Here is a 72,089-nt window from a genome sequence, read left to right on the forward strand (position 1 = left end):
TCATGCCGAGAACATTGACACCAAACATGCCATATTACAGCAAACTTTGTATCCGCCATATTGATTTTGTTCAAAAACGTTTTTTTGCAAACTCCTCTTCAACCGTTGATTCAATTTTTACCAAATTTGACTCTGATAATCTTCAGACCATGCTGACCAAACGTTATGGAAATCATATCGATTAGCGAAACGGTTGACGTTTACGACATCAACAAACATGTTAGCACGATGTCAATGTGCATCTGGGGCTGCGACTCTGCAATACTTAAACATATTGACACTGATCTTTAGGTCTGTCATTGGCAACTCACAATGACCCCAACACTTACACTTGGTAACAGCGCCACCTAGTGGTCATGAGTTATAAACCTTTAACTAACTGTCAATAATGATTCATAAATTTGCTAGTAACTTTAGTCTGCATATGTTTATTGTCATAAAAAAATGATCTCAACTCATTCCTTGGGTCATGCCGAGAACATTGATACCAAATATACCATATTTGGCAAAACTTCCTGTCCGCCATATTGATTTTGTTTAAAAAAAACTCTTTTGCAAACTCCTGCTAGACCGTATACCGAAACATCACCAAATTGAACTCGAATTTCACAATACTTAGTCATCATGGTCTGACGATGATCCATGTCAATAGGCAAAATGGTTTTTGTATACAGCATTGACAAATGTGCTGGTATAATGTCAAACTGCATCTGAGGCTGTCTCTCTGAAGAAATCAGTGAGTCGTACACTGCGGGATTAAAGAAAAGGAACTCAATGCTGCAGTCAACATCGGCACCAGTCCATCGGCAATAAGTGTCCCCGGTAACCTGGACCAATTATAGAGTCGCACCGTTTTTTGTGGGTCATTTGTATCGCTCTACCTGCATTGTATTTGCATTGCCTAACAGAATGAACATTACATATATTTCTATATGATGTAAAAGAAGTCAAAACAAATGACAACAACACAGTGTTGCTTTTTCCTGTAACAACAGCACAACAGATTAATTAATATTACTATTACTATTTATTACTGATTGATTTATTTTCTTATTTTTAATTTGGAATTTTTTTTAAACAAAAAAAAAAAAAATCAACAATCTTCTCAAATCTCTTAATTTTTTAAGACAAAATAAGATAAAAAAATAAACAAATTAAAAATTAATAATTAATAATATAATTAATTCCTTGTGGAAACCTGATGTGGCCGAGTCTCACCCAGACTCTGCCTCAAGCGGCCCTCAGGTAAATCGACTTTGAGATCCCTGGTTTATTGGAACTTGACGCTGGTGAATTTTGTAGCAATTACATTGTGTAACCAATGGATGGCTACAAACAACCATCAAAATTATATCACTGAATAGGTTTTCAAAAATGATACACCTATAATGAAACGTGAAGTTTTATTTGGGAATTTTTGAATCATTCATTGAAAATAAATATGATTTGTTGAACAAATGTTATGGTTAACCAAAGGTTTTTGCAGTAATATTTTTGTATAAATGAAAAGCAAATGACATCTCCTCCTTTTTTGCTGATCTGAAAAATGGTCCGATCCGTGAATCAAAACCGTGATCCGAACCCTGAGATTTGTGATCCATTACACCACTAATAGATGCAGTTAACACATTGGTATGATGCTGTTGAAAGTGGAGTACCCTGCCACTTTCAGCTGTTATGGATTCTTATTTACTTTTTACTGTGATGTAGGGATAATCATCATGGTGTAGATGTTTACAGACCTTTGGTTTACATCCTGCCAATACAATGTAAATGTGGTGTAGTGTCTTCAGAATAGTAAATGCTTGCGTGCATTTGGTGCGAATAGATGCCTGGCAAAAGGAACGGTCATTTATCATGCAATCACGTGCACACATGCGCAAACACTTTTCCATGACAGTAATTCAACAGTACGATTATGATTATGAATTATGGATCAATGATGTTTCAGAAACATGCACACTGAAGCATGCAAACACCTACACAAACGTCCTTGAACAACAAGTCTCAAGTAAACAACTGGAGTAATAATCACCCATGTGTGTCTAATATTTCAATTGCTACACGTTTGATTGATGACCCTGCATGCAATCATCTCTGTCCTCTTCCAAATGGTATGAGTGAAGGTTACAAATCGGATTTTCTGATTACTAAGAACAAAGTAAATCAATAGTACTTAATGCAGTATACATGTTTGCAGCCAGTAATCGTTACAGCCTCACTGGCTGCGTGAAGGACATCTCCAATTTACTTAATTGCTCATGAACTTTCTTTCTTGTGTGCATTTATTATTGGCATACAGTTTGTTGTGTGTAGTACGTTTCTGGGGCTATTATAGACGTATTTCAAGTTTGCAGTACATTATTTGGCTAGTAATTATAGGGATTTCAGTTAGTAACCTATTTAAAACAACGTCTCAGATATTTAATGCATAATATACTCAAAATATTTTCTTCTCTAAAATATATATTTAACAATACAATTTTTTTTTCCAAATGGAAAAAAAACTGTATCTAGAAACCAAAACATATATCTTATATATGATATCTTAAATATATTACATACCAAAATATCTTGAAATATGAAAATGAAAGGCAGTTATAGAGGATGAATAAATGAATAAGTAAATGACTATGTAAATGACTAGTAAATGAGTATTTACATTTTTATAAGACTTAATTTTTTTTCTTAAAGAAACTGTTCACCCAAAATCAAAAGAAAATTAGCTGTTAAATAACTCAGACCATCTAAAATCTACTGTAGGTTTCTTCAGTCCATCAATAAAGAAGCTGAAACTGTCCTTGGATAAAAACAGACAAACTGTATTGCTTTACCTCAGTGTACCAGGAGCCACATGTTCATTCTCTTCAGCCTGTTTTTGAAGGCGATTTTCATGCACATGTTGTCAGTAAAGCTGGTTCTACTAAAACTCCAGCAGCAGCGTTTACTACACAGAGTCACAGTACACTGACAGGCTGTGCAGAAATCATGCTTCAAATCAGAATAAATTTAATTGGATGATATAAATGATAATTGAAATAAAGATATGAAATAAAGATAATCATTCTGTGATAATGAAAAGTGTTGGCAAAAATTTTCAGTGAACTGCTTCAATGCTGCATGTGAAAATATGACATTTACTACCTTGTTTTTATAACAAACTTAACTTCAGTCGAGTGTTTGTAATTAATCCTTTAGTGAGATGATTATGTAGTCGAGTGATTATTAGTCACTCTGAATCAACAGAAGCAGTCAAATGTTATGTTTATAATGCAACATTATAGGGATTTCCTGGGTTTACTCATGTTTGGAGTTTCTGCACAAAAACAACATTAGCCTTTGTATGAGGTTTTCTACTGAAAACACAACCATGCTTTCCTTACAATATGTGCGAGACAATTTTGTCATTTTGATTTGCAATCTTTTGCTATTTCATGTCTATTAGTCACTGAGCTCTACTGTTTTTTGGCTGTAAAAGTGCTGGTAGTAATTGACTTCCATTGTATGAATCACCATAGAATCTTCTAAAAATATTCACATGGATTAGGGCTAAAAAATATATTGTTTGAGCATTGATATCACAATGTGCTTATCTTTTGTCACATCGCAGGATAAAATTTTTTATAAATATAAAATATAAAGGTATTATTAAATATTATTTTATAGTATAGTATACATTGATTTATGACAACGTTATTTTACATTTGATTGTGTAAATTTTTGCATGTGAATACTGTTAGATCTCACAGAAAACCATAAAGAACAGTTTATTTAACTTTTATTTTCATTGTAATTTATTATATTTTATAAACATGCACTACATAGAAAAAAAAATTTATTACCCCATTTAAATACCGTTAGATCCCACAGAAAACCATAAAGCATAGTTTATATAACTTTTATTTTTTTCTCGGTCGTATTTATCAACAGATATATAATATGGTTGTAATTTATCATATTTTATGAAGATGCACTGCATTGAAAAAGAATTGATTGCTCCAGGTGATCTAAATGATTGAAATCTTTCCAAATAGAGCTATTTAAATAAACAGATACTTAAATAAACTTAAATAAATTTCTGGGTTAACTTTCTTAAAGACTCGATAAATATAGAATCCCTAGAATACCACCTGATTTTACATAGGCACTCTAATCTGCACTCAGGTTTGATCGAATTTTACAATTTCAGCCTTCTGTAATTCTGAAGTGTGAACACTCACACATCTCTTCCTATTACAGAAAGAAAAGATGTCTGCTTTGGAATTACAGCCCCCATTTAAAATCTTTGGTGGCAGTGACATTTAACCAGAAGTGGAATTCATGATCATGCTCACCTAAGCGAAGAACAGAATGATGGGATATTTATGATGGGTCATTTAGTTTAAAGAGAAGGGAAGGCTGCTTTGGTGGAAGAACCTGAAGAGACCGAGGGGAGAATAAGAGCTCAATTCACACCCACTGACATTTTCCAGAGGACAAATCAATTAACAGGGTATTAAAGTGAGGCCGTGTGTGACCGAGTCCCCAGGCTCTTAAACTGTAACTGAGAAAGCACAGAGCACGTGCGCACATACACACATCATAACAAAAGCATAAATAGACACATTCTAGCATGCACAAGAAAAACACTGCTTCAACAATACAACACATGTTCACTTTTATGTGCCGCTGTTTGAAAAATCCAATGGGATCTAGAGTGGGACTAGATAAAGGTTCTTTAATGATCTAAAGACTTAAATATGTTTATTATCATCTGAAATGTGCTGCAACTTATTTTTAATGAAAATTATATTATGCAAATTAAAATGTATCTTATTCTGTTTCCAGAATTTCCCAAACCATTCATTCATTTCTCAAAACAAAGACATCTTTTCCCCAAAGACACACACACACACTCATTCATTCATTTTCTTTTCAGCTTAGTCCCTTTATTAATTTCAGGTCACAACAGTGGAATGAACTGCCAACTTATCCAGCATATGTTTTGCACAGCGGAAGCCCTTCCAGCTGCAAACCAACACTGGAAAAAAACACCCATACACTCATTCACACACATACACTCTGACCAATTTAGTTTATTCAATTCAGATATAGCGCATATCTTTGGACTGTGGGGGAAACCAGAGCACCCGAAGTAAAAACCTTGCCAACACAAGGAGAACATGCAAACTCCACACAGAAATGGCAACTGGTCCATCCTGGCTCGAACCAGCAACCTTCTTACTGTGAGGTGATCGTGCTACCCACTGCGCCACCGTGAAGCCTGACACACACACTCCAGTTTGCTAAATTTTTTCAGCAAGTCTAAACAAATCCCCTCATTTCGTTATAGTTATAAATAATGGTCATATTTAAAAAAAAAAAAAAAACATACAGGTGGGTCAGCGAGAGTACTTAAAGGTGCAGTATGTAAGTTTGACTCCCAGTGGTTGAACTAGGTATTGCACTCCTGGATCAAAACACCCACAAGTGCAGATTGCCAGATTGACGACACCAAAAGCAGTGTGCCTGACTATCGAGCCAAAAGCTGATTTGAACCGTTTTCTAACTAAACGCAACAGCATGCGACAGAAGAAATATTTCTTTCATATTCAAAAGGAGCTTTTGTCCTGACCAACACCTTAAATTTCTATTTTAAAAACGGCTTCTATTTCTCACAGATGAACAACAGGATGGACTATGATCACCTCAGGTACACCTTATTTGCTTTATTCAGTGTTAAATGCTAATAATGTGGGTTGAATACATTTTACATGACATTTATTGCCATACTACCACAGATAGTTTCACCTCAGATCTTGAAAATAATTAATTAAAAAAATGTAACTTTAGAACTGACTCAATGCAAGTTGTCATGTACAGTTAATAATCTTAAAGAAGTTTATTGTGTATTAATTAGATTATAAACCTTACCGTATTGTGTGTGAGTGCATATTCTGTGCTTCTGAATGGCTTTATTGAAATTTCTGTCATGTTTTGTCTGGTTCAAACAGCCAAATTGCTCATCACTGCAAATCTTGTCATGTAGCGTGTTGTTAGGACACGAGGTTACAATGCAACCTGTTCACCTAGTGTTTATATTAGTACTATTTATATATTATTTGCTAATTAATAACCACCTCATGTGGAACTCTGAATCTGCGTCACATTTCGAAGTCTGCTACTGTCCACCGAAGGTCGCATTTTGGTTGTGGACGCATGCTTTGAGAACCTTCATGACTTAATGAATCCAATACATTGCTGTTTTCCACCAAGGCAACCCGGGGTGCTAAAATTTAATTGGCTAAAATGGCATTGAGCAGATTAAAGAGCCCCTATTATGGGTTTTTGAAAATGATATTCCATGTAGTGTGTAACAGCTCTAAGTAAAGTGAAATATCCAGCTAAGGCTTAAATCTGAAAGTGGACAGTTTTTAAAACTATTGATTCATCTAAAAAAAAAAATAATATTAATAATAGAGTCGACTCATATTGGTTCGAATGAATCATCTCGATAATGAGTCTTTAGCGATTTCGGCGTGACGTGGCTACGAAACATAAGCCCCGCCCAATTGTCACACGCAAAAACCCGGGAAAATTTCAACCTGCACAGCCCTGCCCACTGATACAGCAGCAAATACAAACAGATCCTGAAGTCATCGTGAGTCCTGAAGACGCTGTGCTTATTGGAAGTGTGAGGGAAAGGAGTGCTTCAGCAATCTACACGCTTACAATGGGCGATTCATTTGTTTAAGGAAGGATCAGAAAAGACTACTGATGTATGAGACTTTGACAGAGCTGGACAGGAATTTTAGTACACAGCTCATGGATTAGTTTCGTCCTCCATTTTGTAATGGACAGACAATACACCAGGGGTGCATGCAAAATAAGGACAGTTTTTAGGCACAAATGCAAACAAAGGAAGGCTGCTGCACGCGGAGGAGGAGCGCTGGTGAGCGCTACCATCCCCTGGCTGGGGATGTGATCGTTGGGCAAAGCAAAGTACAGGTAAGCCCTGAGAACATATAACACTTCACGCAAGAGGTGCCACAGCAATGATTGCAAATAGAAATGATCTACAGCTGAGAAGGGAGAAAAGCTCCAAAATGAAAGATAATTAATGAAATCAGACCTGGCCCTTGACACATTGTAAGATGAGTGTAAGTAAAAGGGCTGTCTCCTTGTTTTCTCTAGCTTGCAAATTATGCATTTAATTGTGTTTTGTTACTTGTAACCGCTTGCACTGTATCAGGTTAACTCTTTATTTTCTAATATCACGTCTAATGCCACGTTGAAAACGTGATGCATGCTGCTTTGTTTATGGATTTAAATGCGTTTGTGAGACCGCGTTCCACGGCCTTTGTCGTTGCTATGGCTACCATCAGCTAATACTACACATGCAGCGTTCAAGATTCAGAATAGTTCAGCTTTTGCTGCTCTGTGGATTAATACTGAATGTGTATCATAGTTAAGAATACAGCAATATGCTAGTGTTCAACTACACTGCTTTTGGGGGTAAGGTGTCTGAATAACACTGTTGAGTAAGTTTACTATGAAGCGTGTTTCGGGCGTCCGCTGCGATCGGATCCTATACCAATGTTGGTGACCCGGGGGCTTGACAAACCGTACTGGGCATTTTTCTGTCTCGCGCTGAAGGCTGCCGACCAATCGCAACAGGCTGTCATCGGTCCAATCAGCGCAGATTAGCTTCACGCTAAGGATGGGTTTGGGAAGAAATGAATCGGTGAACGATTCATATGGGAGTTGCTGGGATAATTAGGTAAAAATAAATTCATATTATAAGACCATGAAAGTGTTTTTTGACCTTACATGCATATCAGTATGTAGTTGATAATAGGGGCTCTTTAAAAGAACGAAAACCAAGACAGACGTTCTGGCACTTAACACACATTTTCAAAGCAGAACATTGACTTCAGCATTGTTTTTCAGATAAACAAGAATGTTCACCAGGCATGTTTTTTAAATATTTGCAAACATATTATGGATTTTTTATGCTTTAGAAGAGTCAAAAACTTACATACAGCTGCTCTATAACTTACATGAAAAGGTTTAGAAAGCTGGTATCCTTTTTTAGGTATAATGAGTAAATCATGCACCATGTGACATATAGTGTACATAATCATGTGACTTTTTCCACTTTTGTCATTGTGATCATCCACAGCAGATGACTGTGCGTCAAAGTGTCTGGAGGGCAGATACTACAATACACCAAGATTAATTAAAAGAGGAAGAACACAGGCTACTGACTTTGATAGAAAAAAGGGAACTTCTCTGAGTGCTCAACATCATTGCGGTATGAGACAATGAAAAACACCCATCAAACAACAACTCAGTTGTACTAAACATCTATAGTTTTCTCGAACTCAGCAGACTTGTTCTCAAGTGGAAGCACTTTGAATTGGCTCAATAATAAACGCAACTACTATCAAGTTACTTTCTGACAAGGACTTACCGAGCAGCTGTTTTCCATGGCTTATATGATAAATTCCTCTGAGGCAAATTCTCAAAACTGTGTTCTTAGTTGATTAGCAAAAAAAGCACATCAACGAGCATCTCGTTGAGCCATGCCTCAATTACCATGTCTGCTTAAAATGCAATAAATGACTGTTGCTAAGGCATACACTTTCATACTGATCCAAGATAATCTGTATCTATTATCAAAGAAGAATTTTGCTTGAGATTTGTTTTTTATTTAAAACATGCTAACAATTTTATTTTTTGTTATTTTTTCCAATTTATCACACTAACCAAATTTAACATTTTTTAAAATCAAATTAAGTGTTCCTTTACAACTCCTAAAAGCAGGCAAAAGTTTAAATGATCAAATATTGCTTCATTAAAAAATACAGCTAAAGCTAAAACACTGCAGATTTTCTCCTCTTGTTCAAAGTGTAAGCATTGCCATCTCCATCCCTTTTATGGGACAGTCCTACCTGAGACTTGAATCCATCCATGGTGTTGGTTGGGAGATGAACAGAATAAAGGGTTCTCCATTGTGTTTCTCCTCCTCTGCATCTTTGTGGTCGGTAATCTGAACCAGTAAGCATAAGGATAATCTACTGAGAGAGGCGTGCATCCCTCTATCCGCTACAGTATGATGCTCTGAGTCCTTTCAGCCGCAGCATGTGTGCGCTTCAGAGAGAGAGAGAGAGAGAGAGAGAGAGAGAGAGAGAGAGAGAGAGCGAGAGAAGGGGGGACAAGGGAGAACAATTTATTCTAGCTGATCTTGTTTGTTATTTCATTTAATGTAGATAGACGTAAATTGACAAATATTGTATCTTCTAAAGCAGCAGGTTTTCTTGTTTGTTCATTAAAATAAATAAAACAGTATAGAATGAAATTAACGTTTAGTCTTTAATTTACTTCAGTTTTTACTGTGATTAATGCACAAATGCATTTATATTTACTGTACATACAATTAGGCATGGGACGATAACCATTTTCAAGGTATACTGCGCAATCCCGTTTCTGTAATACCGTTTCTAAGGTATGTGTAGGATTTTTTTTTTTGTTTGAGATGCAACAGTTTCTCCAGCAGAAAAGATTTCCAAATATGCCGTTTTAAATGGTAAAGAAATCTGTTTTTGAAACAAAGAAAGACTGCAAAAGTCAATGATTCATTTCAATTATTTAGCCTGACAAGTTTACTGCTGCACAATATTATAAATCTTTCAAAAAATAAAATATATTGTGTTCAAAGGGGAAAAAAGTTTTAGTTTTTTTACCCAGTCATTTAAAAAGAATTTTTTTAGAGCAGTGAGCAGCACAATACTGTGATACCGTGATATTTTTATCCAAGGTTATCAAACCATCAGAATCTTATACCGGCCCATGCCTACATACAATACAGTAGAGTTGTTAGACAATTTTGTTGAGCAACAGGCTAATATTATTTCCATATTTGTTAACCATCAATTTTTTTTTATCTAAATTGAAAAGGAAATGGTAAATCTAAACTAAAATACAAATTTTCTAAAAAATAAATATATTAAACCACCACAATTAATTTACGCACATTAATACTTCCATGATTCAAGTTTGTGATACAACAGACAAGTTTTCTCTCTAAATGTTACTGAGCATTAAAGGATCACTTCACCCAAAAATGAAAATGCTATTAATTATTACTCTGAGAGCCCCCTGATGGTCCCAACTAGTGTAAAAATATAGATATATTGATAAATATTGATACTGAAATTAGGGCTGGGTGATTTGGCTTAAGATCATAATCTCAATTAATTGAACATTTTAATGTTCGATTACGATTAATGAACGATTATTTGATTTTTTTTTTTTTAGCCCTCATAGTCCACTGATAAGATTTGTACAGTAAATATGCTCACATATTACAAGAGCGAGGTTTTAGAATGAAGGATGCATTTCTTGATTTTAAAATAATTAAAGGAAACACACACACTAAGGAAAAACTATGATTATTTATTGAACTTTAACATTGAACAACTGAAATGAAAACACACGTTGCCTAAAACAATCAGTCACTTTCATAAAAAAGTGAAAATAAATGAAACTATAAATAAATATTTTGCACTTCAGGAAACAAATTTAATTATTATTATTATGTTTTTTATATTAAAAGTAGTAAATATGCAGTTTCTCTTCTAAATACAATAACTATTGTAACAATATTATAAACAGAGCATTTCTTGAATATTCTATAAACAAATATTTTAATGTAAATAATCATTTTATTGTAATGGAAAATATGCCATCTCAAGGCATCTCTGACGCAACTTCTAATCATCATCAATGTAGTGCAAACGTGCAATGTGTAGTTACATTTTTTGACAGGTGTGCAGTTATGCGGCACCAAGCGAAGGCTGTGCCGGACCATACCTGTGCATACCTGAAAGTAACTGAAAAAAATTGACCTGGAAAAATTTGATCGAAATCGACATTCAGAAGCTATAATGGATTACTTTTCGATTAATCGCCCAACCCCAACTGAAATATTTAAAACGATACAATCTTGCTTTCGTTTAGTAGCCAGGAGTTGAATAACCATCAAACTTATTTTATCATTTAGAAACATATAGATATGATTGCAATATAATATGAACACACTTTCTGTTAACACACTCTCTCTTTCTGCTGCCTCATATTAAATAATATCATAAAATAAGATAACATCACACAAATTTTGTTTAATATATTGTATTTTGGAATTAAGGACTGCTGACATTCATTCATTTGCTTTTTGGCCTAGTCCGTTTATTAATCCAGGGTCACCACAGCGGAATGAACTGCCAATTTATCCAGCATACGTTGCACGCAGCGGATGGCCTTCCAGCCGCAACACATCACTGTGAAACACCCATACACTCATTCACTATGGACATTTTAGCTTACCCAATTTACCTATAGTGCATGTCTTTGGACTTGTGGGGGAAACCGGTGCACCGGAGGAAACCCACGCGAACACAAAGAGAACATGCAAATTTCACAAAGAAATGCCAACTGACTCAGCCGAGGCTTGAACCAGCGACCTGCTTGCTCTGAGGCGACAGCGCTACCCACTGCGTCGCCGACTGCTGACATACCTGGTATAAAATGTCATTTTACTTGTAAATGCAAAACACTCATTTGAATACTTTAATTTGAATGTTCATTTGAATACTCTTGATGTTGTGGAATTTATTCCTAGCACTGAAAATAGTACCATTCGCCACAGCGGAATGAGCCAACTTATCCAGCACATGTTTTATGCAGCGGATGCCCTTCCAGCTGCAACCCATCTCTGGGAAACATCCATACACACTCATTCACAAACATACACTACGGACAATTTAGCCTATCCAATTCACCTGTACCGCATGTCTTTGGATTGTGGGGGAAACCAGAGCACCTGGAGGAATCCCACACGAACACAGGGAGAACATGCAAACTCCACACAGAAACGCCAACTGTCCCAGCCGAGGCTCGAACCAGCGACCTTCTTGCTGTGAGGCAACAGCGCCACTGCGTCGCCCTTGAAAATAGTATCAAATATCGATATTTTTTGAGGTAAGGTATTGAAGTTGGAAATTCCAGTACCATGACAAAACTAGTACCGAATAAAAAAAAAAAAAAAAAAGAAAAATACCAAAAAGTATTGTGAAAACAGTGCATGTGTCCTCAGACATTCAATCGGAATATTATGTGTATTATTACACCGAGAATACATTTGTGCACACATAAACAAAAATAAAATCTTTGTTCAACAGTTTCTTCACATTATCTGAATACCCTGTACATTAATGACTACTGTGCACCGGTGTCCACCCTGGATGTCTACACACAACTCCCTAAGCTTAAAACATGGTACAGGGGAATCAGTGTATTCACCTTATTCTCTGCGTACGAGCGAGCGCAGCCATTTGAATCATTTTGGCTCGAGACTTCTGGTCTCATTCACTTCCATTCATTTTTAAACGTTAAAAACAACTCGTTTTGCTGCTTGGTGTTGCAAAATAATATTTTCCTATTATATTATTCTACTTTGTCTGTATTGACATGCAAACACTTGTTTGTAGAGTAAGTAGTTTGACCGTTTTCTGCCGTTTATTATTCCTAGTCATTTCTCCCATACGCAGCTGAATTGGAAGTTCTAAAACAATCACAAAAATGTGCGCACTTCCGCATTGAAGAATAAGGTCAATAGCTTGAGAACATTGTGATTGAACCCCTGAAGGCATTTGGCCTGTTTTGAGGATTTTTTTGTTGTTGTAATTTTCAGGGTCGTTGCTCGCTATGGATGATTAGGGAGCTCTCAAGTTGCACCTAAAATGTCTTGGGCCATGATCACATGTAAACAGGTATTTATATAAGTTTTTCCTGTCTTCGTTTAAAAAGGTGTATGAATATACAAAAACGCACTGTGATTTGCTGTAAAGGGCATGCATGATCATAATCTAAAAATAATAATAAATTATATAAGTTACTGTAATATAAATTAAAAGCTTTATCCTGGGTTCACAGACACCAAACGTAGAAATACGTATTTTCATGAGTAAGTTACATGTTACAATGTTAATGCAAATTAACAAACAGAGCTGAACTACAACTAAACATAGGTCTCAGGGGATTAGAAAACATGAGGGATAATTATTAACAACATTATTTAATTTTTGGAGTGAACTACCACTTTAATTTGTGATATTTTGAATCTGAGGACAGTAATGAAAATTAGCAATATTTATTTTTACACTTTATTTTAATAAATACCAATAATGTTATATAATGTGTGCAAAATTTACAAGTACAAACAAATCTTTGAACTATTTTGTTTTGTGATTCTAAAGTGATTCACCGCAAACGCTACTAAAGTTAGAAAGGTATAAAACTTTAGAGACGGTGCCTAAATTTTCAAATATTAACCGTCCACCGTCAAACCAACTTTGTGTAACTAATGTACAAACGTTTCTAAATTCGACTGTATATAAAGTCTGAAACACATGTCTTCAAAAACACAGAATTTACTTAACATGTTACTTCTAAACAACGATATTTAACAAGATACGTTACCGTTCTTGCCTTTTTCCAACGATCCAGTCAGCGTGCATTGTGAAGAGATTTCGCACACGTTCCTCCATAATTATCTCAAGTAATTTAGCATTTCAAACGCATGTAACCTACGTGATGTTTCATCAGTACATTCTGAAAATGAACGAGTATTTTACCTGACTTAAAAGTAAATAAAAATCTGACATACAGAGGCCATGAAGGTACATATTTCATTGTTGGATGGATCCGCCCCAAATTACAGCGTGAAATGATTGACATTCACAGCCTCCAATTAACGCAAGCGGGTTGGCATCCAGCGTTTTGGTACCCGTGAGACCAGAGGTTATTTTTTAACGCAATTATTATAAACATTCCTGTTTTTTATAGAATTTTGATTGCCTAGCTAACAGTCATATGGTGTTACCCAATCTCAGTCTGCATGATCAATTCTGTTCCTTTTGATAGGATATAAAAAACTATCAAAAGGAACAATTTATGCAGCGGGTTTAATTTTATTTCATTTAAATTCCAAATGTTCTTAGCATGCAAGTGGAGTTTTGGCTAAAAAGTTGTCAATTATTTTAAAAAACTGTCATTTTAACCTGCTGTTACTGGCAAACTGTTGCCAAATTATTGAAACTGACAATTTGTAGTTGACAAATAGTACTATAAAAAATCGAGTTTTCTTCCCTAATTATTTGTAAAGTTTAATTGAGTGATTTTGTAATTTTGTTCAATTAAATTAAATTCTATGTTCCTCACAATGTTCTTGGCAATATTTTAAAAAACGTAGGCTTTGAACAGTTCTGCACTTTCATATACTGTTTAAGTCCAAATTATTAGCCCTCTTGATTTATATATATATATATATATATATATATATATATATATATATATATATATATATATATATATATATATATATATATATATATATATATATATATATATATATATATATATTTCCCAAATGATGTTTAACAGAGCATGGCATTTTTTTACAGTATTTCTTATATATTTTTTTACCTTCTGGAGAAAGTCTTATTAGTTTTAGTTTGTCTACAATAAAAGCAGTTTTTAATTAAAAAAATAAATATAAAACCAAAAACCATTTTAAGGTCCATATTATTAGCCCCCTTAAGCAATATTTATTTTTTGATAGTCTACAGACCAAACCACTGTTGTACTATGATTTGCCTAGCCTAACTAATTAACCTAATTAATTAGTTATTAAAACTACTATGTTTAGAAATGTGTTGATAAATCTTCTTTCAGAAGACAATCTTCTAAACAGAAATTGGACAAAAAATATACAGGGGGACTTATAAATGGAGGGCTAACTTCAGCCGTATCTGTATTGTATTGAAATGTGCATTTCCTTGTGCGATCATGTCATTCATCACTATCATTGGGGGAACATCCTGTCCAATCTTCTGTTCTTGGATTTGTTATTTGAAATAGTCTGTCATTAATCGCTTCAGATTCTTCCCTCTGTTTTAACGTTCCACATTCTAAAGCTAAACTGAGCCCACAAGAATACTGTAGACAATTTTCATGTTCCTTTATGTAAATTATTTTTCCTTTGAGAAAAATGGTTTGACAAGCAATAAGTTTGACAATAAAATGAAATCAATTAAATGTATTAAATTAAAAAAGGATATTACACATAAAAATAATAAATATGAAATGGTCAGCCAATTATTCAATAAATTGTATTCAAAAGTTGACTAAAATGACCTTCAAACAATAGATATTGACTATCTAATGAAACATACTACAAACAAACTTATTCTGAATAAACACTTCCATACAGTTCACTGTTGTGCTCGAGTGGCTCCTCGGAGTGGATGAATCTAATGTGTGTCTAATGGACTGTCAATAACCACACCACTGTGGTGCTTTGGTTTCCAATCATAGATTCTACATTTTGAAAGTACTGTATGACCCAAATCAGAATTTTCATCAGAAAATGTTATCTGAACAAGTATTTGCCAACTTTTTTCTGACCAGTTGGGAAAAAAATAATTGAAATTGACTTAACTGGAAAAAAAGATAATATTATACATTTAAAAGAAATTTACAAGAGTCAATATTCAAAGATCAATCAATAATTTTATCAAAATCTTAGAAAGTTGACTAAAATGGCCTTCATGGGTAAAAAAAAAACAAATAGATGTGTTTTGATAGTTTTTAAACAAATCCTGACTAACTAATAAAACAAAACACTTTTCTGGCTTTAAAACACATACTGTCACCGAGTTAAGCTGTAGCCATATTTTCCTATTTTTTTCTTTACTTGAAGTTCTTTTAAAACATCAGCCATAAGTGCTAAACTTGTTAATGGTGATGTTTAGCCATGATATAAAAAGGTGCCTTTAATTTAATACCAGTGTCCCACATTAGGTTACTAGGTGTAGCTGGATAGATGTGTTTAGTGACATCATTATGACTGGATCTCAGTAAAGCCTGACACACAAAAGCATTTCCCCCCACATCTGCACTTCTATTGTGTTTTCACAGGAAACCCCATTTCAAAAGCTACACCAGTGGACCTAAAGTGGACCCCATTCAACAACAACAAAAAAATAAGTTCAGGTACACACGGTGTGTTTTTATTTCATTTTCCCCACATTCACATGCTTATACAGTGTAGTGAGAATCAATGCATTACAGTATGATACTATAAAATTCATAAACAAACATACTGTAGCACATTCAATAATGTTAAATTCGTGTAGTAAAGTTGAAATTTAATTTATGCATTATTTGTAAAACAAATAAAATTCTGCTCAACCACCACTTTGAAATTGGAAAGGTACATTATATAAATGAGCATATTTTAACTATTAAATTGTAAATATAATTAACAGTAAATACAGGGTATTTGCAGGAATCCTAAAGGGAATTTCAATACCTTTTTAAGACTTTTTAAAGACCTTCTCAGAATATTTTAAGACCTCATCACCACTTCAAGTTCTAATCAGTATCAAACCTTTAACTTAAACAGTTGTTAATAAACAGTTGAAGTTAAATAAAGCAATGGAGCACAACCATGCAACAGAACTCAGATAAGCTCAGGAGAAACAAAGGTTAAAAGAATAAATTACGTGATTGTTTTCAGTGACAGGCTTCAGCCACTGTTTAAACTCGTCTTTCTCCAACCAGGAGTACACAAACTTACATTTTTCGCTACACGTGGAGAGCGTCACATCAGCTTCCTGCATTTGTTGCAAATTACGTGACATCACCCGGATGGAGGAGCTTGGCCAGACGTGCCCCAGCCCGAACCAATCGCATGCATCGAGCACTCTGTTGTTAATATTAGGAGGAAAATAAATATATAATAATGCTTTCTTGGAGTCAAACACTTGGACAAACACTTCAAAATTAAAGACCTCGTAAAAACACAATTAAGACTTTCTAATACCTTTTAATGGCCTTAATTTTCTCATAAATTGCAGACACCCTGAAATAGTTTTACTGTTAAATTAAGTTCTTTTTTTATCATGAAGCTGTTCACATCAATCAAACAGTCAATAAATATACAAACGTTTAAGTAATACTTAAGTAAGCATCACTTACTGTATATGCAATATCTCAGGTCACTGAAACGGACCATTTAAAAAGACTCATCCTGAAATTGTCAAAACGTTGTTGTTGTTGTTTTTTAATTAATCACTTTCTGCTGTCCATTTGCCTGCTTTAGTTTGTCTGATAAACATGGGTTTGTAAACTATGGATACTGTTGGCTCTGTGACAAATTGTTTTTGCTCCTCTATTTGAATGAAATGCATCCACCAAATGCATAAATGGACTATTGTTACCACATCCGAAAAATCTCTTTCCATACAAACTCATCCAGTAAATGTATACCGTGATCTTCATATTAATGACATTCATTTATCGTTCTTCTGTAAGGTCCAGGGTTTCTGTTAACCTGAGAACTTGTGCTTGTGCTCCATTAATCCCTGTATGTTTCTGCACACCGTGCTCCCACAGAAGACATTGTGGGACCATGAGAAGTCAACTATCAGTCACTGCTTCTGCTATCCACTTCAAGTAGTGCTGGCTTCCATCATCAATGGAAAAAGTGATGATTTCTGGGATGTCATATGGGTGGATGGCTCTGAGGGGACACAAAGGAAATGAAGGTAACATTTCAACAGTACTCGAAATTCTGATTCCTAATCTGAAGACTAAAAATTGCACATTGAAGTAGCTAGTTTGGCAATTGTGTGGAGACACTGCTCGCTGCAGAGCCATTTGAGCTCCAGCAAGGGGGAACTTGAGCTTGAGCTCCTCCTCCTGCAAGCTGTTTTATTGCGTACACCCACCCCACCCTAACCCCAACCCCCAGTGACATCACTCGTAGAAGAAGTGCAAGGAAGGAGGAGCTGGAGCTCAAGCTCCCCCTTGCTGGAGCTCAGCTCTGCCCAAGTGGCTCTGCAGTGAGCACCACTTAATTATGTGGCATTAAAAGGCACTGATGGGACCCTTGTTAGTAATTTTATTATTTCTTATAGTCACTTTAGTAGTGTTTTTGCACAATGATGAGTTTTTTTGGTAAAAGCAAAAAAATAAGAATGGCTGTTATTGTATAAATAACATGCTGTGTAGATTCTAGGTACATTGTTTGAACATGCTAATTCTATAAGCACAATAAATAACTTGGTGTAACATGCAACAAGGAAACTGTAAAATTAAGTTCAATTTAATTCAATTAATTTGTCTTTCTATAGCGCTTTTACAATGTAGATTGTGTCAAAGCAGCTTAACGTAGAAGTTTTAGTAAATTGAAACTGTCCGTCCAGTTTTCGAGAGTTGAAGTTCAGTTTAGTTCAGTTCAGTGTGGTTTAATTTTCACTGCTGACTATGCAAACACTAAAGAGCAAATCCATTAATGTGCATCTCCGCAAGTCCCAAAACCAAGCAAGCCAGTGGCGAGGAACAAAACTTCACCAATTGACGAAAGTGAAGGGGAAAAAACCCTAGAGAGAAACCAGGCTCAGTTGGGGTTGACCATTTCTCCTCTGGCCAAACTATTACCCAAATCACTTCACTGAAATGCTCTGTACAGTAGTCAACATTTGAAGTGGATCATCACCTTTGATCAAAGGTGTCCTAAAACTATCCTACCACACCTATTCTTTTTTTCAAAAACAATTTTGAAAAACTTTTTTAATCCACTTCAAAACTTGACTACTGTATAAGGAATTTGTTCATGTTTAACAAACATTAGCCAATGGTAAATGTTTACATACTGTACATCATAGGTTGTGCACTCTAAAATTACAGTAACAATATCATTTGTTTTTTAATTAACATACTCTTTGACAAAAACACAAGTGAATTTCTCTTAAACATCAATAATGAAGCAACCAATAAATCAATAGCCCCTTTCACACATACAGATCTTCTAAAAATTACTGGGAATTTTCTGGAAAGAGATATCATGTGAACAGGACCTTTTAGAAAATACCAGTAAATTTGTTCTGCCAATTTTCCAGAAAGAGAAGTTTAAACATTACCGGTAATTTCACGGAATGCTGCTCTGTCTGAATGCAGAAGGAAAATTGCTTCCAAAAAAAAGCATGTACATGTTTAGAACGTGCTGATGTGAGATGTTTGAATCCTTTTCCAGACACATTTGGTTGCTGCTTGTTAGTCAGACAGTTAGTCAGTTTCTATGTTACTTCTTAGTGCCAAGGGTGGAAAATATTATTGATAAAATTCTTATAATAAGCCCTGTGATTTTAGCTGCATTCAGCTATGTGATGCGCATAGATGTAATGGAGTGCTTTGGTGGGTCAGATTTTGATAAAATATAGGTAGTCTATCATTTCAAAGAGCATTTTACAAGCGCACTCTCAAATGTTCATCTTGACATGTGAATGTGTTCATATCTTTTTATCAAAGTTGTTCACAATACTTTTCCACAGAATTTGTAACATAGTCAAATGTGTAAACAAAGCGTTTTTTTTAGCTGCGGATAGCACTTCTGCCTCAGATGGTAGATCTTATCACATTCCTATTAAGTATTTTGGTTCGTCTCTGGGACAAAAGCAGCTGCATGAATGATAAAGTTTCAAATTAAAGTGAAACCATCAAGAAAAATCTTCCATGTTTACAAATATAAGTGCAGCCGTTTAGAGGTCATTTCTGGTTAATGTCAGAATTTACCAGTATTTTAAAATGGATGTGTAAATGGTCCAGAACGTCCTTGCCTGTGTGCACAGTGTTTCATTTATGGTAATTTACCGTTAAAGCTGTTCCAGACATTTTCTGGATTTTTAACAGCATTACTGTAAGAAATGGACTTATGACGTGGTGTGTAGTGGCATATATGAGCTATGCATCGATAGATTTCTCTTCAGTGTTTGGACTTTTAGCAGTGAATAACTACACCAAACTAAACCGAACTAAACTGAACTCTGAAAACTGGACTGACACAGTTTCAATTTACTTGAAATTCTATGTTTAGCTGCTTTGACGCAATCTACATTGTAAAAGTGCTATACAAATAAAGAATTGAATAGGTGTCTTTTACTAGTCACTTATAAGTGCAGTATTTAGTTGAACAACTCTAATGTCTGATCCCAGAAAACAGCATTGACCTTTTGCGCCAAACCAGCGGTGCCCAAACCTGCAGAGTTTAGCTGCTTCAACACACATGCCAGGAGCTTTCTAGTATATCTAGTAAGAGCTTGATTATCTGGTTCAGGTGTGTCTAATTAGGGTTGAAGCTTAAAGCCAAATTCAAGATACGGTTGAAAGATGAGGAATGTCCACTTGCGGCATTTGATTTAGAGCTGCTTACAGCTTATTATTATTACTTTTATTTGCAGCTTTTATATTTCCATTAAAACATCAGATTTTTTGTCGGTTTTTGTTGACTGACCTTGCAAAGACATTCTCTATTCAAGAACATCATAAACCTGAACTGAAACAAATGTAAAAATGATTTATTTTTCAGCTTTAGGGTTTATAACAAGTGTTTTTGCAAACCTTTTTGGACAGCATTCAGTTTTCTACAGTTCAATTTTTTTTAACGTTATTATCAGCTAAAATAATATTTGCCAATAAAAAAAGCTGTAAAAATGAAGGTTGAAAAGTTCAAGACCCCAAACCTTTCTACAATAGTGTCCAATTATGTTGTTACTGAAAGCTCAGAGAACTCAGTTTAACAGCAGAAATTCTGGTCTTCAACACAAGGCATTCAGAAACTGGCTCAATTCTTCACATCCTCCAGGTGTGTAAATTGAAGTTTCAACTGAAATAGCCAGTTTCAATACCACAGCTGGAGTCTCGAAACTTCTTGCTACCTCAAAGTGTTCATGTGCACCACAGGCTCGACTAGTCATTAAATCATTCAGGCTCTTTGAAAGCTCTGAGAAAAAGTTGTCCTGGATTTTTAAGTCAGACACGTATATAAATAGTTTTCTACATTCAGTTATCCATACTGCCGTATTTCTGTCTTGGCATTTAACCTGCGACTTATATTAATGGATATGCTCTGGCTTTAGTCCTTATTCATCTTTTCACAACAACCCTTAAACGTATGCACGGTAAATGTCATTTCACCAGCTTAAATGTGGCACAAAAGGAGGATTTTGTTAGATTCAGATGACATCCTTCATACTAAGATGCTCTGTTGTCATGGAAACTTTTATACCAATGTATAAGCCTTCATACAGCATTTGCTCAACTTGTTTGACAGCAAAATCGTGTCTATACTGAGTTGATTACGATTTGATTATTGACCCTTGACCTTGACCAATGATGCATTCATATTTAACAGTGTAGACAAGTCTACTGAAACATTAAAACTGAAGTCCAAAAGTGTTGTTTTGATCAACATCTTTGTAATTTTGCATTACATTTCAATGTCTGAGTTAAACTGCGTTTTAACTGAGCTACTGTGAGGCTTTGGTTTGCAATTACAGATTCTACATTTTGGAAGTATTGCATGACCCAGATCATCAGAAAACATGATCTGAACAAGTAACACATCTAATATTTTTTTCTGACTAGCTGAAAATAAAGAAAAAAACAAAAAAAGAAGCATTAAATCTCATATTAAACCTCAAATTATTATTACTGTTATACTTCGTTCTCAGTTATTGTAAACAAGATAAGAATTATGTGAACATCTGTGTTTAGTGTGTATTACAGTAAATACCAGTACCACTCAAATTAGAACACATTATTGTAGCTTTACCATCGTCAATCAGGCTAAGGTAGGGAGATTTGAACTATAGAAGCCCTATCATACGCATATCATACCCTATCATACATGTTTGGCGCGATTTGTTGCTATTTTCAGACCAACGAAACCCTAATTTTCATGTTTTGTGCCACGTTGTATAAATAGCAAATCTATTTTCGCTACTTTGTGGACTCATGGGTGTTCCGGTCTATAAAGGAGGTGTGTTAAGGTGGATTGTTGGGGTGTTGCTATTCTGAGGAAGTAAAATAGAATGCGCCGTTAACCAAGTAAAAGCTGGTCTAAAGTCCAGTGCCGAGTGCGTAAGTGCGTTATGGGACATAAGAATAGGTAGTGTGTTTGGATAGAACTCAACTTTTGACCACACTTCATTATTATAGTTCATTTATTTGTTTGCTGGAAATTAGCACTGAATTTTAAAATAGTTTTGAAACAAATATTTGCACTTAAACTAAATTAAATATGTAGGCTAATGAACATCTTCAGTGGAGCACGTACAACACCGTTTCCTTATCCATGAACGTAAAGGAGTAAAGAAAAGCATAAAAGTAAAGAGAAAGTAAAGAGGCTGAATGGAGGAGGCTCGTTCTTTATCCTCGTTAAACAAACCATCTGCAGCGCTGTTTTCTCACTAGTGAAGCATTCAGTTTTTCCACTTACAAGTCCGCCATTGTGAATAGCAAATGTACCATGGCGTGACGCAACTGACTCTTAAAGGGAATGGGAGATGAGACTTTGATTGGCTTATTCTCAAAACACACCCATAACTCATTAAGAGAATAAACACAACCCTGTTAGACCGTCCGCCGAGGCACAGAGCGTGTTTTTCCGTCCTTAAAATAGCAAAGTGGATTCGGACACGCCCTTAATGGTTTTGCGCCATGCGCTTTAGACTTTGCACCTATATTGTTAAAATAGAGCCCAAAATGTTTATGTACTTGCTCAAAGATTGATAGTTTTTGGCCAAAAAAGAAGGTATGGATCACAGCTTCTTTAAAAAAAAAAAAGGAGGAACTATTTATGTGAGTTTTGTGCAGATCTCTAAGGTAATAATACCGTTTTTAAACAATGGTGAAAAGAAACATACTTACATGATATAAGTCATAAGTCTCTGCACAAGAGATGTTTTTGTCCTCACAAGCTGAAAATAAAAAAACATAAGATACATAGTTACAACAATTAATGACAGAGAACAGTTGCATTCACTGTAACTAATCTGAAATTGTGAAGAAATATAGAAAAACATACCAGCAGGATTTCTGTGGCATCTCTAATCTCACCTTTCCAGTAATACCTGAAATTGATAAAAAGTTAAAAACAATGTGAAGTAAATGTAGTATTAAATGATTGCAGTCATTTATTTACTTTAATCTTACAGAAAAACATTTTTAAAAATGTTCACCTGAAATTAAAAAAATTGATTCAGAGTCAGTTTTTTTAGAAATGAAATGATTGTCCTAAATTACCTAAACAGTCAGTTAATCATTTATATACAGTGTTGCTAATAATTACACTTCAGCTGTAGTGTTTTGGCTTCAAGGGTTTAGAGTGGGTGAAAGGTTAAACTAGCTGGTCTTACATAGTGGCAGTACGAGGAAAAATATTCACACATGCTGCCAACCTTTTCTCCATGATGATTCTAACAAAACAAAAACATGAAGAGATAGACATAAATTAGCTTCTCTGTATTTGCATACAATTACATCATGAGTCAAAGGCAAAATGTGCACACATGCCTCATCTGAATGTAGGTTTAATATCGTACTGTATATACACAGGAACAAAACCACTTTGAATAGATTTAGATTTCTCAGCTGCTGTTAATACGATTGCTTCACTCAATGCCTTACTAGATTGTAGACTGTACAAAAATTTTTACTAATCAAAAGCACATTACATTTTAATGAATTTCACATTAAATCGTGGTGTGGTGTGGTGTTGTAAATGATTTTTTTCTCAGTTTCTAGGAAGAAATTAGTAAATTGCAAACATTCTACATTACAGCATTACTGAAAGCCTTAACAGTATTACTATTTTACATTCCATACAGCATCATATAGGCTTTAAAACATATACTGTACAATATTTCAAGTGGACTTGACAATGTTCAAATAAGACCTGTTTCTGACCCAAATTAGGTTATGACAGCAACATTTCATACCATAATGCTTAAAAACACACAAGGTTAATATTTAAACAACCATAGTTAGAAAGACAGACTGGTAGATAGATAGAGAGAGCACTAACATAAAATTGAACAAAACTAGCTCTTATTAACAACTTTTTCTACTTTTTCAGTTGTTTAGCTACTTACTTAGCTACTACTTAATATACTACCTTGTGTATTCCTTTGTACTCCCTTACTCAGTCAATAGACTCATGCAGGATTCTTCCAACCTTGGCAAGGCATCATTTGGTACCCCTGACCTCAAGTCTGCAATCCCAAAAGATTTCAATTTTTGTTTGCACAATGCCCATATTCCCCATTCATGCATTTTTACAGAAACAGGATGGATTCCTGGTGGTTCTGAACCTATTGGAATTCCAGGTGGCATGGCTCTCCCGAACTTCAAGAACCGCTCTACTCTGATGAGCTTAGAGGTCTAGAGGGCAGTCTTATGATTTAACAAATTTAACAACTGTTAAGTGCTTATTAACGAGAGATTAATGAGAAAATAAATCATAATGCATAAGAGTAAATATGGAGGCTGAGGCAGAGATACTCTACAACAAGGGTTCTCAAAATAAAAAAATAGAAAAACAAACAGAGATCAAATTTTAATTAAATGAGAAAAAAAAAACAAGTGCAATTATATCTCTTTTTGTTCCTGCTGAAACATTAAAAAGCATAACAAGAGGGAATAAGATGCTTAAGAAAAGAAAACTTAATTAAAACAAACATATAAATACAAATATCCAATCAATCAAACGATACTTCAGTGATAATGTTTTTTTGTGACTAATATAAAATCAGTGGTTGCAGCAAGCTCTTTTGACAGAAGGTCAAACTCAGCTTTTTTTATGGATAGATCTATCATAAAAGCAGAGGTTATTATTCAGTTGAATGTAGATGTTTAACCCATCTGTTGGCATGTATGATTTTTTTTTAAGTTTTCTATCCAGAAAAATGCAAAGATGTTAAAAAAAGGTTTAGGTCAATTAATACTCATTTGATATGTGCATTTTAAGCCTTATTTCTCAGTTTGACACTGATAAATCTTTGCATTGTCATTCTGAAAGATAAGTCTTTCAACATTAAAAGATAAAAATAATTAAGCACTTCAAACACACAGGCCAGAAACACTTTAGTCCCTGCAATAAATATTTGCTTTCTCAAAACAGTTACTTTGCCAGGCAGTGTATATAACACACACATTTATAACCACCCCTGGCGTAGAGTACACCTGAAAAACGAACATTACACTAGGTGCAGGTCAAGGTGCAACTGATTACATAATCTGATGAATAAAATAATGTTCTGTAATGTAATGTTCTTTAGAAGAGTGTGCTTTTTTATTCTATTAAACTGTCATAATGACATTATATAACAAGTGGCATAAGTGCTTTTTGTCATTTTAGGTACTAGGTGTTGCACAGTTTGTACAAGTTTGTCGACCAATTCGCTGACACCTCAGAACTTTGATCTCGGACAATGTGCCTTATGGGTTGCTCACATGACGTTGTGGTAGTACTCATCTAAGGTGCTGCATGGGTAGCTGCTGTCCAGCCATTTGTCTTCCACCGCTCACTGATGCCAGAAAATGTGTGGACATTCCTCACATTGCTTGTGCATTGTTCACAGTGGCCATAGTGAGACAAACCACCAGCAGCTACAACAGTGGTGACTGGGCAATGTGTAACAAGACACAGTTTTTCACAAACTTCTGCATAAAAGCCTCTGTAGCCAATGGCTCAGCTGGGTTCCCATATTAACACCATGCCACTACCAACAACGAATGAAATGGGGTCAAGATGTTTGAGCTTGAACCCTAGATTATTGACAGAAAGCGGTCTATTTTGATCAAACACCATTTGTGTTGCATCACATTGACAGACTTGTGCAGATATTCCAACATAAATTGCCAACTGAGGCTTTGACACTTGGATGTAATGTTATTCAGGATAGACAGTGGGAGATGTTTTCAGGGACACTTCAGGCTCCAGCATCCCAAAAGCAAACCCAGCTAAGCTACGATAGCACGTGCACTCATTCATGGAAAATATGTTCTCTGCCAGTGGCGGCCATTACCAGCAGGATAATTTGCCATCTTTCAATGTTCACATTATTTGAAGAACATGCTGGTGAATTTCTGTTAATGTCTTGGCCTCCAAATTTCCCTGACATGAACTTGATCAGACATTTGTGGTTAGACTTGGAAAAGTGTGTTACTGTTACATCATGCCATTATGATTCCAGACAACAGAGACCTGTTGCCAGCTCACTGAATCAACATCTTGCCATGTGGTAGCTGTTTTGTGGACTAAATGAGGCTATTAGATAGATGGTCATAATGCAATGGCTCATCTTTCTCTTATACAGTCATCGGCCACTTTATTAGGTACACCTGTCCACATTTCTAATCAGCCAATCACATGGCAGCAACTCAATGCATTTAGGCATGTAGACATGGTCAAGACAATCTGCTGCAGTTCAAACAGAGCATCAGAATGGGGAAGAAAGGTGATTTAAGTGACTTTGAACGTGGCATGGTTGTTGGTGCCAGACGGGCTGATACGAGTATTTCAGAAACTGCTGATCTACTGGGATTTTCATGCACAACCATCTCTAGGGTTTACAGAGAATGGTCCGAAATAGAGAAAATATCCAGAGAGCAGCGGATCTGTGGGCGTAAATGGCTTGTTTAGGTCAGGGGTGAATGGCCAGACTGGTTTGAGCTGATAGAAAGTCAACAGGAACTCAAATAACCACTCGCTACAACTGAGGTATGCAGAAGAGCATCTCTGAACACACAACACGTCCAACCTTGAGGCGGATGGGCAACAGCAGCAGAAGACCACACCGGCTGCCACTCCTGTCAGCTAAGAACAGGGAACTGAGGCTACAATTCGCACAGGCTCACCAAAATTGGACAATAGAAGATTGGAAATACGTTGCCTGGTCTGATGAGTCTCGATTTCTACTGGGACATTCGGATGGTAGGGTCAGAATTTGGCGTCAACAATATGATACATGGGTCCAACCCAGTACTAGTAAGGTGTACTATACCTAATAAGGTGGCCGGTGAGTGCATGTATGTGTGTGTTACTAAACCGAGCCTAGCCCTGTTGTAGCATCGCCACTGATGAGCCATGATATGCAGCCGATAAGCACACAAATAGAGCTTGGGTTATTTCAAGTAGATTTCAAGTAGATTCCGGATTCCAAGAATGAAACGCCAATGTTTACTTTGTGGAAGAGACATATTGGCGTTTCATTCTTGGAATCCGCATAAGAATTAAAAACAGATCCGGTAGCAGATATGGCCTGTTGAGGAACCCATGACTCTTTGTGAGTCACTTTAAAGGAAATTCGAAATTGAACTTGTTAAACATGTTTCTTTGTTTTGTTTTGTTCTAGTTCATGTTAGCTTTTATTTTGGGGGTTAACATTTATTATTGTTTATTTGTTCAGGATTTTTTTTTTCATGTTCTATTTCTAAATATTCTTAAGAATAAAATAGTCTGTGTTCTTTGAAATATTTAAATTAGAACTGTAAAATTCTCAATGCATCATGGGACAAATGTGAGTTTTTTTACAATAATATCTCAGTCAATATAAACACGGCTAGACTGCAGTTAATACTATATTTTATAATTACAGTACATGTTGTATTATTTATGACGACAACGACTTGAGGTAAGATCAATAAGGTCAAGAAACTTTTTGTTGACACAAACCACAGAGCATTTAATCACAAAGTACATCAGCAGCAAAAATATTTAATCAGATAAAGCATTTTACCACACTAAGTAAGTTGTCAGAAAGCAAAGGCTATTATATGCACAGACATTAGGCTATCATTCCATTCCAATTACATATTTCTGCTGTATTCAGTTGTCACTAAACAAGCTAAGGCACACAACATTACATTTTTGTTGCTGATAGTTTTGCTATCAACAAAATCACATTTGCAGTGCAACCATTAAGCAGTGAAGTACTTGCTTAAATTTTCTAATGGTGGTGAAGAAGCTGCCCGCACTGAGAAGAAGGAAGTAAAAAACAAAATCTCTATCTGTCTTGAGATATATTTACAAGTACAGAATACATTGATTGTAGCGCAACTGGTTATCACAACAAGCCCTTATCATGGCTAAAGGAAAATGATGTAACTTAGTATGTACTATAAAGCTTATCATTATTTCTGAATAATTCATTCTTGAGTGGCTTAATGAATAACTTAGAATGTGTACTTTACCTTCCAATGTCTCTGGCAGTTTGTTCAGTAGGACAGTTGACAAGCAGCAGTGAATGATATCCTGACACATATTTTCCTGTGAAAGCAGAGTAAATCTGAACCCCTAATGTCCTCAGAACAGGGTATAGGGCGAGCGTCACTACTAGAAGCTACAGACAAAAAAGAGAGGAGGAGAAAGAGAATTGACAGCATTAATTCAGTTATGATGTAATCTAATATCATAAAATGTCTAGAATGTATGAAAATAATGCATTTTTCCAGTTATCCTTCAAGTCAGTATGAATAAAACCTGAAATAACCCAAGCTCTACTTTAAGGGTCAGCTGTTGAGTGAATTTGTGCGTGTGTGTATTTGTAAAGTTGGCTTCAAAAATACAATACAGGTCATTTTCTTATTTTTTAATTCATTCATTCATCTTCTTTTTCGGCTTAGTCCCTTTGTTAATCTGGGGTTAACATAGCAGAATGAACCAGCAACTTATCCAGCATATGTTTTACAAGAAGGTTGCTGGTTCGAGTCCTGGCTAGGCCAGTTGGCATTTCTGTGTGGTATTTGCATGTTCTCTCCGTGTTCACATGGGATTCCTCTGGGTGTTCAAGTTTCCCCCACAACTGAAAGACATGCGCTATAGGTGAATTGGGTAAATAAAATTGGCCATAGTGTATTAGTGTGTATAAATGCGAGAGTGTATTGGTGTTTCCCAGTACTGCGTTGCAGCTGGATGGGCATCCACTGTGTAAAACATATGCCAAATAGTTGGCTGTTCATTCCACTGTGGCGACTGGTGATAAATAAAGGACTAAGCCGAAGAAAAATGAATGAATGAACTCTACAGTTGGGTTGGCCTATACAGTATGTTACCAAAGTTTAATTTGAATCAGTTGTGATATATTATTCAAATATTCAAATAAATGTGAATCTTTCCTTTTTTTTCAGTATATGGACCAGAATAAGAAAACAATATGAATTTACACAAAAACAGCCCTCATACAGACAAAAGGGACTTTGCAAGTATGGGAACAATTCTCAACTTGAGCCATTAATGTGAGGATCGTAAAGCACACATCAGCTGATTTTGAGGAATTACTGCTGAATGCACAACCACAAAGCCACACAAGGAATTAAACATACATTATTGTGTTCGATAGGAAAAGAACAGTGAGGGATTATCCTACGATGACCTGATAACAGATTATATTTGCCACAAGAATGCAGTGTGCTCAGCTCATTGAGAAAGAACCCTTGCTATTTAGTTGAGAACTTTACTGCACTCTTGAGGAAAAACAGTTTTAACTCAAATTAACAACATGGTTATATTGTAGTTAAATCATCGTTCACAATTATATACAAAATTATACATATTCAATGTATCAGAAAACGTGATTACTTCGCTTTTACAATTACATAGCCATTGTTAATATATGTAAGGGGGTATATTATTGGTACTACTATAGTCATTAAATAAAGTATATTAAAAGTACATTAAAAGTATATTAATTAATATTTATTTTACAAATAAAAAAACGCTGGAAAGAAAATAGAAACCATCACAGAATTGTAATTTTAATACATACATTACAAATTGCATTGGTTTTAATAAAAACAGTAATGTTGTTTGGGTCTCTACTGGTATTTTTTGCTTCCCATTGGCTCCTGATTGAGAATGTCCCAAAAACGCATTAGAAACCATTAAAATGTAAGTTTTGATGGTTAAAGTGTAATGTTTTAAAATGTTTTAAATGTTGTTTGTGGAGTAAATCGTTAGAACTTCTCTCATAGTTTCTACCAGTTTTCAACAGTGAATGATGGGCTGAAACACAACCCAAACAGAACAAACCCCGCAGACTCAATTCTTTTCAGAAATTCTCCAAAGTTCCTGGTTTCTTAATAGCTTGCAAATCATTAACTCGCAAGCTATTTTGGTGCTCAAAAGCAGTTCTTCAAGTTTACTCGGTTTTAAAGGCAAAGTAACGTGAATCACTTTTAAGCATGTCTGCTGTGTTCTACTTGCCAAACACGTGCAGCTCAAGTCCCTCAGTATAAATGTCACGTATCTAGAGGAATAAAACTGGATTTACCACGCAGAAGACCACAAATCCTGATCGAGGGACAGCAGAAGACATGATGTCCTTGCGATACCGCTGATAAAAGTAATCCGGTTTGTTGTCTTGCATAATTATTTCACGGCAGTAAGTTACATTGCGGGTGAGGTCTGTAGGCTTCAGTGCGCAACTTTTAGTTCAGCTCGCCAGGTGTTCGCCGTCCGCCAGGTTCATCTCACTCAACCCATCAGAGTCCACGTCGGACAGTTTGGACAGTCTGGTCTTGTCCCAAAGCTGCAGCGTGTGGCGCTTGATGCTCATTGACTGACGTTCGTATCCGGATACGGGAGCTTCCAATCACGAGCGGTGCGCGAGTCTCATCATAAGAGGATTGGAAACCTAATAAACTAAAGTGCTGCCTCTGACTCTTTGCAGTTTGTTATGGACTACAGCCGCACGAATGCTTTATTTCAGCTTTTTAGAGGTTAAATGTTCTTGTAGCCTAGCGTGGGGGCAAACATAGTCTCTCCTCCTTTTTGTAGTTCGATAAACTTGGTTGGTTAACAAGCTGAGACATTCGGGTCCACCCAGTAATATAAAAATAGCTATGAAGATACCGTAGTTATTATAGGCAATTGAGAGGCAATTTGACGGCAAACGTTCTACGCATAGGCGTTATTCATTCATAATAGTGAGTGATTGATCGCCGTATACATCATATAGAAGGATGGGATAAAGTAAATAAAGTGGTTTGAGAATGTGTAACCTGCTGTGAGTCTCCTTCATGAAACACTACAAGTCTAGACTAGAGGTCTAAAAAAAGACCTCCACTAGAGGTCGCTGCTATTTCTCAAGAGAATTTAATTTTAGTCCAAATGAAACGGGAGTCATCGTTCGCCGTCATGTTTTCCAAAAATAAGATGTTCTCTTGGCTACTCTTGAAAACATTTGTAATTAAATGTTCAAGATTAAACTGAAAATCTGATGTCAGGTGGTGTAGACTTAAAAAAGACACCAACTTATTAATTTATTTATTTTCTTTTCAGCTTAGTCCCTTTATTAATCAGGTCAATGAACAGCCAACTTATCCAGCATATGTTTTACGCAGCGGATACCCTTCCAGCTGCAACCCATCACTGGGAAACATCCATACATACTCATTCACGCACATACAGACAATTTAGCCCAATTCACCTATACAGCATGTCTTTGGACTGTGGGGGAAACCGGAGTACCTGGAGGAAACCCACGTGAACATGGGGAGAACATGCAAACTCCACACAGAAATGCCAAGTGACCCAGCCGAGACTCGAACCAGCAACCTTCTTGCTGTGAGGCAAACGTGCTACCCAATGTGCCACCGTGCAGCCCAAAACAACAACTCATTAATACTAAATGAACCCTCCCATAAAGCCAAGGCCTTGAATGGTCTAGCACAGGAGTGCCCAAACCTTTTCTTATGAAGGGCCAAAATCCAAGCTTAATTGAGAGCTGTGGGCTGAAAGTAAATATAGCAAACAGTATTACATTAAACTTGCCATGAGTAGTTTCCTAATTTATTTCATATCTATAAATTAAAAGAAAAAAAATACATATTTAAAATCGTATTTAATAATGCATTCTAATATTTTGAAAAAAGTGTATATTATTTTACCAAACTTTTTACACTAGTCATGCTGAATATGCCTTTGCCTTGATTTGCATGCTGTTGCCTTCTACTTTGTCCTTATTCGTTAAGTGACAGTATGTACATTTTTAGAAAAAATCTGATTCATTTACACACTTTAATTTCAGTTTGCTTTTTTGTAGCTGAACAATAAAACAAACTAATAAAAGGTTACTTTAAATAGAAATGAGAATCTGTTAAAGTCATTCCCCAACCCATCCCAATATTTTTTCCTCTGGCGAGCCAAATCAAAAGATATAAAGGGCCAACTTTGGCTCGCGGGCCCTAGTTTGGGCATCTCTGGTCTAGCTCCACAATATTTATCTGAGCTTTTAATCTCATACTTCTAGACGTGTTTTACATTCGTCTGATGCTGGTCTTTGAACTGCTTAGTCAATGTGGCTAAAAAAATCTATGCACCTAAATTGGGGAACTCTTTACCCTCTGATATTCGCAATGCAGAATCCCTGAGTTGTTTTAAAATAATCTCTTAAAACTTACTTTTTAGGGTAGCTTTTATTTGATTTTATTGGACTTTTATATGATTTTTAGATCTATTATTATTATTATTATTATTTTATTTTTATTATTTTATTATTACTTTTTTGCATTCATCCTTGTGTCTTTTACTGCTGAACATTTTGTCTGTAAAGAGCCTTGAGATGCTACTTTTAAAGGTGCTATATAAAAATAAAGTTGTTTATTATTATTAGTAGTAGTAGTAATAGTAGTAGTAGTAGTAGTATGAAGTCTGATAACAAGTTTTCAGCACTGGACTCAAATTGACCTCACCACTTAAAACATATAGACACATGCAGTATATATTTGTGTGTCAAGTAGTAAATGTCTTTTGTTGAAAGCAAATTTCTCATTAAATAAGCTAAAATAAGTTAAAGGTTGAATGGAGTCAAATTGACTTCTTGGATAATACAAGGGTTGATTATTAAATAACACATTAATAAATAAAATTTTATAAAAAATAACATGCACAAAGATGTGTTGGATAAACTAGGCCATTACAATTACATGAAAAACAGACCTACACTTAAATCAATGAATGAAAGAGAGAGAAAGAGATAGTTAAATGCAATTGTTTAAAATGCACATCTTAAACACATTTTACAAGATACTTTGTTCATCAGACTGAAAGATGGAAAATATTTGACGCCTACGTATCTATTATTGGAATTTGTTTTCAACAGGTTCATACACACCCCTAAAACCACTAACCCAGATATCATTCATTGGACTCCCTCCATCTTTACAACAGCAGGTTTACAGCCACACATTTATCCAACAAATCATATAACACATTTTGTGTGTGTGTGTGTGTGTGTGTGTGTGTGCGTGCGTGCGTGCGTGCGTGCGTGCGTGCGTGCGTGCGTGCGTGCGTGTGTGTGTGTGTGTGTGTAGCAGAAAATAAATGCAATTAAAAAAAAGTAAAAAAAAGTTACAGAACACTTTTATATTTGAGTTATATTGAGTTACACTTCTATAGTTATCAAAACCTTTTTTATCCAATAGCAAACACCCTTATAGTGTAATTAAGAATATATCTAAAGTCTAAAGTTTTGTCAGTGCAGTCAATTGATAATAATAAAATAAATTTTTCCAACATGAACATTCCCCCCCCATAAATTAGTTTGTGTGTGACACAAAATTAAAATTTTAGCTAACTAGCAAACAGGCTCAGCGTAGAATAAATCCAAAGTGTGCAGTTTCATCAGTGCAGACAATTCATCAAAATAAATGATAATTAAAAATAAGTAACATTTTTAAAAAATACATAATAATAACTATTTTTTCCAATTTCCAAAACAAATTATTTGTGAATGAAAAAGAAAAGTAATTTTAAATTAGTTAATGGTTAAACTATCAAGCTGTCTCGGTGTACCTGAGAATAGATGTAAAGTTTTATCTTTGCGTAACAAGAGGCGGAATCACATTGACAGTTAGACTATGAACAGCCACAAGCACCACCAGTCATTCTGATGTGGTCAACATGAAGCTTTCTATCGTCACTCTCAGTAAGTGATCTCTCCTCATATTTCATCTTTAAATATGCATATTTAATGTACATAAGTAGATTTTGTTTAGTGTAGTCTGTAATGTGTGATGTGTTCTTCTTTAAGCATGTGTTTGTTTTATTTTATCCTTTTGTTTATTCTATCATTTACATCTGTGGGGATGTAGTTGCACTGAGTTGCATTTACTGGACGGTCTGTGGAAAACTGGTGGAGCTGGTGGTCAAACCTGGAGATAATGCGACTCTACACTGTGACCGTGAGAATTTTGGACAGGACATTCAGTGGTTCAAGATCTGCTCTTTTCAAATCCAGCCACTTCTGGTCATCTCTGCTTACAACAGCCTGACAGAGCCCATCCCACGGTTCCATGTGCTATCTAACAATAGGCCTACTTCCAATTCCTATGATTTATTGATCAAGAACATCACTGAAGCAGACCTGTGCCTGTATTATTGTTCAAGTGAGGTAGAAAAGATTATGGACGAAAATGGAAAAATCTCGGAGAAGAAGGTTTACCACAATGGTGATATGTTTACAAAGCTCACATTTACTACACCTGGTAAGCTTGTTTCAATCCATACACACTCATTCACACACATACTGTACACTACAGCCAATTTAGCTTACCCAATTCACTTATCCCACATATTTTTGCACTTGTGGGGGAAACCGGAGCACCCGGAGGAAACCCACACGAACACAGGGAGAACATGCAAACTCCACACAGAAATGCCAATTGACCCAGTCGAGGCTCAAACCAGGGACCTTCTTGCTGTGAGGCAATTGTGCTACTCACTGCGCCACCGTGCTGCCCTATAATAATAACAAAAATACACAAAATAAATGAAAATAATAAGTAAATAAATAAATAAATAAATGAAAGCAAAATATAAAATCAAATTCTAACTATAAATAAAATCGTGGTGGGAACTTTGGGTTGCAAGAAAAAATTTATAAATAAAAATAAAGTGAACAAAGATTTTTGGGGAACACAAAAAATTTGCAAGATTACACAAAAGTATTACGAGAGAACGCAAAACATCTTTGCAAGGGAATGCAAAAGTATTGCGAGGGATTACAAAACTTAGCAAGAGAACGCAAAAACTTAAAAAAAAAATTTTTTTTTCTCCAACCCAGTTTTTTTTCCCACCACCACGTCCCTTGATGGAGGGATGAAGTAATAACAGTGCTTATTAAAATTCTACATTTTCAGCACCATTATTGTAAAAACTTGGTCACCTTTTACTCTTAGAAATAATAGTACCTTTTCAAAAGGAACTATACTTACTCTCAGGGCCGTTTATATCAAAGTTTTTCTTTAGCCGTACAATCTTGGTGTTTCGTAACATCTAATTTTTACGAGGTGGGTCGTTAGCCCAATGCTCAACCCCCAACCTGGAGGACCAGGACATACACACATTAGCCGGACCATGTTGGTGTTTTGTAACATCTAATTTTTACGAGGCTGGTCGTTAGCCCAACACTCAACCCCCAACCTGGAGGGCCTGCAATACTGTAGACACATACACTATGGCCAGTTTAGCTTACTCAATTCACCCTTAGCTTTGGACCTTTCAAAAGAAACTATTCAGGTACTAATATGTACCCTTCATGAACAAACTGGACATTTTGAAAAGGTGCTGCCCCAGCTTTTGTACTTATTTGTGTTGAGTTTGAGTAGAGAAGTTTGTGATTTAGTTTTTAATGTCAATGATAGAGGTGGATTATAAAGAGCCAGTGATTTTGCAAGAGAATGGAAGAGACAAATTACTTTTACAGTTTATAGATGCTAATACTTGAGTAATAGAAATCATATTTCTTTCCCTTCAGATGACTCGCTGCAACACAATGTCTGTCTTTATTATTCACAAATTTCATTTAACAGATGTAAGAACCTATGTGCTTTCCTTAGTAGTCTGTGAAAAAATTTTACATTAGAACGGGGGAACACACTTAGATATTCAAAATATATGTTGAGTTTTCACAGGAAGCAAAGCACTGATGTTTCAATTCAGTTCAGTTCAGTTAAATTCAATTCAATTCAATTCAATTCAATTCAATTCAATTCAATTCAATTCAATGTTGAATTAATTGTTAAATGGAAAAGGAAAAAGACATCCAACATAAATGTTATCTAAAGAGAAATAAAGGTTTGTGATTCTGTGACAGAAAAGTGTGCACGGAGTGTTATACGCTCTATTGTACATGTAAATATACAGTGCTCAGCATAATTGAGTACACCCCATTTTGAAAATTAATATGTGTATCAATTTCTCAGTGAATTTAGGCAATGTATTTTGGTGCATTTAAACGAAACACATAATAAACAGATATATTTATTAAAATAATATTTTAGTCACCAAACATATTTAGAAATTGAAAGATAATACAATTAAATTCAAGCTAAATATTGCAAAAAAAAAGACAGCCTACAAAATTTCAACAAAATTTTTCTATATATATATATATATATATATATATATATATATATATATATATATATATATATATATATATATATATATATATATATATATATATAGTTATATTTGTTTCTCTTGATTCTTCCTCTTTTTTAAATTTGCATTTAATATTTTTCTATAACATAAATTTGGGTGTACTAGTTTTTGGACCTTCATATTAAGTTTTTTGTTAGATAAGCTCCAGATTTGGCTTCAGTCGTGACTAATCTAATGTATATGCAAAAATATAATATTGTATAGCTTCCTGATAAAAATATTTAAAAGATAGATTTGTGAGGGGTGTACTTATATATGCTGAGCACTGTAGCTATCAGTGAGTCAACTGAATGAATTAAAATAGTAAAAAAGTGTAATATTATCAAGCGGTCAATAATGAACGTTATTTCCTCAGTGTTGACCTCAGACAGTCCTCAGGAGTCTGTGCGTGACTGTTGGCATTACCGGCTGATGCTGCTAACACTGTGTCCTTTGTCTTCTCTTCTCTTTGCCATTTTGGCTCTATGTGTCTACATCTGCTGCTGCAAGACAGGTGAGATCTGAAAACACTGTTTCTGTTTTAAACATAGTAGTTGGGTAAAATCAACAATATGCCTTGTGTTTGAAGGATTAGTTCCCTTCAATAATAATAATAATAATAATAATAATAATAATAATAATAAAAATCCTGAGTTTACTCACCCCTTCCTATCATGTTTTTGTTTAGTCAGTACAGTTGGAAAAAATGAATATTTTTAAGGAAAACATTCCAGGATTTCTATTAGAATAGTAGACTTCTATGATTGATGCTGAATAGTTCTAAACTGCAGTTTGCAATGCATAAATGTCAATAAAAATCAATAAATAAATGTATTACAGAGTGAAACAATCTGCAGTCTCCTTAAAAAATACAAAAAAATTAAACTTATATTTTTAATACAAAGCTTGACTAGCTCTGGGGTATACAGACGTCTGCATTAAGTAATGTTTAGTAAATTTTAAAAACATTTTCATTCTTCGTGTAAACTAATCCTTGAGCACATTTTAATTAATTAAATATTTTTGTTTACTGTTCACAGTTGTGAAGGAGCCTGAAGGTCATCAAAGCAGCTCTGACATGCAAAGACAACTGAATCCGGAACAGGTAAACACAGCACACAAATATGCAGAGAAGTCTCTTCTGATCACCACTTGCATTTATGTGATCAGAAATATTTTATTTGCTTCTGTGTCAATGGTGTAACTGGACTAATCATTGTGATTCTATTTTATTGTATGTCATTTGACTAATTTTGCTGTGTTGGTGAGCCAAAGACCAACACAAAGTTTTCAATAAGTTATACAAAAAGTTATAAAAATACTGTGAAAACAGTAATAATTTAAAAACGATTTGTTATTTAATTTTATATTGCCAATATATTTTATTTATCACACTCTAAAATATTATGGCATGTATTAAAATGTGTATTTTAAATTTAATTTTAAAAACAACCCAAAATTGGGTTTGTCCATATTTGACCCAACATTGAATTAAACAACCCAGCATTTTTAGACTCTATGTAATTTATTCATATGACTCCAAGTTGAATTTTGGTGTATAATGTATTACCATTCTTTAAAACAACAGCAACTTTTATTCAATTAACAGTTTCCTTAAAGAATGAAGCATGGAAATGTTTAACACTAATAACAATAGCCATACTATTAATTGAGCACCAATAATAATTAAAAACATTGATAACGGTACACAAGCACAGAATGATTTTTAAATTCACATTATTTTTCTATACTAATATTCAAATAAAATGACACAATATTACTGTTTTTATTAAATGTTAGATAAAAAGAGACTTAAATCATCATCAACATCATTTAACTTATACTCTACGTTGCACAATGCATTAGTCCCCATATCTTATATACAGTTGTGCTCTTTGTGATCATACAAAATGCATGTTGCATGCATGCATGTTTATTTTGCACTGTGCTGACTGACTGAGTATAGTACAGTACAGTAATTAACAAAACAACCTCATAGCTGAAATGATTAAAATAACCCCCTTCAAAAGTTTACACACCCTTGGTTTTCAATACTATGTGTGGTTTACTCAAGTGTTTTTCTGCTTTGTGACTGTATAATTGTGAGATCCATCTTTTTACATTAAGGCTGATCGAGGGACTCAATTATTAAAAAGGTTTAAACCCTCACTGATGCTCCAGAAGGAAACATGAAACATTAAGAGCCAGGGGCTGAAAACCTTTAGATTCTGAAGATCAAGGTAAATTGCACTTAATTTGGCTTCCTGGAAACATGCAAGTATTTTCTGTTATTTCTGAAGGGCAATACTAAATGGAAAACAATGATATTTCAACACAATAAGAAAAAATTGGACATCTTTATGATGTTTAAAAGTTTTCCTGTTAAACATACCATAAGTTTAACAGTTTAGAACAAAAAAGACTAATAAACAAACATCACAAAGCAATAAATAAATAAATAAATAAATAATAATAATAATAATAATAAAACACTCGTAGATCATCAGGAAACCACACAGTATTGAAAACCAAGGTCATGTTAACTTTTTTAATAATTTCAGCTTTTTGTTTTGTGAACTATAAATTTTTTTAATGTTAAATATCCAGCCTGATCTCACGAAGAAACATAACTTATTTAGGTTTTGACTGTGCACTCTCAGAAATGAAGGTACGTGAGCTGTCACTGTCACCTTTTCAAAAGGTACACATTTGTAAATAAAAGGTCCATATTAATATCTCAAGGGTACATACCTAAAAAGTACAAAAATGTTGTTGTTAAATTTTTTGTTTTGTACTAATATATAATTTTGAGGTACCAATATGGAAAAAGGTTTTTATTTTGAAAAGGTACCACCCCAGTGACAGCTCACGCACCTTTATTTCTGAGAGTGTGCATGGCTAATTCGAGTTCAGTTGTGTGAAAATGTACAGAATGTCACTCCTTTGAAAATTTTAAAAAGGAGGTGTAACACCACACTCCACCTCAAAACACAACCGTCAATGGGACATGAGCAAATTCTGCTAACATGTACAAATAAGATCACACAAATTCATATAAATTAGTCACTAAATCAAAAAGTCACAAATTGGAGTGATATTAGTTAGGACAGTTCTTAATAATACATTAATTTTTGTTAAAATTATTCACATTCACACAGATTCTTAAAGGGGTATGTAAACTTTGGAGCACAACAATATATAATATAATATAATATAATATAATATAATATAATATAATATAATATAATACAATATAATACAATATAATATAATATAATATAATATAATATAATATAATATAATATAATATAATATAATATAATATAATATAAGCCTAAACTAAATTTCTGTATATTTCATGATCTATCAAAATTGTGGTGTTATATATAAAACTTTTCTTTAACTTTCTTCTGCCAAATCTAATGGCAATCAAACATCATTGTGGAGCTTCTGGTGTTTCACAGTCTGTTTTATACAAAATGACACAATGTTTCCACAGGATGCCAGTACAGAAATCTATTACGCATCACTAAACCACCCCAAGCGAGGAGGCAAACATCCCCAAGCAAAAAAGCAAAAGATCAACCGTCTGCAAAGCTCAGACTTCAGTGTTTATGATGGTATCAGAATGCAAAACTAGATAAGTCAACTGGTTTGGCCAAAATAAACTCCACCAGGGAGAACAGTTTTATCAAAACTATTAGTTATTATTGGTTATCTTAGTTTTTACAGTTACCTACACAATGAATAAACTACTGTACGGTAGTATATACACATATACCTGCTGTAAAACATAGTGCAACTGATAATATATTGATAAAGGGATTGATAAAGTGATATCCGAGCAACAGGGACATTAATGCTAAGGACAAAATACAGTTTAGCAGTCATTTAATTAATTATAAAATATTCCAAAGATTCCTTTAATAGGATTTATTCACTTATCTGTCAGAGTATTAGTTTTTTTATGATGATATTAACAAACTGTAATCCAAACATGATACAAAACAACTATTTTTAACTACGACTCCTTCATAATAAGTGAAAATAATATAACGTTAACTTTTTAAAACCTCATCTCCTAATGTCCTTGTGTCTCTAATGATTGAAACATGTTCTACAGTGATTTATGGTATTTGATATGTTGTGAAATGAAACAAATAACAATTATAGTGATTTCCTTGCTTGCTGCTCCTAAATGGTAACCCTATGCTTTTCTTACCTAGATTGTTTGACAATAGCAATTTAAGAAGCAGACAAACAAAAACATATTGTCTTGTTTTAAGAAATGTCAAAATTTGGTGGGTTTTTCTTTATAACAAGCCAAATAATCTGTTAATACGGTAAGCAAAATAATCTTATGTAAAAATTAAAAACAGGATAATTTTGCTTCTCTATTTAGCTAATTATTTAGCTTCTTTTAAGGAACAACTCACTTAATTTTGATGCATTTTTTCTGAAAACAAGACAATATTTTTTGCTTGCCTAAAAAATGCTTCTTGATTTAATATATTTTAGATATTTGGACTAGAAAAAAGACAAACAAATCTAAGTAAGAAACATTTTTTTGCTGTGTATATCAGAGCATGAGGGGCTAAAATGTATGTTCAGGAAGAAAACAGTAAAATAACCCTTTGTTTCTGATTTACTCCAAGAGTTTGCGCTATTTAAATCTCGAAAAGATTTGAAATGTTGTCTTTGTTTTACCAAGTGTATACAGGTTGAACTGTTGTGGTGTGTGTTAGTAAGCAAGTTGAACAGTTGACCGCCAAATCAGCACTAATCTGCATAATGTGTAGTTAAAAGACATTCTCCGGTGCATCAAGTGGAACACAATTGACAGGTTTTTGCAAGTAATCAAATTTCAGGTGCATGCGTGAGATTCAGAGCCCAGTTTTCTGACCCCATTTCAGCATCTGACTTCCTTCATCTCATCAGATATAAAGGTTTCACATGTTTCCATTTTTATGCTTTGAGGGCTTGATGCAGGTAGAGGAAGTTGTGCAACAACATTGCCACCTGTTTCTTTGGACAGATATTTTAATACAAGCGTAAATTACATAAAGTAAAAACAAATAAACAAAATAGTTTTACAGATGTAATTTTAGTTTAAGTATCTTCAAATATATCATCAGTACATTCAATTATATCATAAGTGTTAGGATCACCAGCTATCATAACAATAAGAACTGCTTCATACACAATCAATAAAACTGACAAAAATATATAGGCAAATAAATAAATAAATACATACATACATAAACACTTTGAAACAAAAGTGGAATAAATGTAAAATGCTTCTATCATTTGTAATGATTTAAAGGAGCAGAAATCAATCAACCCATTCATTCATGTTACTGGTTTGTGTTAAAGATTTAAAGGGATAGTTCGCTCAGAAATGAAAATTCTGTCATGAATTTACTCACCCTTCATTTGCTACAAACCTGTTTAGATTCCTTTCTTCTGTTAGATACAAAAGAGAATCTTTTGAAAAATGTTGGAAACATGTAAGCTTTGACTTCCATATATTTGTTTTACCTACTTAGTCAAATAATTCTAGAGATTGTGTTCAACAGAAAAACAAAACAAAACTGGAACAATGCAAACATTTGAGGAGGAGTAACTAGTGAGTATTTTTTTTATATTTGGGTGAACTATCATTTTAAGGTAACAGTTAGAAACCAGATAAAATGTCCATGAGCTGATTAATAAACTTGTGTAATATACCATTTTTTTTTTAGCGTACCTTATTGTAAACAAATATGCATTTATGTACATACTAAGATTCTATGCAAAAAGTATGTGTATTTTTGGCATTTCTACTGTTATTTTATTCCTCTCATAAAAAAATTGTGCATTCTCTTTTTAAAAGACTTTCAATTTGCTGGCAAGACTTTTTATTTTTGTAATTATTACATTTATGAAATTAAAAGCATGTGGGTATATTGGTTTGGAGATCTGAGTTTGTTCTGTTTGTATAAACCGATCAATTTGTATTTGTTTAAATATTTTTTAAATAAATAATGCATTATAATTGATGTTGCCTCTAATCGTTTAATTTATTCAAGCTTAGCAATAGATTTTTTCCTGTCAAAGTCAACAGTGGCATTAAAAAATATTTAAAAGAATTATGATTGTTTGGTAGTGAAAAACCTACAACATTGTGAGACAAATCATTATAGATTATAGAAATCATTTAATTGTTTTAAAATATATTTAATATATTAGTACATTTTACATGTATTTTCCAAAATACTGAGTTAAACTGAACAAACATGCCAACAAAAATAAATAAAATAAATTTATTATTCTACTTATATCAATCTATCACTAGGCCTGTCACGATATATCTATTTTTTATGGTACAATACAATATATAGCAAAAAAATTAATGCGATAAATGATATTATTGTCAATTAAAAACCATTCTGACACTATAATATCATCATAATGCAAGTATACACTTTCAAAAAAACACATACTATTTTATTCATTCATTCCTTTTCTTTTCAGCTTTGTTCCTTTATTAATCTGGGGTTGCCACAGCGGAATGAAGCGCCAACTTATCCAGCATATGTTTTACGCAGCGTATGCCCTTCCAACTGCAACCCATCACTGGGAAACATCCACACACACTCATTCACACACATACACTCTCAGAAATAAAGGTACAGGAGCTGTCACTGGCAGTACCTTTTTAAACGGTACATATTTGTACCCAAAGAGTCCACAGTAGTACCTCAAAAGTGCATTTTAGTGCCCAAATGTGCCTAAAAAGAACCTCTGAGGTACCATTATGGACCCTTCAGGAATAAATATGTATCTTTAGAAAAGGTACTGCCCCAGTGACAGCTTCTTTACCTTTATTTATGAGATTGTCCACTTCGAACAACCCAATTCACCTATACCACGTTTTTCGACGGGGAGAACATGCAAACTCCACATAGAAATGCCAACTGGCCCAGCTGAGGCTTGAACCGGTGACCTTGTTGCTGTGAAGTGATCGTGCTACCCACTGCGCCACCGGGACACCAAAATACTATTTTATTCTTAAGAATATTTAATTTAATTAATGTCATTTTAACAATTTTATAATTAGGTATTGGAATCAGATTGTGAAAATGCATATCCTAAACTAATAAATGATTACCGTAAATGTTAACAATAATGTCCAAGGTAAAAAGAATTAGGAAAAAAGTAACAAATCTATTTTCAGTCATCAGGCATCCACGTGAAAATATACTGTAGTAGTTTATATAAAAAAAATAAAGTGTTTTTTTTAACCATACTGACACCTCCAATACTCTGTAAAACCCAACAGCAAACTTTATTAAATGAAATGAGTTTGCAGTACTCATATATATTAGTTTTTTTAACTTAAATGGTTTGTAGCAATCGTTTTTCTCAAAGGGATTGAGTTGCCTTAACTTATTGGGTTTTACAGTACTCAGTTGGTTTGAGTACACTTAATTTCTTGGGTTTTACTGTGTTTAAATAGCTTCATTTACTCAAATGGATTAAGTTTACAGTACTCATTAGGATTAGTTTTAGAACTTAAATGATTTGTTGCAATCGGTTTCCTCAAAAGTTTTGAGTTGCTTTAACTTATTGGGTTTTACAGTGTAGAGACAGAGGCTGGGCATCGGCTTAAATGTGGCTAGAATTGTTTTTCATGTATAAACGATATATATTGCATCACCAAAAGTGTTGAAGACATGTCCGCATGTTGTACGATAAGTTGATTTATTGATTATTATGACATGCCTATCTATCACTATTGTTCGTTCCCCCAATGACAATCCACATCGAAAGGTTATTACAATCCCTCAACCACAAGATGGCGCCGCGTGTCCACAGAAAAAAGGGTACACTCTTGGAGCAACTCTTGTTCAGGAAAATATGCTTGATGGCAGTACACGAAATTGCACTAAACTAAAAAATGAGAAATCACCAGAAGAAAGGGTTAAATTAATTACACAAACTCCTTGTCTAAAAATTTAATGGTTTCGCATATTTAAAAAAATAATAACTCCACTCGAGAAACTGCAGAAAGGAGCACTGCATATCTAGGGTGAAGGAATGAGGCACGCTTGAATTCGCAAAACAAACCAATCCATCATCCTTTTTCATTTACACCTCCCTCCATCCCTCCCTCCGCACAACCCAGAAAGACTCTTCAGTCTCTCAAACATGAAAGCAGATGACCAAAATAGAAGAGGATTGACTGAGAGGGATAAAGTTAAAAAAATCAAATAAATAAATAAAATTAAAAGACAGAACCGGAAAAGTGGAAAAGAAATGACAGAGGGTGGAAGAAAGTGTGGTGGATAAAAGGAGGGGGCGAGAAAGACGGAGAGGGTTTTTGATCTGTCGTGTCTCGCAGCAGGAGGCTGAGATGCTAAGAGACTTAAACCAGACTCGGCGGCCACTCCTGCGGCGTGTTTGCAGGGTGGAATGAGGAGAAGTAAAACGGCTTGACTTTCAGTTTTAGCCATTCCCTTTTAAACTCTGCTCCAACCAAAGCTTTTATTTTCCCAAGAGCCTTGTAATGATATTGCCAGTCTAAAATGAGACAGGTAAAGAAGAGAATGAGAGCGTAAGAGCTGCCGTTACTCACTCAAGAGAAGGTGGAAAGCGTTTAAATACACCTTCGCTGAGTGTTTGTTCCTCTCCTGTGTGTGTGTGTAAGTCGGAGAGAAAATGCAGGCCGTAATTACTGAGAGCATATGGGATTGTTGTGCTGGATGGGAGGGAGGGAGATGAATGAGTAGGTGTATTATGGAGCTTGAAACACATGGAGGCTTCCTCTAGTAGCGCGAGGGCCACATCCATCATCTCCGGCCCCAGTTGAGCGCACAGCTCCCTGGACGCATATAGTGGCAGAGAGCCTTGCACTTCAGTGGAGATCCACACTGGAAATGCCTGCACACTTCAGTTCAAAATGCTCACATAGCATTGCTGGATTACCAGATAGTTGACTACAGGAGTGAGTTGGAAACATAGCATCAAAGGTTAGATATGCAACAGCTTGGTTTCACTAAAAATATCAACATAGCTGATCATTAATTCGCGAAAAATATTGCACTGGCTATTTACAGTACATGGCTTTGCTTAAGATTTCTGTTTTTTTTTCCCCCAAATGCAGCATTATATCGAAAAACATGTCACACACTGTGGGCTAAAAATGAAATGAAAAAGAAGTGACAGAAGTGTCCGGTCCTGTTCAGAGAAGACCTGCTTATTTTTGTCTATTTCCACCCTGAGCAATCCCTGCTCACTCCTCAGCTCTGAAGAGCAATCCACATTCTGTCCACCTGGCAGGAACACAATGCAGCTTTTCTGGGTTTTTTCTTGCTGTTTCCGAACACAAACACAAACCTGCACGTCTGGCAAAATGAGCTTATTGTTTTAAACACACTAAGCAAACAGTGCTATCTACAGAAAAGGACATGCATTATTACTTTTCTATCCTGCAGTGGCATATTCCAATTAAGATCTTGACCATTTTTTTTAAATCTTCAATTTCTTTTTTTAAATCTCCAAAATGTGAAATTTAAAAACAGGAAAAAACAGACAGTTTTGAATTCCAAATATTCTGTTTACTTGATACGCTATATCTACCTTTGCAGGCATTTCTTTATGTTAATGTAATGGAAGCCAGCTGGTGAGTGCTGTGTGGGTAAAGCCAAAGATTCTAGAATACACAAGATGTGTCTCTTGTATTGACTCTATTCTGCAATGTGAAAGTTAGCTCTATAATGTGATGGTTTTAGAACTTATCACTCAGTTGTCTATGGAGTATGACTAAGAATAATAAACTGCAGTAAACATTCACACAAACTACTTGCTCTACAAACATCTGTGATTATGACAATACATAAAAATAAAATAACACTAAGAAAATAAGTGTGCAACATCAAGCAGCATAACAAGCTGAATGAAGTAAATTAAACCTAGTGGTGGAAAGAGTACTGTAAAATCTTACTCAAGAAAAAGTACCATTACTTGCCCAAAAATGTAGAGGAGTAAAAGTATCTGTTGTAAATATGACTCAAAGTATGAGTAAAAAGTAGCCCTTTTACAAGTACTTAATAGTCGTGAGTAGTGAGTATTACACTGTGAATGGTTTAAGCATTTACATGCTATTTGTGCATGTGTGAAAACATAACATTCCGTCACATTAGAATTATAAGGTTCTATCTGACATTTTTATCAAAATTGAGTTATTGACATATTCTTATTAAATGACAACTTATTTACATTTTAAGACTTAAAATGACATTACATTTTAAGACTTTTTATTTAAAAAACAAAAACGGTTTATCTACAAAGTTGAACTCTAGCTTGGCTCTACACGGTTCTTTGACATTGATGAAATGTTGAATTTTACATTGTTGAAAAAGAAACGAATATTAAAAAATGTATTATATTAAATGTGAACTATTTTAATTTGTGTATGGTATGGTAAGTGAAACAGTGTTTATTAAACTCATTTGCTCATTGGCTGTTTTCTTTTAAAGTCTTTAAATTTAATATTAGGCCTTGAAGGGTAAATACTTAATTTAGTTCATGGGGCATATAATTCAATAAATATAATTCAATAATTCATATAAAGCATACAATTTAATAAATATTAACATATTGACTAGATAAAATTAACATCTGCACTGGACAAAATATTTAGCACAGCCTTGTACTGTATGTTTGAACAAGAAAAGATATTCATCCTAAAACATAAATAAATGTTATAGAAAGCAAAAAATGTCACTTTCTCAAGCATCAACATATTGTTACAACACCAAATTATATATTTTTTTATTTTACTTCTTGAAAAGTAATGCTTCAATGAAGTAATGCTTCAACTCCAATTTGCAAATGTAAGAGAACTTTGATCATTTACATTTAGAGTACATTTAGAGTCTTTGTCATGTTAATGTATGAAAGAGAACTGTTACACACATATTGTTTGCTATACAGAATGCAAAAACTTTGAAGCTCAAAATCTCAAAATCATTTAGAACGCAGATAGAACCTTATAATTCCAAAGTGACGATTCTGCAGTTACTGGTGCAAGTTATTGTTTAAGGCCATTAGGTGATCTTCTGATCTTCTCATCAGTGAGATGCAGTCTTTCAGTCATTGTGTGTAAAAATTTTGGACATCATCTTGGACATTTTGAATGCTTTCAAACGGTTTGCTGCAGTTATAAAGCGCCTATGTCTTGAGGTTGTATAGCATGATGCAATTTACTTTCTATGAGATATTTGATTGGACAGGAATCCCAGGACTGGTTTTACTACTCAAAAATAAAGTAGTGACTGTAGGTTGAAGAACAAAAATTGTGGAGTAAAAGTACAGATACAGCACTAAAAATGTACTCAAGTGAAAGTAAAAGTACATATTTTTAAAACTACTTAGTAAATTACATTCCCAAGTAACTAATCTATTACAGTAATTTGAGTATTTGTAATTTGTTACATTACACCACTGATTAAATTGGATGTCTTGAGCCAACAAGATTCCAATGGCTGTGCTCGCTTATACATTAAAGAATAACGTCAATAGTTTTGAATGGAGAAAAATATAATGGCCAACATGGCCACACTAGTAAAGGAAGCCCTGCCTTCTAGTTAAGGAGCCAATCATTGATTGCTATAGACTGACTATTCAATGGGGCAAGGGCTCGGTCAGAAACAACAGTTTCTGCAGCTTCATTTATATGAATCCTCTGGAGTCAGCAACCACACTGGAATCCTAGCAAATACTTGCCTCACAGGCATGAGAAATAAAGCTTGAAATCTTGAACAAATGTTCTCTGGTTTTGTAATCTGTATGAAATAAACTTAAGTTAAGGCAGTGGTTCCCATGCAAAGTGGGGTTCGGGACTCCCCGGGGGGTCATGGGACAATGAAGGGGGTTGCTTGGTGATTTCCAAAAACCAAATTCATTTGATTAAAGTATAAGAATTACCATTTTACCCATAACCTACACTCTCAGAAACAACACAAGCTGTCACTGGGGTGATACCTTATCAAAAAGGTACACATTTGTACTTAAAGGGTCTATATTGGTACCTCAAAAGTATATACTGTATTAGTACCTAAATATTTTAAGAGGAACACTTTTGTACTTTTTAGGTACTAATATGTACCCTTGAGGTATTAATATGGACCTTTAAGGTACAAATGTGTGATTACATTATAGTAAAGGCACAGCACATTGATTTTTTGGCACCAGGGTAAACTTTTTGACACCTTTACAGCACTCACGTACATTAAAATTAAATGCAGGCCACAACTGAACATGAAGGATGGTCTTTGTCTCCGAATGGCGGTCTTCAGAATTAAATGATGAATAGACTTGGGCCTATTGGTATGTGTGTACCGGTGTGTACGGTTAATATTTATAACCACCTCAAAGGATATTGGGGGTCATGTGTCAGTGGCATTGTTATTTTGGGGGTCGTGAGCTGAAAAGTTTGGGAACCCCTGCTGTAAGGTCCTCTCTGTCCTCATGAAATCCCACCTCCACTATTCAAATGCAATAAACATGACAGCAAGAACCACACCCACAAACTTGTATACAAAGGTCGCTGTCATTTTAAGAGGAGAATTGCTGTCAAGAATAAGTAAGCAATCATATCAGAAGACCAGCGTGAACGAACACATTGATATTCAGAGGATGATATTGTGTAACACCTAAGTATTGATTCTTACTATAGGTTCATAGTTTGATTGACAGGTTGACATCTGACTGTGTCCAAGGTGATGTTGGACTGGAGTGGTTACGCTTACAGAATACTGTTTAAGATATTTTATTCACTTAAAACTTTTCTTTTTAAATAAAAGTGGATTTTATTTGGCCAATAGAGTGAATACGATCAATAGTATCTGGATGCAGCCTTTATGATGGAAACTGAGATTGCATCGCTCAGAGATGCAATGTCAGACACAATGCACTCAATAGAGCTAGTGACGTCACTGTAAGGGGTTGGGTTAGGGGTGGGGTTAGGTGAGCGCATTTAAAAAGCATTGGCTGCAGCTTAAATTGCATCTGCACCGAGTCTGCAGCCCGACCCCTCTGCAGTTTGAGAATAATGTAAATTTTCCAATCCAGCACATCCCAAAGGTGCTCTGCTGGATTAAGTTCTGGTGACTGTGAAGGCAATTTGAGTACAGTGGACTCTCTGTCAGGTTCAAGATACCAGTCTGAAATTTGTCACATAATGTGGCATCATCCTGCTAGAAGTAGCCATCACAAGATGAGCACACTGTGGTCATAAAGGGACGGACATGGTCAGCAATGATACTCAGATAGCCCATTACACCACCACCGGTAGCCTGAACCAATTATACATGGCTGGATGGATCCATGTTTTCATGTTGTTTATTCCAAATATTGAGTCTACCATCTCAGTGTTCAAGCAGAGGCTCATCTTTCTTGTATCGTCTAATGTTGCTGAGCTCTTGTCAATAGTATTCCTAGTCAGCTTTTCTTTTCTGACAAGAGGGTCAGTTGATGTTGTCTTCTGCTGCAGAGGCTCATCTGATCAAGGTTCAAAGTGTTGTGTGTTCAGAGATGCGTTTCTGTCGTAACTAGTGGTTATTTACTTTACTGTTGTCTTTCAATTCAAACCAGTCTGATAATTCTCCTCTGACCTCTGGCATCAACAAGATGTTTTTGCCAATAGAGCTGCCACTCACTGGATATTTTCTAACAGGAAAACATTCTCTGTAAAACCTAGAGATGGTTCTACTTGAAAATCCCAGCAGATCATCAGTTTCTGAAATACTCAGACCAGTCCATAAAGGGACAGTTTACCCGAAAATTTAAATAGTCACCCTTTACTTCTTCAGATTCTGTTCATTAGTTTTTCCTACAATGAAAGTCAATGGTTACAGCTTTTAGGCCTTCTACAGAAACTCCTATTTTGTGTTCAACAGAATAAAAACTTTTTGAGGGCAAGTAAATGAAGTTGTGAGTGAACTATCCCTATAAAACCACTTTCTACCACATTTTGATGCTCTGTTTGAACTTTTGTCTTGACCACATGTACCAAGTTATTGCCATCTGACTGGCTAACTCAATATTTAAGGAGAAGCTGAACAGATATACTGATCGAAGTGTCCTGAGAGAGTACATTCAGAAAAGTTGAATCAATCCTAAGGTGTGTCAGGATTCTGCCACTTCGGTCTAGTTATTCTTGTTTCGGTGGCAGAGTCCAGACACTAGTCCTATCTTGTCTAGAATGTTGTGCTCAGCTCGAGTTTTCTCGTATTCAGCACTCATGTTTCCTGTCATTGTCTATCTTTGTCATTGTATGAGTGCAGTCTTGGCCATGCTTACGCCGTGCATGGTTGTCTTGCTGTTTATGTTTGTTCTGTCTGCAACATGCTGTTTCATTTTCAGCGTCTCAGTCTAGTTGGTTTTGGTTGGCGCTGGGATGGAACATGCACGTTGCATGTGTGAGTGCACGGTAAGTGTTTTCATTTATCGTGTACTCATGTCTTGTGTTCTGTTTGTGTTGGTGTTGTCTAAGCACGTGGCTCTGTTTTAACAATGTGGACGCCTGTTTTAGTGTTGTGTTTCATGTGAACACAGGGTTAATGAGTTCTCTTATTGGTTGCGTGTTCTAGTCCTGTTTTTACGTGTACACATGGCTTGTGTTGTTTCTTTGTCATGTGCTCCTGTCTATTGTCTAGTCCCACCCTCCTTGTTAACACATTATTTGTTCACCTGTTTGTTTGTCAATTATTTCCTTTATGACTCCTTAATATTCCCCTCATGCCTGTTGTCCTGTGCCAATTTGTCATCGTTTATCGTCTTGTCCTGTCATGTCTAGTCTTGTTCCATCCCTGATCCCCGCCAGCCTGCCCAGTCAAGTTTGTTTGTTTCGGGTTAGTCCCTTTATTAATCTGGGGTCGCCACAGTGGAATGAACTGCCAACTTATCCAGCATCTGTTTTATGCAGCAGATGCTCTTCCAGCTGCAATCCATCACTGGGAAACATCCATACACACTCATTCACACACATACATTACAAACAATTTAGCTTTCCCAATTGACCTATATTACAGGTTTTTGGACTGTGGGGGAAACCAGAGCACCCGGAGGAAACCCACGTGAACACGGGGAGAACATGCAAACTCCACACAGAAATGCCAACTGACCAAGCCAGGGCTTGAACCAGTGACCATCTTGCTGTGAGGTGCCACCGTGCTGTCCGTCCTTTTGTTTTATTTTAGAACTAATAAACCCATTTTTTAGTCGTCACTCCTTTCCCTTTCCTGAAACCATAACAAGGTGTGGGCACATTAGCACAATTTGTCTGTTTTCTATAGTGAGGCATTTGAAGCACAGTTCACACAGAGGTCTACGTAAAAACATGAAGTTGTCTGTTTGTCAACAGGGAGAATCTGCATGACCAACTTGAACCAAAATGGTAGGGGAAATTTTTCACCCACACTAAAATGAGTAGATTATGTCAGTGAAAACCCAGCAGGCACAGGATGTCAACAAGATGTCAGATTGACATGACAGTATAGTCCAAATGTTGTGAGACGTTGCATTTTGCTTGGAAATTAAAATTGGGTTGACGTCAGAACCCAACGTGAGACAGATGTTGCATTGTGGTTACTTTCCAACGCAACCTAAAAACAACCAAATATCAATGTCTAATGATGTCACAGCTTGACATTGTGTGGATGTTAGCATTATGACGTTTATCAGAAGTTGGATTTTGCTTGCAATACCTGACGAATAAATGTTAGTATCTGACGTCAATATGACGTTGGTTTAAGATTTTGGCTCAATGTTGGATTTTTGTCACTTTCCAAAACAACCTAATATCAACTAAATATCCTCATCATTTGACATCATTATTGGACATCACAATAACATTGTCCTTAGATGCTGGTGACCTAAATCTAACATTAACGTCATATGATGTTGTCTGTCTGCTGGGAATACACCTAACAATGATAAATGTGACCAGAGCTTCACTTTTGTAAACAGAAGCTACTAAACACAAACGACACTTCTAGACTTTGATGCCATTCAGAAAAAAAATGTTACTGCAAATGATAATAACAAGAAAGCAAGACCGAATAATATAACAATGTCTTCTACAGTATGGATTCTCAACCGGTGGGCCTCAGCGATCCTGCAGGTGGGCCCAGAGATTAAAATGAACTCTCAATATTATACTATAATTTTTAGATTGCATTATAATATGCTATATTAAAATTATCAAAGTAATGCACTTTCTCCTGTTCTCTGATTGATAACTTCAAACTCAGCGCAAAAACAGCCTTATGATCGCGTCTGCAACTAGTACACGTAAACCTGTTCATTCACAAAATATGCGTGAGGTGAAAGTGAAAGTCTGTCTTTGTGTATTTTTGTGTGAACTATTTAATATATCCGCATAGTAGTCCAAATTAATGTCCTGTGAGTGTTTTATAACGGCCGTGTGCCCATACAGGAGGATCTAGCGAGGCTTAATGGTGTTTTTGCCATAGAATATAAAATAAATTTGCATTTGAACTTCATATGCGCTCTGGCTAAGCTGTTCACTGTTCCTGTCAGCGATCTCCCAATAATATCCTCCAAACTCAGCCGTCATCAGATCGACGCGTTTCAACAGATTGAGAGTGTTTTACTGTATTTTACATTTATCTGTATATTTTAAATAGTGGATATTTAATAGTTGATATTCAGTTAGTCCAGTTTAAAGCAGAAGCTGGTCTATGGCAATATCCCTGTTGACCTGTGGTTCTCTTTGATATATATCTGAGTATGTTTTACAAAAAAAATTATAATAAAATAATTTTTTTTATAATATAGCTTTAGTTTTGTATATAATTACATTTAAATAAAATGAATTTTTTTTATAAAATGCTGATAATAGAAAATAATAAAAGGCACAACAAATATATAATTAATATAATATAATATAATATAATATAATATAATATAATATAATATAATATAATATAATATAATATAATATAATATAATATAATTATAATATAATATAATATAATATAATTATAATATAATATAATATAATCTAATTATAATCTAATCTAATATAATATAATATAATATAATATAATATAATATAATATAATATAATATAATATAATATAATATAATATAATTATAATATAATATAATATAATATAATATAATATAATATAATATAATATAATATAATATTTGTTAATAAATAAAGGTTTAAATGAGCATTTCATTCAAACATTTTGGAGAAAATGTCAGACAGGTGGCCTTCAAAAATTGATTGGAGAAAAAAGTGGGCCCCGCAGTGAAAAAGGTTGAGAACTCCTGTTCCACAGTCATCATCACCCCCGAGAGCCCAAAATATACAGATGACAAATAGAAACCTGTGAAGGAGGGTGAGGTCTGTTTTACCTATTTCTCCTGAGCATAAACAACAGAGACAATCACAACCATCTGGTGTTTCCAAACTACAAGAAGTAGAAAGTTGCTCCGTGGGAGTTACCCAGAATGCACTGTGGGTAGAGTAGGAGAAAGAAGAGCGGATAGAACGAAAAACGAAGGCGCTAAAGCAGTGAAGAGGATGGTGTGATGGAGACATAATCAAGCTGATGCAATCATTACTGTTGGCATTGTTGCAAATCACAGTGCACAAATATACCCCAGTAAAGCTCCTGAAAGGCTGCATGATTCACATGGACGGTGAGTTCTGGGGAATGTAGGTGTCTGTGCTCAAAGCAGTCTCAGGGCTAACAAACAAACTCAAATCCTCTGCTCAAGTGCCAGACTTCTCTTCTTCGCCGAGCACTGGCCTCGTCAATCCCTCCCTCCTTTTCTTTCTGCATGCTAAACAGCCTCAGGTTTAATTGTCCCTGGAGTGGGTTTTCAGCTGTTCATTTATAATGCAGAGAGGTTTTGCCAGGAACTGATAACCTTTACATCAGTACAGAGAGGAAAGAAAGAGAGAGAGATAAAGAGAAAGAGAGAGCGAGCCAAAGCAGGAGGAGGAATAAATGAATGAATGAATACAGAGGGAGAAAAAAACAACAGAAGGGGCAAATCCAAAGATGTGAAAGCCAAAAGAAGCATGCAGGGGTTGAAATGAACAAAGGAGAGAGTATTAGTATGTGGAAAGCGTGTGCGTCTCAACATGAACAGGGGTGAAAAAGAGGATGTGATTAGAAGGGATCTGTGTGTTTGTGGGTGTATGAGTGATTAAAGGTAACTGATACTCAGGCTGCATGTGTTTGCCCAAGAGACACACATGCCGAAAAAAGAGCCGGAGATAAATGACAAAAGAGTGTGTGTTTGGGAGAAGGAGATGAATGAGCCGGACCTCGCTCCTTCCGTGCTTGTGAGGGAAATCAATGTTAATGAGGGAGACTAGCATGGCAGTGGAAGCTGATAACAAGAGAGCGGTTAACGGTTAATGGAATAATGGCAAAGCAATGACAAGCCCAGGTAACCATACTCCTACAGAGGAGCTTGATTTTTTTTTTAAAGGCTTGTAAAGTACTATTGAAAATCTGATGCAAGAACATCAATGATGAGAGAATGATGACTTGAATGGCTTCCAGAGATGTTTTATGACTGCACAATCACAGAAATATAGACGTTAGTCATGATGGTGTAATGTGTAGTCTTTGACAGAAAATTTGATGCTGTATGGGATAGAAGTACAGAAAAAAGATCTATCTATCTATCTATCTATCTATCTATCTATCTATCTATCTATCTATCTATCTATCTATCTATCTATCTATCTATCTATCTATCTATCTATCTATCTATCTATCTATCTATCTATCTATCTATCTATCTATCTATCTATCTATCTATCATGATAGTCATCCCCTTTTTGATATAGTCCAAGCGTGTTATAGCTCCTTTAGTGCAAGATTAATTCAACCCCAGTGTTACAGAGAAAGATACAAGAAGTCATTTTTACCAACAGTGATCAGATCTATCTGGATTGCACGGTTTGCCGGTACTTCGGCAGCACTGCTCTACTTTGGCTCCAAAATACTGGCAGTGCCTCTGTAGTTTGTAAACAGTAGTATCATCATTAACATTTAATAGTTAAATGTTGCATGTGGCAAAATCACTAAAATGCTCACACATTTGTGCTGGCAAATAATCAATAGTTCACTTAATTTAATTTAATTTAATTTAATTTAATTTAATTTAATTTAATTTAATTTAATTTAATTTAATTTAATTTAATTTAATTTAATTTAATTTAATTTAATCTTATTTAATTTTATTTAATTTAATTTTACCAGTCTGCATTAGGGCTGCAAAAATGTGTACAATTTGTGCCTTTCTGATGCTTCAAACACACATCAGAATTAGCGAATTTCTGTTCCTGTGAATGATTTTGCTACAATGGCCGCAAAAATCCCTTAAACAGAACAGCTTACTAAAGTGACATTTGAAATTACTTTTGATTCTTATCTGATAAGACTCAAAAAAAAAAAAATACAAGAGATGAGAAAAAATAAAAATAGCAACAGGAAACACTAAGAAAACAGTGTTTTTTCCACTTTATTTTGTTGAAAAAATCTCTTCTTGTAATGAATTTTGTTTGGTATAATTTGTACCTTAATTTTAATGTATTTTTTGTTGGTCAGTTATCTAGAAAATATACAATAAGAACCCATAACATTTGAGGTGAAGTGACGTGTGTCAAAAAGCATCCGCGGCATACAACTGAACCTAGTTTCGATGAAGCCCACGAGCTTGTTAAGCCATCGTGTGTGCACATCTCCTGTGGGCCCGATACATGGTACATCGTTTTTCTTTCTCTTAATGCTGGTTCTTCACTGATTCTTCTCTTTCCTCGCGCAAAAACCTTTTATTTCTAGATTCATTCGACTTGAGCCACGGCTGCAGCTATTATAGATATTGATATTTTATCAATAATGATATTATTGACAATATAGATATTAAGGGTCCTTAAGGGTGCAATATCCCTGACACAGGCAAGGCAAACTTGACAGACAGCTAAGTGATATGACATAATGCATAAACATGCATTAAACATTTATACTCAGTAGTTTACATACGTTTGCTGCCTCATTACAAACATACAGGTGTCTGTTGACTCAATACAAACATACAGGTGTCTGTTGACTCAATACAAACATACAGGTGTCTGTTGACTTATTACAAACATATGCAGCAAATTTCACAACAACATACACATTAAAAAGATGCAGTTAAACAGACCTTATGCTTCTTCAGGGAGTGATGAACAAACTTAGAATCTGTCTTTCCTAAATTTTGTGTTCTGACGACCAGCTGTGATAAGATGAGATTCTGCATGCCTGGTTGCATTACTAAAGAGCTCCATAATGCTGGTTTCATTGTCAAAATAAGAGTCCCACATACATAGAAAGTAGATTACAAGCTTAGATAAATTTAAGAATCATTGTAGCCTATTGAATGTGCCTGGGGCTTGCATATTAATGATGATGTTTAGATTGTCACAGTCAGTGTTTTGTTCCAATTTGGTCCGTTTTTCATCTAGAGTTTACACTTTTAGATTTTACACAATTTTGCACAGGAAACAGTGGTGTTTGAGGCTTATGGTATGTCATTTTCATGTACGGAAATCTTATTATTGCCTATAGTTATCCAGATTTTCATCTTATGGGACCAAACAAAAACAAGGCAAGAGAGGGCTGGAAACAGACCAGGACCACAAAGGACTTAAACATAGTGGCTTACAAGGGGCAGAGACAATCAAAAACCTTAATAACTATTGGGATGTGGAACAAAAAACAAACAAACATAAGATATTGGACCGCAACAACAGCATATTTGGTTATTTAACGACATTAACAATCTAAATGGAAAGCCATAAGGATTGGGGCTCTGTAAGTGATTATTTCCACTACATCACAAATGTCTTCATATAAAATATGAAGTAGAAAACTCAGTGAGAATTCATATAAGCTCCAGCTTTCTTTGTTTCATTTGACTAACTTAGAGAATGATGTGTGAAAAGACAGATAACTACAGGAAAAAGCGAACTGTGAATTCATGAATATAAAGAGTGAATCAAACAATTTTAGAGGCATGTAATTCTTCAATATTTATATAGATTTCCATTTTTTTGGTTCGAGAAGCAAGACCCAATTAAATTATGAAATGGATTTGGAAAAGGACAGCAAAAATGCAGCTTTTTAGCAACGTTTATATCAAGCATTACTTCACTTGCACAAGTGCTGAGTTGGAGAAACATACAGTATATTAGATGAAATTGAGAATGATGTACTGTACAGTCTTTCCAAATTTGTTATGAGAATGAAACAAACTATTAAAAAGGGTGCTAAATAGCTTTGTCTGTAATTGTAGGACAAGTGCTATCAAATATTACCTTAAAGGAACACTTCTCTTTTTTGGAAATAGGCTCATTTTACAAATACCCTACAGTTAAACAGCAGAGTTTTACCATTTAAAAAAAAATCCATTTAGCCTATATCTCCAGGTCTGGCAGGAGCACTTTTTGCTTAGCTTAGCATAAATCAATGAATTGGAATAGATCATCTTTCAAAAAAATCCAATAGTATGTAGATGCAGCCTTTATGATGCAAGCTGAGATTGCATCTTTTAATGTCAGACACAATGCACTCAATAAAGCTAATGACGTCCCTGTGAGGAGTTGGGTTAGGTGAACCCATTAAAAAGCATTGCATGCAGCTCAGATTGCATCTGCACCGAGTCTGCAGCCAGACCCCTCTAAAAAAATTGAATGTTCCTTTAACCACCCCAAAGAAAAACTAAAGCAGTGGTCCTCAACCACCGGGCTGTGGACCGGTACCAGTCCGTGGATCAATTGGTATCGGGCCGCACAAGAAATCATTAATTATTTCCGTCTTGTTTATTATCTGAGTCTGAACGATCTTTTATTTGGAAAAATCTTTTATTTTGAAAGATGACCGTAACCTGTCGCTTACATCACTTGAACGACCAAATTTACCACCACAAGCAGCAAAATTAACAAAAAAAGAGATGTCTAAGAGAAAAATCTGCAAACTGCCAAGGAATAGGTCAGCAACCCATTTGTCAAGAAACCAGGTGAATTGGGCATGTTTAAGCAAGAAGACCAACTGCTGGAGATCGCAAATGACGGCGGCCTTTTAGCGGCCGTTCGCATATCACGTCTTTTCTAAAGAACCATTACAGTTTCTTTGTACTTTTGGTTCTATATAGGACTTAAGTTGGATTTCCTATGATTACAAACCAAACAACAGCTGAAAACAACTTTTTTTAATGTGTAGCATTATGTCATTTTTTTTTTGCTTTTACTTACTGTTATAAAAGGTTATTATTTAATAATTATATTTTAATCAGGAACATTGGAGGCTGACTCATATCTTTTCGCATCAATTAACAAAGAATCTTGCTAATTTATAAAGCGCACATTTAGTTCATAATAAATAATACATGGTGGCACATTTAATTAATAGTACTTCATATTTCACTTAATCTATGAACAGAAGAACTTTATTCCTTGTTGAACTTTATTATTTGATTCACTTTATTACTTGCTGATGTGTAAATAATCAATTAATGCTTTAGTTCTTCATTAGTCACACATTAACCCAAGATTATTTGTGCATGAATCAAAGCATATTATCATTATAAATAGAAACTCAAGTACACAATAATACAGACGTTACAGAGACAAACTAGTATAGTATAGCTAGTCGCATAATATCAGCATTTCAGTGCTTTCTGAGACGACCAAAAGAAAATTGATATGACAGACGTTAAATAAAAAGTGCTACTTTAAAGATATTTCTTCAAATAATTTGAGAGAAAGTACTTTAGCACTGAAAAATCCACTATTAATATTGAAACGTTAGACTGAATGAATGTGTGTTTAAACGTTGCTGGCACTCCACGTTTGGTGCTAGTGCTCAAAGCATGTCTAAAATTGGCTGCTTGCTCATGCTAATATTTGTGTGCAGTTCCATCTAACTGTCTTATACGGTGAGTATTTCCTTGCTCGGTATTGCTTCGAGTTTCCTCTCTCGGTTCTGAAATAAAACAAACAGAATGAAACAAAGAGAAGATGGGGAAATAAAAGGAGAGGAGTAGATCAAACGAGTGTGTGCTCACTGCTGCTGTACCACAGGTTTCTGTTCTCCTCCGAGACGCTGCAGTCCATCACACCACTGTCCTCCATCTCTCTCACACATTCTCAACCGCTTTAGCTCCTTTCCCCAGCTGCGTTAAATATTTATCCAGTACTAAAATCTTCAACACACACACACAATCATCAGGAGAGAGCTGATGAGTTCAGCTAGATATTGGAGTGGTAGTTTGGCAATTGTTTTTGGACAAATGTAAGCTTGTTAGCAAAGTGATTCATTTTAATGGCGTCTATGGGTGTGGTAGTTATATTCTTATGGGCGATACATGTGTGAAATATTCACGAGCTTATATCAAATGCCCATCTGTAAGTCATTTGAAATGCATGTATGGATACACACCAAGGTATCCCTCAAAAACCATTTAGTTTAGCAGAAGAATGGGAGATATTTACAAAATGAGTGCATATCATTTCCTAAAAGGAGTCTCATGTAGTATGCGCTGCTTTTTTTGTTGTTCTTTTTAACAATCCCACACAGACACACAAAAACGCCTTCTACATCAAAGCCTTCATTTCTCTCAGGAGGGTGTCTTTGCTCTACTGATGGGCAAAATGGGGGCAATGAAGCTTTATGTCTCCTGTGTGTGTTTCTTCCCCGATGGACTTCTAGAACAATCTTTTTGTGGGGTTAAATCGCCTCAGGGACAAGTTCCATTACACCAAGGCAGACGTTAACTCCAGGGCTCTAAATAAAAGGTAAAAACAATGAAATAATCCAGAATAACAGTGCAGACGGTAATAAATATTTCCCTTTGAGGCATTCTCATGTCCAAACACACTGCAAACAGTATACCAGGTAGCACCACGGGCAAGTTTTGGAGCTGGTAGATCTTAAACCCTGACAGTTGGTGTATCCTTTTACACACCCACAAACCCACACATAGCTTTTTCTTAAAGTGACAGTTCACCCAAAATGAAGTTTACTCATCCTTGACTTTCATCTGGATGCTTCGGAACTAGGATCTTTTTCCATAGTGGCTTTGCAACGAATACTTATAGAAAATAGGTTATAGAAACCATCACTGGAAATTGCGAAGGGATGTAACTAACCCAGGCTCATTCTGAAAATGTACCTCTATATGTATTTCTGGATAGCGCCAAATATGTTCCAGGAGGTACGTTTTTTGCAGTTTTTGTTTTCACAAATCCACCAAAAGCCATTGTGTATGCTTTTTGAGATCTCAGATTTCTTTTGCGAGTGCCATTGTTGCCTGCTCTTCTTGTGTAAATCCACCAGAGGCCACTGTAGACTGACTGACTGACTGACTGAATGAATGACTGAAAAACCCACCCTCCTCCTTCTCTAAGCCCAACCAAGTGTTTTCAAAAGCACTGACTGACCCGCCCACCCACTTTTCACGGATTGACCCCAACTGACAGTTTTAAAAAGCAATTCAGAAAAAGAAAAACCCTCGTCTGATTTTTACCACATTTTCAGATTTTACCACATTCTCACCTTGTTATTTACCTGTTTATTTTATTTTTTGTATTCTGTTTTTCTCTAACCAACTTTCTGGAACTGTTCCTTGCCAGATTTAAACCTCTGTTTTGTGTCATCTCCTCTCTGCATCTCAAGTCCTTCTGAGCCTACCAGTAGGCGGCGAAGGCCCCTACTGGCCCATGTCTATCAGTTGATAACCACTGATAACGCCCATTCAATCGAATGATAACATTCGAATCGGCTGGTCCTTCTGTGCTCCCAGTACTGGAAAAACTAACACCATTACATTACAACTTAGTACCAATGGATGGATAAAAACAGTGAGGGTTTGGACTGTTACTAAGAGTAAGTAAATAATGAAAGAATAAAGTTTTTAATTTAAAATAACTGCACTTTTTGGTCCAATAATTTAAGAAGTAAATTAAAATATGTTGTATTGTTCTCTGTTAATGTTAAATGTGTGATCAAAGATGTACAGTTTAAAGGAGACAATGCAAAATGGTAATTGTCAAAGGGTTCGAGCCAATCAAGCTCTGAAGAGCTAATGCAATTATCCATGGCATTTGGTTGTTAGTCTGAGATGCGGGAATCAAAAATTCTGATTTGCTACATTGTCAGAAGAAAGTGTTGTCAAATTGGACAGACATTATAGAAAAGAGCTTCTCTTTACCCAAGAGAGAGAGAGAGAAAGAGAGAGAGAGAGTTGCAGGAGCGGCAGATACACACTGTCACTTTGTATAATTTACTGGGAAATGTAATCTGGCAATTTTACTGTAATTTAACAGCCTTCATGTGTGAAAGTGGATTATGCAATTGAGTTTCAAGTACATATATATTTTAATCATAAAATGTTAGAGACGTAATACACACAGCCTCCCTGATCACTCTTCAGGCGGTCAAATTCTGAGGTATGAAATGCAAATACAAATTTAGAATAAATGAAAATAAGTCAGATTCCTTTAAAGTGGCTCCAGACCTTATAGACTGTGAGCATCACAGTCAAACTCCATTAGCACAATGAAGAATGGTGTAGATTGCGAATATGGTAATGTAACAGCATGTGCGGCATCACTCTGAGAAGACCATCAGGTCCTTGTGATGGGATCAGCTACAGAGAAGAGGGAAGTTTTTGTTTTCCATGTTTGCCGTACAGAGATGTGTCTCTGCGTGAGTCTAGTGAACAGTGGGGAGTAAATATGTGGAGGCGTACAGTCTGAATTCCAGCAAAAGTTCAGCGCGATCGCTGTTCGCTCGCTAAACGTCTACTTTACCTTTTCCACCCGAGCATAACTGACAGAGACAATCACAAGCAACTAGACATTGCTGCCCTCTCAAAGACGCATTGTGGGAGTTACCCAGAATGCGCTGTGGACACAGTAGGAGAGGGCAAGAATGCTTATTGTCTCCGCATCCGGCTGTTTGACACTAAACCTCCCCTGCTTGTATATTGTTGACTGTGTAGAGCTTGAATACATTTATAGGTATTTAAAAACAACAAAAAAGTTCAGATATTAAATCCACCTGTAAGTGAACTGGCATGCAAATTGTGGGTCAAATAGTATTTATGACTATTTCTGTGCAGAGCAAGAGGACATGGAAGTCATCAAAGTTTTTAAACATTTACAATGATTTACTTCAGTCGCAGTACTCCTTGAATATATTTTCAGGACAGATAATGCTGGTTAGTTGGCTTCGAAAAGAAATTCTGCTCATTATTTACTCTCTCAAATTGTTTCAAACCCATAAGAATTTGTTCATCTTCAGAACACAAATGAAGATATTTTTTAATCCAATTAAAAGCAATTCAACTGATACTGAAAGTCAATTTTCACAAAACTCTCTGGCTTCAAATGCTTCATTCAGAGATCAAAAATTAAATCTGATCAAGCGGTCTGTTCAAAAGTTTTAATCAAAGAATAACCTACATTACATGGTGAAGTTTTGTTCCTTGCCACTGTCGCCACTGGCTTTCTTGGTTTGGGATTTGTGGAGCTGCACATTGATGGATTTGCTCTTCAGTGTTTCAGCACTGAACTAAACTAAATTTCAACTCTGAAAACTGGACTGACAGTTTCAATTTACTACAACTTCTATGTTAGGCTGCTTTGACAATCTATATTGAAAAAGCGCCATAGAAATAAAGATGAATTAAATTGAACATTGTAAAACAATATCCATAAATTAGCAGCTTTCTGTATTTCGTGATTCATGTTTTGATACATTTTTTTACTATATATATACGCTTTTGCATTATAAATGATCTTTCTTTCAACAACTTTTAACCTTGAAAGGTTCAAAAAAGTGACTTATTAACATCTTTAATAGTTTAAAATGATATAATGTATGGGTTGAACAATAAGATACAAAACAAAAATAACACATCTTATGGTGTTGAACAATAAAATACAAAAATCTTGTAATAAACGTTTTCTGTTATTTTACAGACTTATTTATATTATTTCTTAAACATTACATTTTTTAAATCTAGAACCAGTAAGATTTGTTTTTGTGCATCACACAATGGCTTCAACAAGAACCATCAAGGTTCGTTCTTGCAGATCAAGAAGATACTGTATGGTTAAGATCCGATTGAATGAGCAGTGTTTACTGTAAACTGTATGTGATTAGAAGCCAAAGTTAAATATGTGCATCATATAAAGTGATTCTTATGGGGTAAGCCAACACATTTAATGTATATAATTTACTGTAAAGAAGTCCCCCCTCCCCCTTCAAAATTAAAAAAAATAAATAAATAATAATAATAATAATAATAAATAAGTTGTTTGTGTAAGCAGCTTTTCACAGCCTATTGTTACTTTTTAAAACAAAGCACCTTCTAGCTCAGGGATGGGCAAACTCGATCCTGGAGGGCCAGTGTCCTGCATAGTTTTGCTCAATCTCTAATCAAACACACTTGTCTGTGGTTTTCTCGTGATCTTGAAGACCTAAGCTGCGTCTCAAATGGCACACTGTACACTATGCACTCATGCACTATGTACTTATGCACTTACACACTCAACAGCATAGTGTATGTAGTGTTGTCCCAAATGGAACACTAGTGTTTTTTACTAAGCGGAAATTTAAACGGTTTCCCTGATGATGTTTGACGGTTGCCAAATCAGTGAAATAAATGACCAAACTATCAAAGAAAACCTGCCGTGAGTATAATCGCATTCACCATCGGGAGGCGCTATAACCACTCTCGTAGGAGAATTTCGCTTTCACCATCCAAAATAAATTGATGCTGCGTCCCAATTCACATACTTATACTACACTCTAAAAGTATGTACTTTTTTGTGAAGGAAAAGTACACACTTTTGAGTGTGTAACAGAAGAGTATGCAAGTCTTTGGGACATACTACTTCCTCGTTAACAGATCGTTGTGTTGCTTAGTTACGAGTTCACATTTCTTTCATATTTAATTTCCTACCTTATTGGAGAAGCAGCGGCAGCAGGTTAATCTCCCATTCACCAGTCTTTCATGCAGAGAAATCTCCTCAGGTGGATAATTCTGCATTCAGACGTTAATGTCCGAACACGTCTTTATATACGTTCAGTATTGTTGTTGCAGATGAAATATAACACAGAAAACGCAATTAAAAATTAAATGTTCCAGTGGGCTAGATATTAATATACAGTCATACAAACATCTTTACCGAAGCCTTTCTACTTGACGGTTGGTCTCGCGCGTCCATCATGTTTGTAGTTTTTTTACACTTTTTTACTCGTGTTTGTAGTTCTAAATCGAATTCACGTCCTACGCGCAATGTATTGTGGGCAATATTAGCGGTTAGAGTATGGACGCTTCTACAATTCGAGTTTTTACCGGAAATAGTAAACCATACGGGAACCTTTGGAATACTCTTTTCAACATACTATGATTTGAGACATACTAATTCTACTTTCAAACACTATTTAGGACGGATAGTATGCGAATTGGGACGCAGCAAAAGTTATCCAACATGTGCGCCCGATAGCTCTTCCCCTTCCGCTACGTGAGCAAAGCTGCGGTCTTTGAGTGCGTGAAGTGTCCATCATTCCACACTTCCTTTGACCGGCTGAATGAGTGCATCATCCGGGTAATTAAAGTGCACTTATTATTTTTAGAGTTTTCAGTGTGAGCACTACTTACACTATTTATACTCCAAAATGGCGTAGAATAGTGCATAAGTATGCGATTTGGGACGCAGCTCTAGATTATTTTGTTCAGGTGTGTTTGATTAGTGCTGGAGCAAAACTCTATAGGGACACCAGCCTTTGAGGTTTAAGTTTATCCATACTGTATATGCTCTAGCTGGTGTAAAAATAATGCTGTGTTGCATGTGAAATTATGTACATCCATGCAGGATTGTTGAAATGCAACATTTAAACAGTCCCTTACCCACAATTTTTTTCTTTTCAATTTAAATGAAAATTTAGTATACTTGCTCATACTGTAGTAGGCATGATTTTGGTAAATATGAGTCGTATTTAAAAAAACATGCAACCTACATTGAAAAAAAAAATTAAACACTTCATCCAATTAAAATATATCTTTTATTTCAGTTTAATAGTGTTTATTTCATTTTTTCAAGTAATATATTTTAAGTTCAAAACATAGTTCAATATAAATATTTTTGATTAAGAGCTCAACTAAGAACTATTTGTTTTGACCAATGAAAAAAAAAATAGGTTACTCACACAGGCCAGTGCATGCGCATTAAACAGAAACTCAACATGTTTTGTACTTTCATGGACAAATCCATCAAATATTGTTTAAGGCAAATTATTTATTTTTCATTGGCTCAAGTGATCAAATTTAGATGTGAAACCATTACCCTATTTTTTTTAATGGGGTGAAAGAACATTTTATGGGAATTATTGTTTTCATTAAAGCTATATATTCTTGTTTAGAACAAAAACAGAATTTAAATTAATTAACTTTCTTCAACAAGACAAATTTCCTTTTATAACCTTTGTACTGGATTATATAAAATTGTTTCTATGGAGATAGAAAATATTGTTTAAGGCAAACTATTTGTTTTTCATTGGGTCAAGTGATCAAATTTAGATGTGAACCATTACCCTAATTTTTGTTATTTGAATGAATGAAAGCTTTTTTTCCAGTGTATAAGCATATCAAACCTGGTCTTTGAGACCCCCTGCTCTGCACATTTTGTACGTTTCTCTTACTGAGGTTTGTTTCATTTGACCATCAGTGCATTGCAAAATAGACATCAGAGGATATCTTGCCATGATCAAAAAAAAAACATGCTTGATTCAGGGTATTAAGGTGACTTTAAATTTCATGATTATGATTTAAAAACCCTTTACACTTCACACTAAATAGTTATACTAAATTTGTAGTGCAAATATTGTTTTTTTAATGAAGTAAACTTCAAGTTCAGCCAGTGTCTCTTTTTTATGGAGTAGAGAGCAGTGAACATGTCAGTCTTAACACATTCCTTCACGGAGCTCTCTTATAACAATCTGGTTACTTCTGATGTGTTAAAGAAGAGAGGCGTTCAAAATGTGCAGGACGGATATTTGTTACTTCTACAAAAAATTAAAAAAGCATGAAAATGTGTTGACAGACTGTATGAATTATGTTATAATGATGCATCGTTTGCCATGTTCTCTGATCAGTTTAGCGCAAGTTGAAGTGAAAATCACAGTAAGGGCAAAAGTGATGGACCTGGCTAACTGAGTCTTAATGAAGAGTATGAGTGGGCCGCTGTGTGAAAACAGCACATGTAGGTTAAGTGTGATTTATGTGTCCACTGATTGAGCATGTCCTCTCGGTTCACTTTCATTTAGACCCACCAACCAGCAGATGCAAGACAGGATAAGCTGAACAGAAGCGTTTTACAGTTTCACGCTCTTTCTTAAACTCTCAGTGATCTGCTTATCAAGCAGAACCTCAGTGTTTAACCCTCTACTGCAGGGTGTAACCATATGGCAACACGGTACTTTTGTTCATTTCCCTGCCACTGTTTCTTTAAGACCAACATTATTTTTTTTGTTGGAAATAGAAGACCTTAGAGTAGCCAATGATGTGCTTTGGTTAAGTCACATGACATGCTGTGTTTTTCTGTAGCGGGATTTCTGACAGACTGGCGTTTATTGTGAGTAGTTGCTGAATGCAGATATAAACGTCAATAAAAAACAAAGGATCAAATTATGTCAGATCCACAAAAAATTCTGAAACATGACCTCCAATAAGTTATGATGACATATTCACAACAATTTAAAAAAAAATCTAATTAGTTTTTTGTAAATCGATCAAATGTATGTGTTGCCAAATGGCAACACTGTGCAATAGTGGAACATGCAATATTGCAATGGGTTAGCTAGCTAGCAAGGTCAGCTGTGAATTTTTAAGTTGCAACAACAACAACATGAATGCTAGTAATGTAATGTTGATTAGTTGTATGTTAATGACATTTGCATTATGGATAAAATCTAGTTTTAGTGGCAATACTACTTTTGAATAGATATGAATACAGGGAACAGTGTGTTAGCGAGCACCACCATGTTCTATGGTAAGTGAAAGAAGAAAAGGACAGAACTGGCTCTTCCTGCAGATGAAAGTGAGGATGAGATGGGTTTTAGTGACCATGAGAATAATGCAGACTGGACATTTGATAGAGACAGCTCAGATAAGTTAGCTCAGAGGCCGATAAGACAGGCGTAGTATAGTATAAAGTATACTATATAAATATTGTTAGCTAGTAGCTACATTATTCTGATGCATCTAGATATACTAGACTTGTTATTTATTTGTTATAATATTTACTGGAGGAAATATTCATCCCTACTGTATGTTGTATACATGATAATAGAATATTAGGCTTGTTTTTAATAATATTCAGCAAAAAAGAATAGAATTAATGAAAACTGGTAATATGAGTCGGAACGTTTGTATAAGGTGTCATTTATAAGTTCTGTGTAAAAGCTTATAATACTGCAACACCAGTTAAATCATTTCAAACAACTAAATTATTAATTATAAGGAGTTTTACATTTGAAATTTCTAAATTAGATCCACTGTTGGACGTTGAAGGTGACACAGTGGCGCAGTAGGCAACAAGCAACAAGGTCGCTGGTTTGAGCCTCGGCTGGGCCAGTTGGCGTTTCTGTGTGGAGTTTGCATGTTCTCCCTGCGTTTGCGTGGGTTTCCTCCATGTGCTCTCGTTTCCCCCACAGTCCAAAGACATGTGGTACAGGTGAATTGGGAAGGCTAAAATGTGCGTAGTGAGTGTGAGTAAGTGTGAGTGAATGTGTATGGATGTTTCCCAGAGATGGGTTGCGGCTGGAAGGGCATCCGCTGCATAAAAAATGTGCTGGATAAGTTGACGGTTGCTGTGGCGACCCTGGATTAATAAAGGGACCAAGCCGATAAGAAAATGAATGAATAAATGAATGAATGTTGGACGTTGTTGCCATATGGCAACATTTCATAAATTACCTTAAAATTTCTTTTTACAGCACTTCAAGTTAAGCCATTTTAAGAAAAAAAAATGTCAATTTTTTTTAATAGATTTATCATAATGCGTGCGGTAGAGGGTTAAATACATTCGCTGTCATTGGGTCTGCATATGACTCCAAGAAAAAGTCATTATAATCGTAGATATCACCTCTAAAATGGCAGTGTCTGTTTACACTGTGCAAATATCAAAGACTTGTCGGAAAAGGCTGTTTTCATTAACTCAGATACCTTTAATGAAAATAGCATATTACTTTCATTTACACTTTGTGTCAACAGCATCTTTACACGTCTTTGTATTTGCACATACTTGGTGTAAACAACAGCCTATTCATTGCTATTTTTGGTGCAAACTGAATTTATCACTGAAGTCTTTAACACCTAGCAAACAAACAGCTATGATGGTGACAAAAGGCATCAAAAAGAACAAAGCACAGAACGTAAAACAAAGAACAGCGAAGCAGTGATTGTTATTGTACAGTTAACTGTGCAACTGTACATTATGAAATGAGCAAATAGTAAAGTATGCTATCATTTTACCCATCTATCTATCTATCCATCCATCCATCCATCCATCCATCCATCCATCCATCCATCCATCCATCCATCCATCCGTCTATCTATCTGTCTGTCTGTCTGTCTGTCTGTCTGTCTGTCTGTCTGTCTGTCTGTCTGTCTGTCTGTCTGTCTGTCTGTCTGTCTATCTATCTATCTATCTATCTATCTGTCTATCTATCTATCTATCTATCTATCTATCTATCTATCTATCTATCTAACTGTCTGTCTGTCTGTCTGTCTGTCTGTCTGTCTGTCTATCTATCTATCTATCTATCTATCTATCTATCTATCTATCTATCTATCTATCTATCTATCTATCTATCTATCTATCTATCTATCTATCTATCTATCTATCTATCTATCTATCTATCTATCACCACGATAGTCATCCCCTTTTTGATATAGTCCAAGCATTTTATAGCTCCTTTAGTGCAAGATTAATTCAACCCCAGTTTTACAGAGAAAGATACAAGAAGTCATTTTTACCAACAGTGATCAGATTGTATAACCAAAGTAATACTAGATAGACTTCTGATTCTGATTCTGATTCTGATGAATTATGCTGAATTTTAACAGTATTAGATATGGACAAGTGTCTATTCATTGTTTGATATTAAGGTGTGCAGTTTGAAAGTCATTTTATTGTTGTTTTTGTATATGTACTTATTTTATCTATCTTTAGTATGGAGAGCTCTGCGGTGATGTGAATTTCCCTTTGGGATTGTTAAAGGCAAACAAACAAATTAATTTATATTACAGTGATGTAATAAGCTATACCTTGACACAACTTGCTTTAAATGGTTTCATTTTGTCTGGTTTCAATGGTTTCAAGTAGCATTTCTGAGTACATTTTCCAAGTTGCCTCTTTGTAGTCTGGATTTAATAAATAACAAAATCCGACAGTTTTGTACATTTAATTCAGGAATTTCACTTGTAAACATTATATTTCATCATTGCTTTTTTTACTTATGAATATTAATGCCATGATACATTAAATGTGCTACTCAACTTAAAAATAAATTATTATTATTTATTAATATTTCACAATTATGTAAAACGCTCAGTTCTCTCTCAGTTAATCTCATATAAGACTTCCTGTGATCTAATTTCTGTGAATATTGAATTGCTCTGATGGGTATTGAGGAGTTATTTGGTAAGATGGAGCAGCGCAGAACAGGATAAGACTATGAGGACTCTATTCAGGTTCCACGCTATCATGGCTTATTATAAAAGACAATGTTCTAAGTAAATATTTATACATGTCTTTGATTTAGTCCAGAAGAAAAATCCAAAGCAGATTCAATTTAAAGAACTTATATAAGTAATAAAAATATCTAAATAACATTTTCATAAACAAACAAAAACAAACAAACAAACAAACAAACAAACAAACAAACAAGCACATCTGCATGAACTTAAAAAAAAATCCATCTGAAGGGCATTCAGAAAGTATATATTCTATTTATTCCAGACACTAGGTCCAGACAAAACAGACAAAACAATACAAACCACACAATCTACATTAAAAAACACAGTTATGCCAATATTTCATCAAAGGTGACTGATAAAGCACCTCAGTAAGCAATTATCAACAACACTAAAAAGCTAGTCTAAGAATTTTCCAATCGACAGAAACTTGTAGATCAAAAAAATGATAAAAAACTCTTACAAAAAATTCACTTGCACTACACCATCTATTTTTTTTAGAAGAATCCTCATACAACCATTGTATGCAACCTGCAGCTTATGGAGACACTCTTTTTAAAATTATACCACAGAGGAGCTGTGTATAAAGAACAGCAATAAGTTCAAATAAGGTTTATACTAAAGTACTTTTATACTGACTATTTTTGTATCTGTATCTGTATACTGACTATTTTTGCATGTTGCGTTTATATGATATTTTAGATATCTTAAATTCTCTATAATATGTTACCCTGAACCACAATGGTCTTATGTTGCACATTTTATTTTTGGCTATAGCCAAAAATACATTGTATTGGTCAAAATGATAGATTTTTCTTTCATATAAAAATCATTAGAATATTAAGTAAAGATCATGTTCCATGAAGGTATTTTGGCAATTTTGTACTGTAAATATATCAAAACCTAACTTTTGATTAGTACTGGGTATTGCAAAGAACGCGATTTGGACAACTTTAAAGACCATTTTCTTAATATTTAGATTTTTAAACCCTCAGATTCCAGATTTTTTAATTGTATCTTGATGAAATATTGTCATGTACTAACAAACCATGCATCAATGGACATCATGCATCAATGCATCAAAGTTCATTCCGCTGTGGTGACCCCAGATTAATAAAGGGACTAAGCCGAAAAGAAAAAGAATGAATAAATGAATATTATTATATTAGAGTAGATGTTTTATCAGTTCTCAGTATTTGAAGAGATTTTAAATTAAGAAAAATTTCACTTTTTGCTATTTTTATGCCTGGCATAAGGAGCTAGTGAAAGGTTTGATAATGTGCACATGCAGTGCCGTCAGCCAATTAAGGGTGAGATGACATCATTTTTCTGCATCTCCAAAGTCATTAGTCAGATTTGCAGCTATGGGCCCAAACAAAATTGTGAACATGAGAAGAGATGGCAGATTGCGCACCTCAAGTGCTAATATATAATTTTACATCTCCTTGATCCAAACGATTATGGCCACCACTAGATGGCGCAGGAAAACAGGTAAGAAATACAAATAAATAATACACTAAATATGATCAAAGTACTACACAGGCTGGCTAAAAGCTGAAGTAGCTGTACTGTTGCAGCACTGGTGGATCTAATGCACCTTACCAGTGCTGTAATATCCCTTGAACTCTTTGATCATCACAGATGTCTGACTGATTGGAGGACTCTCTGACCTGCGTCCATCCATCATTCCACCACACAGGAATCTCATTTTTTTATATTAGCCATCTTTATATGCATAAATTAGTTGGACCCCTAAAAATAAAGGTTTACAAAGGGTGTTTTCGCAATGCCTACAGAATCTTTCGGTGAACAGACCCTAAAAGTTTGTTTTTTTAATTGCCCTTTGCAAGGCCTCATTTGACCT

At 35.1% G+C, this 72,089-nt stretch overlaps 2 protein-coding genes across 4 annotated transcripts; one reads left to right on the forward strand and one right to left on the reverse strand.

Annotated features, from left to right (window-relative positions):
• Positions 1-16,090: 16,090 nt before the first annotated feature.
• zgc:63972 (protein CutA homolog) lies at positions 16,091-30,679 on the reverse strand. Of its 3 annotated transcripts, none has more exons than XM_056458056.1 (6): positions 30,219-30,679; positions 28,141-28,289; positions 23,346-23,363; positions 22,973-23,018; positions 22,816-22,865; positions 16,091-17,626 (listed from the first exon to the last, which is right to left on the reverse strand). In XM_056458056.1, exons 1-6 carry the CDS (start codon positions 30,312-30,314, stop codon positions 17,524-17,526), a joined length of 462 nt encoding a protein of 153 aa, XP_056314031.1. In that variant the 5' UTR covers positions 30,315-30,679; the 3' UTR covers positions 16,091-17,523. The 3 variants fall into 3 exon arrangements, with proteins under 3 accessions (XP_056314031.1, XP_056314030.1, XP_056314032.1); XM_056458055.1 differs by having other exon boundaries at positions 23,304-23,363; positions 30,219-30,675; XM_056458057.1 differs by lacking the exon at positions 23,346-23,363 and having other exon boundaries at positions 30,219-30,678.
• A 3,115-nt stretch (positions 30,680-33,794) lies between these two features.
• LOC130228525 (uncharacterized) lies at positions 33,795-40,284 on the forward strand. The gene is made up of 5 exons (XM_056456957.1): positions 33,795-33,875; positions 34,042-34,434; positions 36,750-36,887; positions 37,414-37,478; positions 39,873-40,284. Exons 1-5 carry the CDS (start codon positions 33,851-33,853, stop codon positions 40,011-40,013), a joined length of 762 nt encoding a protein of 253 aa, XP_056312932.1. The 5' UTR covers positions 33,795-33,850; the 3' UTR covers positions 40,014-40,284.
• The last annotated feature ends 31,805 nt before the right edge of the window (positions 40,285-72,089 follow it).

Source organism: Danio aesculapii, chromosome 5 (genome assembly GCF_903798145.1).
Source record: "Danio aesculapii chromosome 5, fDanAes4.1, whole genome shotgun sequence".
NCBI classification, from domain to species: domain Eukaryota; kingdom Metazoa; phylum Chordata; class Actinopteri; order Cypriniformes; family Danionidae; genus Danio; species Danio aesculapii.

Coding starts and splice junctions, on each gene's coding strand:
- LOC130228525 (XM_056456957.1), top strand. CDS start 33,851: ATGAAGCTTTCTATCGTCACTCTCA. Junction 34,435..36,749: donor GCTCACATTTACTACACCTG/GTAAGCTTGTTT, acceptor TTATTTCCTCAG/TGTTGACCTCAGACAGTCCT. Junction 37,479..39,872: donor GACAACTGAATCCGGAACAG/GTAAACACAGCA, acceptor ATGTTTCCACAG/GATGCCAGTACAGAAATCTA.
- zgc:63972 (XM_056458055.1), bottom strand. CDS start 30,314: ATGCAAGACAACAAACCGGATTACTTTTATCAGCGGTATCGCAAGGAC. Junction 23,019..23,303: donor TTTCCTCGTACTGCCACTAT/GTAAGACCAGCT, acceptor TATCAATTTCAG/GTATTACTGGAAAGGTGAGA. Junction 17,627..22,815: donor AGACTTATGACTTATATCAT/GTAAGTATGTTT, acceptor GTGTCCCCTCAG/AGCCATCCACCCATATGACA.